This window comes from Mobula hypostoma, chromosome 21 (genome assembly GCF_963921235.1).
Source record: "Mobula hypostoma chromosome 21, sMobHyp1.1, whole genome shotgun sequence".
Classification (NCBI taxonomy): Eukaryota; Metazoa; Chordata; class Chondrichthyes; order Myliobatiformes; family Myliobatidae; genus Mobula; species Mobula hypostoma.
In genome coordinates, this window is record NC_086117.1 from 44,663,363 (window position 1) to 44,735,451 (window position 72,089).

The window sequence follows — 72,089 nt, forward strand, 5'->3', positions numbered from 1 at the left end:
TTTCAGTAATGCAGCACATTATCAAGATGTGCTAATTGTCCCAGCCATTATGGCTTGTGCCTGATGCAAAGCCCTGCGTTCCACGAAGTTTTGTGAAATGTGGACAAAGACCAGGAGGACCAAATGGTTGATGCAATGGTATTTTGCTCAGTTAATCTACATTCATATAAATCCATGAGCAAAAGGAAACGTTTGATGCTTCTTTTTTTGTAATGAACAGGAGTGATCTTGATGCGCAATGTATTCCTAGTTAGGGTTAATCAAACCACCTTACACCTGTACAATAAATCAGACATGCGCACGTGTTCAGTAGGCTTTTCAACTAGACTATTACAGATCATATCCTGGGACTGTAAAGAATTATATTTTTGAAGTATTATTTTGTTTTGACAATTTGAAGGTCGAGGCGGTTAAGTTGCTTTATGGCACAACGAAAGCACATTGTGAGATGACAGGAGTAATTGTGACGGGTCGGCGCCTTTCCGTCACCAGGCAACAGCCACTCAAAACTAATCAAAGCCGAGCAGATAAGATTAAGCCAATGGGAAGGCAATATAAGTGATTGACGGAAGGAGATGTCCAATAGAAACTGCGCAGCGATGACGCAGAATTATATAAGCAATGTTGCGGGCGTTGGCAGCGCAGTCGCCGGCAGGAGTAGTGTAGGGAGAGTTTCGGTATGCGGGAAATCGTGCATCTGCAAGCTGGCCAGTGCGGCAACCAGATCGGGGCCAAGGTCTGTAGAGTTCGCCGCTTTAGGATTCACCTGGGGAGAAGGTGATGGGCGCGAGTGCACGGCCCGGCGGTCACCTGAGCGGCTATGCCGTTGGGCGCGCCCCCCCCCCGGCCGGCGTGCCAGTGACTGCCGGTGGCAAGCCTCTTATAAAAGCGTTGCTGCCGTCGGCGTACACCGACCTGGGTCTGGCGCCGCAGTCCGTGTGTTGCACAGGTGCACACCAAGGATCCCATGGAGGGGGATCGTCCCACTGGCGGCTGGGCTAAAATCAAGTGACCGACGGTTCAGAAACCATTTTCACACAGGGTCTCTGTGGGACTAGTTTGTCCCATTCTTTTTACTGGAGCACTTCAAGCAGTACTTAACTGCTGTGTAAAGCCCCAAGGTCCTGGAAAGATGCAAGGGCAGATTGCATTTATGCAGAAGGTGCTTTAACAAGTGCATAAGTAAATCAATGTTTGTCACTGATCCTCTGCAAGAGAGGAAGTAAGGCCGGTAGAGTTATTGGTTTGCACAGCTGGGCAGCATTCAGCTTGCTGATTGGAGCTATCCCATGCAGTATCCCTCCACTTGTCCCCAGAACACCTTCGTCTGGCACTGGAGTCTCTGAAAGCTCCAGAATGGCGCCCAACTTGTTAAGATCGAAGGAGCCACACAAAATAAGAATGTGTATGTACTGTTTCATGGGTAAATAAGTCTTAAGATACTGCCTGTACAAGGCAGAACGATTGAGTATTGAGAGACGGTGGGAAGCTGATCTCAAGCATTGTCAACAGTATGGATGACGGAATTCAGCGATAGTGAATGTTTTATTTATTGATTTGAATATTTCTTTGTGACATGTTTGCATTTTTAAAATTTCTGAATGTCAATTGTTATGAAATCTATGAGATTAAAGAAACAATTCTCCAAAAAATGGAAGTATGAATCAAAAGGTGAAAGGATCTTGAATGTTATCTATTTGTATAACTTGATCATCAATATATTAACCATGATCCTCGATAATATGCCATATTGATATGTAGATATTCAATCACATAGTGTTTTTCAACGATGTAGGAGTTCATATAGCCCAATGAGTTATGCCAGGTAGGAAACTTTGTCACATGGTGTGAGCAGAATTATCTGCAGCTTAATGTGAAAAAGACTAAGGAGCTGGTGGTAGACCTGAGGAGAGCTAAGCTACCGGTGACCCCTATTTCCATCCAGGGGGTCAGTGTGGACATGGTGAAGGATTACAAATACCTGGGGATACAAATTGACAATAAACTGGACTGGTCTAAGAGCACTGAGGCTGTCTACAAGAAGGGTCAGAGCTGTCTCTATTTCCTGAGGAGACTGAGGTCCTTTAACATCTGCCGGATGATACTGAGGATGTTCTACGAGTCTGTGGTGGCCAGTGCTATCACGTTTGCTGTTGTGTGCTGGGGCAGCAGGCTGAGGGTAGCAGACACCAACAGAATCAACAAACTCATTCATAAGGCCAGTGATGTTGTGGGGATGGAACTGGACTCTCTGACGGTGGTGTCTGAAAAGAGGATGCTGTCCAAGTTGCATGCCATCTTGGTCAATGTCTCCCATCCACTACATAATGTACTTGGTGGGCACAGGAGTACATTCAGCCAGAGACTCATTCCACTGAGATGCAGCACAGAGCGTCATAGGAAGTCATTCCTGCCTGTGGCCATCAAACTTTACAACTCCTCCCTTGGAGGGTCAGACACCCTGAGCCAATAGGCTGGTCCTGGACTTATTTCATAATTTACTGGCATAATTTACATATTACTATTTAACTATTTATGGTTCTATTACTATTTATTATTTATGGTGCAACTGTAATGAAAACCAATTTCCCCTGGGATCAATAAAGTATGACTATGACTATTTTTTCGGGCTGGGATTATTTCAGTCCCATGTTATGGGAGATGTTAAAGTGAAGTAGAATGAGAGGGCAAGCACTTGTCCCAGAGTGCTTAAGGAAGTAGCTCAAGAAATAGTGGATGCATTCGTGATAATTTTTCAAACTCTTTAGATTCTGGACTAGTTCCTGAGGATTGAAGGGTGACTAATGTAACCCCACTTTTTTAAAAAAGGAGGGAGAGAGAAACCGGGGAATTATAGACCGGTTAGCCTAACATTGGTGGTGGGGAAAAATGCTAGAGTCAGTTATCAAAGATGTGATAACAGCACATTTGGAAAGCGGTGAAATCATCGGACAAAGCATGGATTTGTGAAAGGAAAATCATGTCTGACAAATCTTATAGAATTTTTTGAGGATCTAACTAGTAGAGTGGATAGGGGAGAACCAGTGGCTGTGGTATATTTGGATTTTCAAAAGGCTTTTGACAAGGTCCCACACAGGAGATTAGTGTGCAAACTTAAAGCACATGGTATTGGGGGTACGGTATTGATGTGGATAGAGAATTGGTTGGCAGACAGGAAGCAAAGAGTGGGAATAAACGGGACCTTTTCAGAATGGCAGGCAGTGACTAGGGGGGTACCGCAAGACTCAGTGCTGGGACCCCAGTTGTTTACAATATAATTGGCTTAGATGAGGGAATTAAATGCAGCATCTCCAAGTTTGCGGATAACACGAAGCTGGGTGGCAGTGTTAGCTGTGAGGAGGATGCTAAGAGGATGCAGGGTGACTTGGATAGGTTAGGTGAGTGGGCAAATTCATGGCAGATGCAATTTAATGTGGATAAACATGAGGTTATCCACTTTGGTGGCAAAAACAAGAAAACAGACTATTTGGTGGCCGATTAGGAAAAGGGGAGGTGCAACGAGACCTGGGTGTCATTATACACCAGTCATTGAAAGTGGGCATGCAGGTACAGCAGGTGGTGAAATAGGCGAATGGTATGCTGTCATTCATAGCATGAGGATTTGAGTACAGGAGCAGGGAGGTACTACTGCAGTTGTACAAGGCCTTGGTGAGACCACACCTGGAGTATTGTGTGCAGTTTTGGTCCCCTAATCTGAGGAAAGACATCCTTGCCACAGAGGGAGTACAAAGAAGGTTCACCAGATTGATTCCTGGGATGGCAGGACTTTCATATGATGAAAGACTGGATTGACTAGGCTTATATTTGGTGGAATTTAGAAGATTGAGGGGGGATTTTATTGAAACGTATAAAATCCTAAAGGGATTGGACAGGCTAGATGCAGGAAGATTGTTCCCAATGTTGGGGAAGTCCAGAACGAGAGGTCACAGTTTGAGGATAAAGGGGAAGCCTTTCAGGACCGAGATGAAGAAAAACTTCTTCACACAGAGAGTGGTGAATCTATGGAATTCTCTGCTACAGGACACAGTTGAGGCCAGTTCATTGGCTATATTTAAGAGGGAGTTAGATATGGCCCTTGTGGCTAAAGGGATCGGGGGTATGGAGGGAAGGCTGGTACAGGGTTCTGAGTTGGATGATCAGCCGTGAACATACTGAATGGCGGTGCAGGCTCGAAGGGCCGAATGGCCTACTCCTGCACCAATTTTCTGTGTTTCTATGTTACACATGCCTCTAGAAATTTGAGCAGATGCTTTTGGTAGCGATCCATGCTAATATGTGTGACAAGAATGTTTTCAGATGCTTGTATTGATAAGGCTCGACAGGCTATGGACTAAATTGAATTATTTACATCCTTCATGTACATGAGTAAAAATCTTTACACTATGTCTCGATCTAACTGTGCAGTTATAGTAATTTATAATAAATGTGTACAACAGGACAGTTGATATAAGATGGAAATACAGTTGTGTCAGCATGAGTTAATCAGTCTGATGGCCTGGTGGAAGAAGCTGTCCCGGAGCCTGTTGGTCCTGGGTTTTATGCTGCAGTACTGTTTCCCGGATGGTAGCAACTGGAACAATTTGTGGCTGGGGTGACTCGGGTTCCTAGTGATCCTTCAGGTCATTTTTACAGACCTGTCTCTGTAAATGTGCTGAATAGTGGGGAGTTCACTCTACAGATGCGCTGGGCTGTCTGCACCACTCTCTACAGAGAATGATGGGTGATGATAATGGGATTAATATAGATGGGTTCTTAACGATTGGCATGGATGTGGCCCGGTTCCCTGCTGTATAACTAAAACAAATTCACAGGGTTGGTGTTGGGCTTGTTTGACAGCTATTCCTTCCCATAACTTCATTGCAGTGCTGTGTAAAGGGCCACTCACATTACACAGTGGAATGACGACACAAGTGTCTGGAAGCCACTTTCATAGACTTAGGAATGCTCAGTTAGCACAAAATAATTTGGGCAGCACAGCGGAGCAACGAGTAGAGCATCACCCTCCCAGTTGCCTAGGTCCATTCCTGACTTTGGATGCTCCCTGCATTGAATTTGAATGGTCATCCTGTGACTACATTGATTTCCTATATTCCAATTTTCTCTGGGTGTCCTGGTTTCCTCGTACACCCCAAAGCTGTGCACATTGTGAGGATAATTGGCCTCTACAAATTGCTCCTTGTGTGTAAACAATTATCGAGTGCTGGGGAACACTATTTACCCTCCCAGGTTGCAGTTCTACTGTTATCCTTCATTATTTGCAGACTTCTTGAGGAATGGGTAAGCAAGTGTTTTGATTTGCTGTGACCCTGCCCTTACTCACAGGCTCCAGACTAGATTTGGATGAGGTTGTCATGTTAGACTGAGTAGCTAGGCTCCAGTAGGTGAATTTGGTTGGTAGCAATTTTGGGGTAATAGATGTGTGTTTGGTTGGTGGGTGGCACAAGTTCCCAGCATATAAATGTGGGAAAATTCAGTCCCAAATGCTGGGGAGGGTTTGTCATGATCATTAAGGCCCTCCACATCCCATCACTCTTCTCCCACTTCATTTTGCCCTTGACAGATGTCCTGGGTTTAGGCTGCCCTTAACAAATGCTGGAGCTCAGTGTTGCTTCTCCTGGTAATAGACTGTTTTGGGTCATAATGCATTTGCACCAGCCTTCTCAAAAGTGGGCCTCTACCATATTCCTCATTCGAGTCTCCTGGACACAGTTGCCTTTCTGGCGAATCACCGGCCCAGAATGCCAGCTGCCCCCTGCCACGAGTGCAGGTTGCTCTAGTGTGCCATGCCTCTCTGTGAGGTACCATTCTTCCCCTGGGCTTCCAGTATCTGATGTTGTGCTTAATGTAGCCAAGCACGATGGGGCAATATTGCCGTCCACCACCTTCATTCTTGCCCTTGTCACCATGCTGCTCCTGTTCCTGTGCAGGTGGTTGAGCTGGGGTGGTGGAGAACCCTCTCAGTAACTGAAACTGCAGATGCTGTAACCCCCGATGCTATCTACTTTATTATTGTTCCTATAATTTCGCATATCACAGTTGGTTGGCTCACCCCTCCCCCAACTCCTCTGCTCCAAGGAATATAAATCCAGCCTATCAAATCTCAAAATTAGCCCCTCCATCCCCGACGTTACCCTCCTCTGTGGTATCATGTCCTTTCTACTCGGCAACCAGAATTGCATGCAATATTTCCAGCTGTGACCTAATCAATGTGTTATAATGTACCATAACGTTCCTACTCTTAGATCTGTGCACCTTCTAATGAAGGCTCATTTTTGCCACCTTATCTCTACCCATGCTGGCATTTTCAGAAATTCTGAGATCTTATTCACCAAGATCTCTTTGTCCCTCGATATTCCCTTGAGTCCTACCATGTATTGTATGTCTTGCCCTTATTAATCCTCCCAAAATGCATCACCTTGCACTTATCAGAATTAAATTCCATCTACAATTGATCTGTCTGTGTTACCAATTAATATCTTTCTGTAGCTAAGACTGTTGTCCTCATGATAATAAAAAAAATGTTTGTGTCATCTGTGAATTTACCGATTAGTCCTCCTGCATTCACACCCAAATTGTTAATTGATATGTCAAACAGTTAGGGTCCCAGAACTGATCCCAACAACATACCACTGGTATCACAAAACAACCCCCTACAAGTGAGCTTAAGAATGCTTCCTTGCCTCTCCCTCACCTTAAATATTGGTTGAACTTTTCCAATTTAAGTGTTTTTCAATGACATTTCTAAACTGAATGCATCTTGTATGGGTGACAGCTTGTGATTTAGGGGGGATATTGGTGTGAATGATGTATCATTAAGAAGTTTTAGTGTTACATCACTCATCTTAATAAACAAGGTTGTTGTACGTAGAAGTCAGGATTTCTGTGACTTTCTGCAAATTCATTGAATGGCTTCATGACCCCACTGGCACAATGTGCGTCCTGTACCTCTTGAACAAGTAAAGGGTGTGGCCTGCCGCCTTCCCTCTCCTGCTTCTCTTTCTCTGTGATAGTTACTGTGTGTGTTGCTGCTGTTGGCCAACTCTGGAAGCCCTCTCATCGTTACTGTGTGGCTAATTCTTGGCAGCTGCTTGAGTTCAGATGAGCCATGGTGATCTGTGCAGCCTCCTGTACAAGATAATGACCATTTTCTGTGGATTCACTGGACATTGGCACAACATGCAAAGATTTTATAAGTGCTTCATAATGGGGCTATTTAGTTTCCAGCTAAGTATCCAAAAAGGCTAATCTGCCACCCCCTCCAATTTCCACCCTTATTTTGTTATTAGGATATTGAATTGTTTTCATTGTAATCAGTTGTTATGGAGAAGATACACAAAGCTGGTAGATATTAACATCAGGTATACATTTTGGTGCCTGCAGCCATTGATTTGACAGACACCCATTTTCAGCTCAATCTGGAGTGTTAGCCAATCTTTCACAAAGTCACAGTGGAGATCCCCAAGATAATTTGCAATGTAACTGTTCAATTGTGCACAGTTAATTATGTAGGAATACATGTAAACTGATCCACTATGACATTGTAACTCAACTTAAGAAAAGGTGATTAAATGTACAGTCCCATTAGTTTCCTTTGAAAGATGATAAGATGAAAGGCTGGGTGATGGGTGCATTTGAGCCGGAGTAATAGAGGATAGTAGTTTGATAATTTTATGGTCCTCATTTCTATATTGATTTGTTTGATTATTATTTGATCTCATTTATTGATCTGAGATGAGAGTAATGGAAAGCTGACAGAAGAAAAATTAGAACTAGTAATAGCATGTGAAGAATTAATGAGAGAGAGAGCAATGATGAGAATCAAGGCTTGAGATGAACTGGAATGTTGTGCATTGGCTCCAGGAAAGGCAGCTGGTTCTACATTCTGCAGTTTCCGTGTCATTAATCCAAAGAATGTCTAAGCAGCATCTAGAACTGTGACATCACTAAACCCTTCCCTCCCACATAGCTACCCCCCCCCATTTTTCTATAATCTCTGTGCCTATCTAAGAGTTTCTTTAATACCCCTAATGTATCTGTCTCTACTACCACATGTTCCACACATCTGTGTAAGGAACTTACCTCTGACAATACCCTATACTTTCCTTCAATCACCTTAATATTATGCCCCTCCATATTAGCCATTTCCATCCTGTGGAAAAAAAGTCACTTGATATCCACTCTATCCTTGCCTCTGGTCATCATGAACATCTTTATCAAGTCACCTCTCATCCTCCCTTGCTCCAAAGAGAAAAGCCCTAGCTCGCTCAACCTACCTTCATAAGATGTGCTCTTTCGTCCAGGCAGTATCTTGGTAATTAGGAGAAAATCTGCAGATGCTGGAAATCCAAAGCAACACACACAAAATGCTGGAGGAACTCAGCAAGTCAGGCAGTGTCTATGGAAATGAATAGATAGACCATGTTTTGGGCCAAGACCCTTCTTCAGGACTACTGGTGAATCTCTGTCTCCTCTCTAAAGCTTCCACATCTTTCCTATTAAGAGGCAACCAGAACTGAGCAGAATAGTCCAAGTGCGGACTACCCAGAGTTTCACACAGTTGCAACATTACCTCCTAGCTCTTAAACTCAATCCCCTGACGAATGAACACAGTCACACCATATGCCTTCTTAACCACTCCAGCAACTTTCACGGCAACATTGAGGGATCTATGGACGTGGACCCCAAGATCCATCTGTTCTCCACACTGCCAAGAATCCTGCCATTAATCCTGGATTCTTCCTTCAAATTTGACTTCTAAAATGGCCAATTCTGTTTGAGTAGCTGGAGAACAATAGCTGGGTAAAGGTGGTCAAAATATCAGAAGCAATGATCCCAAAGATTTAATTTAGAATGCAGAACAAGGTGTGAATGTATGTACAGTAAACACAGGACGCTCAGCACCATGGCTCTGGGTTGGCAGATTTTCCACTCACTCAGATGTCACTTCATTTTCACTCCAAAGCATTTGAATTCGAGACGTTATGCTGTCTTAAAGATCAAGTGAACCAGCTAAGTTTAAAGGGCATGCTGGAGCCAGGAACGTAGTGAGAGGAAAATGAGCACAGAGATCATGACCCTAGTAAGTGGAAAGGGAGTACAGGAACTGAGGCCAGGGGAAGTGGTAAGGGATTGTGGATGCCGGGATCTTGGTGATGGAAAGGAGTGTGCAAATTGTGCCGTGGATGGGAAGGAAGACTGAGAATTGGGGCCCGGGGAGCTTGGGGGGAATGTGGGAACTGGCACCCTGGTGAGTTGATCAGGAGGGTGGGACGCATTACCAAGTGATCAAAATACTGAACAATCAGGAATTCTGAATGTCAGAAAGCTTATTACTGTACCACTTTAAATACTGAAAATACTTTAAAAAGGATAGGAACATTGCAGGGAGACAAGATTGAATGGAATATCATTAGAAAGGTGGTGTCAATGTTGGCTGCACGGCTAATCAACATTTGAGAAAGTTGTGAATGGTTTGTGGATGGAGTGTTATGAGGTAAGAAGTTTGCTGTTTGATACAGAAACCATGAATTACCTGGGATCCACAGACCTCTTGGTTAATGGTAGGGGCTCATGGCGTATCAAAGGTTGTGGACCTCTGCATTAGAATGACACACAAATACTAAGAGTCAAACAAGTAAAATATTGAACAGTCAAGCTGATGAATGACTTGACCAGAAATATACCACGTACACTTCAGAGATTTAACACAAGAAAGCAGAGATTGGGTGACTGTATGGAACAAGAGTTTTGAAGCCAGAACTGTGGCAGCACGTGCCAAGTCACCAGTGCCAGAAATGCAAACATTTGAGTGTTTGAACTAAACCTCGAGGTTTAACTGGAAAGGAACTTACAGATGATTAGATTAGATTGAGGACACTCAGTCCTCGTTTATTGTCATTTAGAAATGTATGCATTAAAAAATGATACAATGTTCCTCTCGAAAGATATCACAGAAAACACAGGAAAAACCAAGACTAAAACTGAGAAAACCACATAATTATAACATATAGTTACAACAGTGCAAAGCAATACCGTAATTTGATAAAGAGCAGACCATGGGCACGGTAAAAAAAAGTCTCAAGTCCCGATAGCCCCATCATCTCACGCAGACGGAAACGCCGCAAACTTGCCGATGCATTGGAAGCACCCGACCGCAGCCGACTTTGAGTCCGTCCGGAAACTTCAAGCTTCCGACACCGAGCACCATCTCTGCCGAGCGCTTCGACCCCGACCCCAGCCCCGGCTGCCAAGCATCAGGCAAAGCTGAGGATTCGGGGCCCTCCCCTCTGGAGATTCAGGATCACACAGTAGCAGTGGCAGCGAAGCAGGCATTTCAGAAGTTTCACCAGATGTTCCTCCGTGCTCTCATGTCTGTCTCCATCACATCAGGATTGTGCACGGCACCCTACTTGACAGATAACAGATATTCATCACCGGAGTGGCTGCTGCAAGCTGTCATGTCGCCATCTTCTCCTCCCTCCACAGGAGACAGGCAGATGCTGAAGTTATTTGAGGAAACTGGTGGTCATGGCTGGCATGGTAATCTCTGACTCTCTCCTACTGGAGATTGAGATCTGAGGAACGACGGAAGGAGAACCGTTTTGAAGGATGATCTGAGCAAGAAGAAAGTGACTGAATTTGGAAATGGCATGGATGGTGTTCAGTGCAGATTGAGAATAGGTTTTATATTTAAGAAGTTGAATGTCATGAGCGAAATACACAAGTCTTATTTAGCTGTTCTTTGAAAGGGTAGGAGTATCCAGCTCTCAGGGTTCACTGTTCACTAAGAAACTGTTGTCAACTTTAATATTTCTGTAGATACTTAGTTTAACAGGGAGATCCCACAGGTGGTGTGAGAGACACTGTCCACGTCCACTGGCAACAGGGTTATCCAGCCTTTCGTTCTGCAAGCAAAGAAAGAGTTGTATTGTCGTAAAATATCCTGCAAATGCTGCACTTTGTGGCACGTGGTGTAATTAAATTTTAATGATGTAACTTACTTTGTAAGTTCTCTAGCTGTAATTCTAATATTACACATCCGGATTTTAATTCCCTTGCATATTTCAAGCTATACTGGACTTCAAAATGCTTTAGTCTGTAAAGAAGAATCTTGAAGGACCTAGCATTCTAAAATCAGAAATTCGAGCAGCCATAAATAAAACAAGACATAACAGAGCAGCTGGTCCAGATAACATCGCTGTTGAAATGATACTGGCCTGGGAAGATTTTGGAATAGAGAAAATAACAGAAATCGCAAATGAAATCTATGATCATGGGGAGATACCTGATGATTTAAGTAAATCAGTGTTCATCATACTTCCAAAGAAAGAGGGAGCAACAGAATGTGAGTTACATCGTACAATAAGCCTGATGAGCCACGTGGCAAAAATTATTCTCAGAGTAATCATGATGAGAGCAAGACGCTGTATAAAACCAGAAATCAGTAAAGAACAATGCGGCTTTGTGGAAAACACTGGAACCAGAAATGCAATTTTCATGCTACGGATGATCTGTGAACGAGCCATCCAGGTACAAAAAGACATCTACCTATGTTTCATTGACTGTACAAAAGCTTTTGACACTGTCAGACACCAAGATCTTCTGGAAATGCTTCAAGATCTTGACACAGATGGGAAAGATATACGTTTCTTAAGAAACTTATACTGGGACCAGACAGCATCCATCAGAATAGAAGGAGGAGTGAGTGAGTATGTGCATATCATGAGAGGAGTCAGGCAAGGTTGTGTCTTTTCACCAGACTTATTCAGCCTGTGTAGGAGAAGGAGGAGAAGATGGCGGCACGACGCAGCCCGTGCGGCCACTCCGGTGAATGATACCTGTATGTGTCAAGTAGGGGACCGTGCACAATTCTGATTTGATGGAGACAGACGTGAGAGTATGGAGGAACATCTGGAGAAATTTCTAAAATGCCCCCTTTGCTGCTGCTGCTACTCTGTGGTCCAGAATCTCCAGAGGAGAAGGCCCCGAATCCTCAGCTTTGCTTGTTTCGGTGGCCGGGGCGAGGTCGAAGGCGCTTGGCAGAGGATGGCGCTCAGGAGGCTGTATCAGAGGGGCTGGTCGGAGGCTCGAAGTTTTCGGACAGACGGACTCAGAGTCGGCTGTGGTCGGGTGCTTCCAATGCATCGGCAGTTGTCAGTGCCTGGAGGTTTATGGCAGGGAGTTTCTCCCTTTGCCGCCTGCTATCGGGGACTCGGGAGTCGATCGGGACTTTGAGACTTTTTTTTATCGTGCCCATGGTCTGCTCTTTATCAAATTATGGTATTGCTTTGCACTGCTGTAACTATATGTTATAATTATGTGGTTCTGTCAGTGTTAGTCTTTGGTTTGTCCTGTTTTTCTGTGATATCACTCTGGAGGAACATTGTATCATTTCTTAGTGCATGCATTTCTAAATGACAATAAAAGAGGACTGAGTGTCCTCATAATCTAATTTAATCTAGTGAAAATACCTTGAGCAGTATCAAAGACATCAAAGGATTCACAATTGGAGGCCATAATATAAATAACATCAGATATGCTGGTGACATCGTACTAATAGCTGACTCAGAAACAAAACTTCAAGAACTACTCACTATAGTGGCAGCAGAAAGTAATCGCAGAGGCCTCTCAATCAACACCAAGAAGACAGAAAGCATGGTCATCTCCAGAAAGACAAACATCCCACAATGTGTGATCAAGATCAGAAATACAAACATCAAACAAGTCAACAAATTCAAATATCTTGGCAGCCTAATAACAAGTAATGGCGGGTGCGACACAGATATCAAATACAGAATAGCAATGGCGAAAGAAGCTTTCCAAAAAATGAAGACCATATTAACAGACAGAAAGATGAGCACGTACAGTAAAAACAGAATACTGCAGTGCTACATTTATTCCATCCTGACTTACGGAAGTGAATGCTGGACCATTTCTCCAGCAATGGAAAAGAGACTAGAAGCAGCTGAATTATGGTTCTACAGGAGAATGTTAAAAATATCATGGACCACACACACATCAAATGAAGAAGTTCTCAGAAGAGCCCAAGCAGTTCGATCACTCATACCAACAATAAGTGAAAGACAACTCAGATTCCTAGGACACATCATGCAGAAAGATGAACTAGAAGATCTCATACTCTCTGGAAAGATCGAGGGGAGCAAACCTGGAGGAAGACCTCGGCTTATGTACATCAAACGTCTAGCCAGGTGGCTACACATCGAGGAAATGGAAGTCATCCAAAAAACGAAGGATAGATCTATATGGAAAACCATGGTCACCAACGTCTGCATCGGATATGGTACCTAGACAGACACACAGTCTGCATTTATGATTTCATCATTTAATTTAATTTTGTATATATTTCAATCTTTATTTTGTATTACTATTTGCTAAATAGATTTTTTAAATTTCTCTTTTCAAATCAACGTGAGGCTGATTTGGTGATTTACTACTCAGCCAGTTTGATGTATTTGTGAGTAAAGACAAAGCTGATGTCATTAGATGTCAGTTGTAAGTGTAGCTGCGGCTGCCTCGTTGCTGCCCATAAAACCTGGGCCAGTACCACTGCCAATTCGGCTGCACTGATAGAAAATATTCTCTTCTCTGCTAGATCTAAGTGGTCAAGTCACAAGATTTTTTAAATGAGGGCACATTAACATACTGTGTATAGAAACTAATTATAATCAAGTTGATAAATTCTGCAGAATTATTTACTTTCTAGGAAATATTATGGCTGAATAACAGTGTAAGTTGGTTGTTAGATCAGAAACCTTCGGTTGTACAGTTTCAGTTCTTTTCTTGCCTTGGAATCTAGGAACTGTCATAAAAAATCTGCAGATGCTGGGAATCCAAAGCAACGCACACAAATGCTGGAGGAACTCAGCAGGCCAGGCAGCATCTATGAAAAAGAGTGAACAGTCGATGTTTCAGGCCAAGACCGTTTTCATAGATGCTGCCTGGCCTGAGTTCCTCCAGCATTTAGTGTGTGAATCTAGGAAATGTGTTGGAGAAAGGATTTAGATATTCATATGCAAGTGACATTTAAAGTTAAATTGGACAGCTATATGGACAGGAAAGGAATGGAGGGTTATGGGCTGAGTGCAGGTCGGTGGGACTAGGTGAGAGTAAGAGTTTGGCATGGACTAGAAGGGCTGAAATGGCCTGTTTCCATGCTGTAATGGTTATATGGTTATTAAAAGCCATCATAATCTGCACTGTCCGGCCAAGGGAAGGCTAATGGAATGTTGGACTGGATTACAGAAGATGGAATGTTGTGTTTCAAATTGTACACAATGTGCTCATTCATCTGGGCTGCATTGTATCTTGCTCAGGCTGTTGGTCATGTTGGAAGGACTTTCATGCAGATTAATCGAAGTGATGTTGGGGCTAGGTATTAGTAGAAACGACTTTTATTGCTTTGAATATAAGGGGTTAAGGGGGTTTCCCCACTAGAAGCTGAGCCATTAAAGAGGAAAGTCCAGAAGCATTTTTCCCCAAAGGATGGTAGATTTTGGAACACAATTTTAAATTCTGGGAAAACTGAATCTGAAATGTTGATCAGACCGTTCCTATTCTTTTGGCAGAGCAGGCCTAGGGATTGTTGGGTCTGCTCCTGCTTTTAGTACCTTTGCAGCTGGGTCATTGTGCCTTCACTAACATGAAATGAAGAAAATACAAGTGTCCATTTGTTTCACTGTCCAATTATGGGCATATGTTATTTAGAACCAGACTGACGAGTTATTTTGCAGTCACTCAAGGATTTGAATGATTTCATGATTATTTGCAGGAAGAATTTAGACCAGCGAGCAGGCTTTTCAAATGGCTTTAATTTTTATGTGTATTAGATAGATGGTTACCTTGTTTACTGTTTCAGAGAAAACATAGCACATGCCATTAAAGTGGCTTTCTTTGATGCTTCAGTCAATCAAGGTTTGATAGAAGCATCAAGTGTGTTGTGATCTGAGCCCAGATGATATCTAAATCACAGAAACAATGTCGATTTTGGACATTGTTGAACCAGGCAGACAGGAAATGCAGAGAAACCATCGCAGAGGGATAGCAATAACCTCTACTTTTGGTGTTGAATGAAGCTAATAACCTACTTATATTATTGATTAGAATTAACTTAGCTTAAACACAAACAAGGCTTTACAGGCCAGGTTGCCTTTTGTTCACTCAGGTGTAAGGGATCCTGGTAGTCCTTAAAGATTAGATTGGCTTTTATTTGTCACATGTACAATGTAAAGTGAGTCGTTAGGCATCAGTGACCAATACAGTCCGAGGGTTGTACTAGGGCAGATTGCAAGTTTTGCCGTACTTCCAGCGCCAACAGATGAGGCCCAAACTCACTAACACTAATCATAAATCCTTGGAATATGGGAGGAAACCAGAGCATCTGGAGGAAACCCGTACGGTCACAAGACATGAACACTCTTCACAGGCAGTGGCAAGAATTGAACCTTGATTGGTGATAGTTTGTGCTGTAAACTGAATGTGCTAACTGCGTCACTACCTTGGGAACTGTGCTGACAGAGCTACTGTTCACATTATTACTCTTAGCAGATGACTGATGCTGAGCATCATCATGGAAAACATTCTGGGTCAAAAGTAGTTCTGTATTCACAAGACTGTAGGAATTGATGGTACTGCACCTGCAGTAGTGTTGCCCATTTGCTAAAAGGTGGATAGTGAACAGGGCTGGGACCAACATGGTGGTAGTAAAATAATTTAAGGCAGTAGAGCTAACTTTGACAGATTTTTATTTCTAACTCTTAGACAATAAAGATAGCCCTTAAGAAATGGAGAGCTAAGGAGACTGGCAACTAAAATCCTCTAAGGAGAAAATTATAATGATCAATTTACCAAATATGATTAAGAACAATCTGAAAAGCTTGGATGTCCAAAAGAGCTGCTGCCTCACAGACTCATAGCCCCTTGGCCCCAGGTTCAGTTTGGACCTTGAATGCTGCTTGTCTGCAGTTTGCAAATTCTCCCTATAACAGGTAGATTTTCAGCTGATGCTCTGGTTTCCTCGCCCCAGTGTGTAGGTGGTTAATCTTCCCTTACTGTAGGTAAATAGCAAGAAGAATCAAAAAAGGGGAGTTGCTGGGTATGTCAGAGAGAGTAAGTTTCAAGGCTACAGAGAAAATAAAAAGAGAGACCGGATGGGATTGCCCTATTAGGAGTCAGCATGGATCTGATGGGCCAAGTGGCCTCCTGTTTTATAATAAGTAAACAACAATTTAATTGGTAGAAGGTGGATCAATGTACTGTTGCAGGCATTTATCAGCTGTCAAATAAAGCATAAACCTATAGCTTTGTGGCTGGATTGAAATAGTCTGAAAAGCTTGAGCATATAGACATGAAGAAAGTATATGCTGGAACTTTTGGAAAGCATCAAGTTGGATAAGTCACCGGGACCGGATGAGATGTACCTCACGCTACTGTGGGAGGCAAGGGAGGAAATTGTTGAGCCTCTGGCGATGATCTTTGCATCATCAATGGGGATGGGAGAGGTTCCGGAGGATTGGAGGGTTGCAGATTATTATTATTATTATTATTATTATTATTATTATTATTCAAGAAAGGGAGTAGAGATAGCCCAGGAAATTATAGACCAGTGAGTCTTACTTCAGTGTTTGGTAAGTTGATGGAAAAGATCCTGAGAGGCAGGATTTATGAACATTTGGAAAGGTATGATATGATTGGGAATAGTCAGCATGGCTTTGTCAAAGGCAGGTTGTACCTTACTAGCCTGATTGAATTTTTTGATGACTAAACATATTGACGAAGGTAGAGCAGTAGATGTAGTGTAAATGGATTTCAGCAAGGCATTTGATGGGGTACCCCATGCAAGGCTTAATGAGAAAGTAAGGAGGCATGGGATCCAGGGGGACATTGCTTTGTGGATCCAGAACTGGCTTGCCCACAGAATGCAAAGAATGGTTGTAGACGGGTCATATTCTGCATGGAGGTCAGTGACCAGTGGTGTGCCTCAGGGATCTGTACTGGGACCCCTACTTCTTCGTGAATTTTATAAATGACCTAGATGAGGAAGTGGAGGGATGGGTTAGTAAATTTGCTGATGACACAAAGGTTAGGGGTGTTGTGGATAGTGTGGAGGGCTGTCAGGAGGTTACAGCGGGACATTGATAGGATGCAAAACTGGGCTGAGAAGTGGCAGGTGGAGTTCAACCCAGATAAGTGTGAGATGGTTCATTTTGGTAGGTCAAATATGATGGCAGAATATAGCATTAATGGTAAGACTCTTGGCAGTGTGGAGGATCAGAGGGATCTTGGGGTCCGAGATCATAGGACACTCAAAGCTGCTGCGCAGGTTGACTCTGTGGTTAAGAAGGCATATGGACCATTCGCCTTCATCAATCATGGCACTGAGTTTAGGAGCTGGGAGGTAATGTTGCAGCTATATAGGATACTGGTCAGTCCCCACTTGCAGTACTGTGTTCAGTTCTGGTCACCTCACTACAGGAAGGATGTGGAAACTATAGAAAGGGTGCAGAGGAGATTTACAAGGATGTTGCCTGGATTGGGGAGCATGCCTTATGAGAATAGGTTGAGTGAACTCGGCCTTTTCTCCTTAGAGTGACGGAGGATGAGAGGTGACCTGATAGAGGTGTATAAGATGATGAGAGGCATTGATCATGTGGATAGTCAGAGGCTTTTACCCAGGGCTGAAATGGCTAACACAAGAGGGCACAGGTTTAAGCTGCTCGGAAGTAGGTACAGAGGAGATGTCAGAGGTAAGTTTTTTATGCAAAGAGTGGTGTGTGTGTGTGGAATGGGCTGCCGGCAACAGTGCTGGAAGCGGATAAGGTAGGGTCTTTTAAGAGACTCCTGAGTAGGTACATGGAGCTTAGAAAAATAGAGGCCTATGGGTAACCCTAGGTAATTTCTTAAAAAGTACATGTTCGGTACAGCATTGTGGGCCGAAGGGCCTATATTGTGCTGTAGGTTTTCTATGTTTCTATGATGTAACAGTTTTAAAACAGTATGTTTTTGTATAATAGTCATGATATCAGTGTGATATGGAACTTTACAATCTTCCTTAACTTGTTCTGCATGCAACTGATGCCCTTTATGTGATATTTTTACGAGTGTCCGTAACGGGTTTTAGCAGATTTTTATCTGGATGCATACCATATGTATATTTGATACCTGGGGTGATCAGTGTGTTTAACTGATGGCCATATTTATTAAAGGAAAAGGTTACCAAATCATACCTATCTTGGGACAGTTCGAGGACCACGGTGGTATAGCGATTGGCATGACACTTGCATCTTGGAGCGTCACAGTTTGGAGTTTAATTCATCTGTACGTCTTCCCTATGGAATGCATGGGTTATCTCCGATTTCCTCCCACAGTCCAAAGTAGGCTAATTGGTCATTGTAAATTGTCCTGTGATTGGGCTAGGGTTAAATCGGGTGATGCGGCTTGTAGAGCCGAAAGAGCCTATCCTGTACTGTATTGTTAAATAAATACAATAAGTTAACCATTATTTATTCATCCTGCCAGATTTCTTGCATAAATTATTTCAAATCAAATGTACTTTTAAATTTGTAAGACCCTTTGCAAGAATTTAGAAGGAAGAAAAAGTGCATGATCTTCAAAATGTATTTTCTTTTTGATTAATGTACCAAAAAAAGAAATAGTAACTCTCTGTTAAAAAGAAAACAGACCTCATTACAGAACATATTCAACTGAACCCACTGTACTCCTTTGACATTAAAATGACATGATCATAGACATCAAAGACATAGGAAGAGGCCATTAGAATCATTGTTTCCAAGCTGATCAAAAATGAAGCAGTTTTTAAGATTTGCGTTTGAATAGCTTTTATAGTTTGCACTTCTCCCGGTGTTTGTAAGGTGGTACTGAAATGTGATGAAGGTTTTTGGCTCCGCTTCTGTTTCAGACAGTGAGTTCCAGATCCCAATCACTCAACTGCCCTTTAATAAAGCGGCAAATTACATTTAAAAATAACGCTAGCACGACATAACATCACGTAATCATTGAGCGTGAGTAGGCGGAACGACATCCTTCCGTTTAAACAAGATCGCCCTCCTAGCTATAAGAGAAGTAAAAGCCAAAATGTGCAAATCGGATGCTCCAAAATAATATCTTTTCCTCCAACAATACCGAATAGGGCGGGCAAAGGGTTCGGCTTAAAATTTACCTTAAAAAGTACCGAGAAAGTTTGGAATACTTCCTTCCAGTATCTTTCAAAACTCGGACATGTCCAAAACACATGAATTAATGAAGCTTCTCCATTGTTACATCTATCACAAAAGGGAGATATATCCGAATAAAAACGGGATAGCCTATCCTTAGTCATATGAGCCCTATAGACCACTTTAAATTGTAGGAGGGAGTGGCGGGTACATAACGAAGAAGTGTTAACCAATTTAAAAATTTCATTCCAAGTTTCCTCAGAAGTTGAAGTCTGTAAATGTTGTCATTCCGCCTACTCACGCTCAATGATTACGTGATGTTATGTCATGCTTAAATTTAGAGAAGATCCGTTGTTCAATTTCTGAATCTAGCCAAACCTTTGACTTGCTGTTAAAGTACGGATGGTGGCTAATAACATATTTCACTTTATGATCAGGATTTTTTTTCCCTTTTTCTTTCTTTACCAAACAACTTTGATCTTGGTAGTGGGTTTAGATTTTTTTCTGTATAATAACATTATTATATTTCAATATTACAATTTAATTTAATTTACATGAATATAGGGTAATGTGGTTGCAAGTGTGATTCTAATATAATGCATTTGGTACTTTATCTTTTTTTGATTTATAATATACATCTTGTACTCTGTATTCTTATATGTAGAAACTAATAAAAATATTGAAAGAGAAAAATAACATTAACTTACAGCCACTGACCCAGCAATCAAAAGGAATGATCATATTGGATTTCCACTGTAATCAATTTAACCTGAACATTTTTTAAAAATTTTGAAATATACTACAGTATTAGTATTTTCAGTGTCACCAAAACCAGAGTACAATGCAAGATGAACACCACGAAACACAATTTAATATACTCAGTGGCCACTTTATTAGGTGCACCTGTACACTTTGTTAATGCAGATATCTAAATGGCCAATCATGTGGCAGCACCTCAATGCATAAAAGCATGCAGACATGGTCAAGAGGTTCAGTTGCTGTTCAGATCAAATATCAGAATGGGGAAGAAATGCGATCTAAGTGACTTTGACCTTGGAGTGATTGTTGGTGCCGGACGAGGTGGTTTGAGTATCTCAGACACTCTCTGATCTCCTGGGATTTTCACGCACAACAGTCTCTAGCGTTTACAGAGAATGGTGTGAAAAATGAAAAAAACATCCAATGTGGCGGTTCTGTGGGTGTAAATGCCTTCTTAATAAGAGAAATCAGAGGAGAATGGCCAGAGCCGTACAAGCTGAGAGGAAGGCGTCTTTTTCTGTTAGCACTAGAATTGATAATTTCTGCTGTAATTTTGTATGTCTGTAACTCAGTTAATTCAATTCTTCCCTTCCCACAACACTGCCAGTCTGAGGGACATTTTTGGGACTCTGCTGTATGTTTCGAACTTCAGGAACAGCTCTGACCTGAATTTCACAACTTTACCATGTTGCTATGTTTCCTTGCCGTCTAACTGGCTTCATTAATCTGTAATCAGATGGTGCATAAATAGTGGAATTACCTAGACACAGGACTACTCTTTGTCCTATGCACCCATCTCCACCCACTCGGCAACTTTAAACCAACTTTTGTTTTTACTTGCCCAGTTCTAATAGGCTTCAACCTGAAACATCCAACTCTTCTCATTTGCTGTTTTTTTTTTGACAATTTTCTTTTTAATTCTGTGTTTAAATAATAATTAATCTGCAACCACTTTGTTTTATTTATTTTTATATGTTTATCCATCAAAAATTTATCCATCTTAAATTTTTATATTGGTTTCTCTGCTGAGGGAATTCAGAGCCTTGCAATGATAAATAGTTCCATTTGTCCAGGTATATGATTGGATATGTGGCCACATATCTGAGTTTCCACTATACACCTAATGGAGTCAGGAGCAAAATTAGAGATTAGTAATTGGTTGCCTCTGGTACATACCGGACGAATGCGGCAACAGGGCATGCAGGTAATGAATGTGTCTTATGACATTAATTTAGTATGTTCAGTAGCCCCAGATTTTAATTACTTCCTTCAGTAAAAAGTGATCTCTGCAACAGGACTAGCCACTAGCTGACTAAGTGTAGCAAACTGGAAAAGTGCTGAACTATCTGTGATTGATTTGAATAATGAGCCGCTGATTGAAGAAACCAAGTTGCAAATCTGTAGTATTACCCTCTCTGAGCTGTGGTTTGATGTGATCAGGTTACGTTATTTTTAAAAATATATTTCTTATTGTAATTTATGTTTTTTTTGTGTTGTACTGTACCGCTTCTGCAAAACAACAAATCCCACGACCCGTAGTGATAATTAAGCCTGATTCTGATGCGTCATCAACATGTACCATCCAATGTGCACCGGTGTCTGAGTTTAAACTCCCTGTCCGAGTGGGGAACTTGGGCTCTGACAAAGACTCGGTGCCTTCCTTAATTCCAGAAGGAATCATTGACTTCAATTGATGTCAGTGCAAAATTCAGAGAACAACATTGAAGTTCCCAATGTACTTTTGCATAGAGGTAGCCAGTTTGTTCATGGCCAGTGGTCTAACCCTGTAGAAAAGAAATTTAGTTCAGTTTCCCAAGCAAGAGGTCTATCTCTAGTTTAGGTAATCTATTGGGCTCCCTTGAATGGAAGAGATTGCTGTGCCATTGGTGATGATCTTTGTGGAATCACTAGCCACAGGAGAATGGCAAATGTTATTTCTTCTTTCAAGAAAGGTAATGGGGATAAGTCTGGGAATTACAGACCAGTGAGTCTTAACATCGTGGTGGACAAACTATGAGAGAAGATTCATAGAGACAGGATTTACAAGTAGTTGGAGAAGAGTAATCTGATTAGGGACAATTAGCAAGGATTTGTTAGGGCAGGTTGTAATTGTTTTACACTTCCTTAAACAAGTCAGATTGATGAAGGTAGAGCAGTTGATGTGGTGTATATGGATTTTAATTTAGTAAGGTGTTCAGCAAGGTTTTCTATGGTAAACTTATTCAGAAAATCGGGAAGCATTCAACCTAGGGAAACTTGGCTGCATGGATTGGAAATTGGCTTGCCCACAGAAGTAGAGGGTGGTAACAGATTAAAGCGTGTTCTGCCTACGGTCCGTGACTAGTGGTGTTCCACAAAGGTCTGTTCTGGGTCCTTTTTTTTTTATATAAATGATTTAGATGAGGAATTGCAAAGGTAGGTTATTAAGTTTGCAGATGGTGCAGAGGTTGGGAGTGTTGTGGATAGTGCAGAAGTTTGTCATAGTTTACAATCAACAAGGTGCAGAACTGGGCTGAGAAGTGTCAGATGTTCAATCCAGAAAAGTGTAAAGTGACACACTTTGGAAGGCCAAACTTGATTGCAGAATATGAAGTTAATAGCAGGGGTCAGCATTGTGGAGGAAAAGGTGGACCTTGGGGTCCAAGTCCATAGATCCCTCAAAGTTGCTGTGCAAGTTGATAGGATGTTTAAGAAGGCATCTGGTGTGTTGGTCTTTGTTAGCGAGGGGATTGCGTTCAAGAGTCATCAGATAATATTGTAGCTCTATTATTAAACTTGGGTTACACTAGGTGTATTGGGGTCAGTTCTAGTCACCTTTTTAAAAGAATGATGTAGAGGCTTTGGAGAAGGTGCAGAGATTTACCATGGTGCTGCTAGGCTTTTTTTTCCCAGAGGAGACATGATAGAGGTGTACTGTATAAGATTTATTTTTGTTTATTTCAAGATAAGTGCGGAACAGTCCTTCTAATCTACCAAGCCACCCACTGCAACCAGCAACCCACTGATTTAACTTAGCCTAATCTCAGGACAATTTACAATGACCAATTAATCTATTAACCAATACATCTTTGGACTGTGGGAGGAAATTGGAGCACCCGGAGGAAACCCATACACACTTGGGAAGGACGTACAAACCTTCTTCCAAAGGATGCTCAGAACTTCAACACCCCAAGCTGCAATAGTGTCGCACTAACCACTACGCGACTGTGGCATAGACTGGACAGCCAGCACCTTTTTTCCAGAGTGGCAATGGCTAATACGTCCACATCACACGATTTGTATCAGCAGGCCAACCTCCAGAGCACCATATAACATCAAAAGATGTAAGCGTTCTGCAGGTTGCTCAGGATTGGAAAATGGACGTGGACTTGGAGAAAAAGCTTTTGTTTCCCCCAGACATTGCGGCGACAGTACTCCGGCCAGACATGGTCCTGTGGTCCACAACAGCCAAGCTGGCATATGTTGTGGAATTGACAGTACCATGGGAAGATGGTGTCGAAGAAGCTTATGAGAGGAAAAAGACCAAGTACTCTGAACTGGCAACTGAAGCCCAGAATGGCTGGAAGACCAAGATTTTCCCTGTAGAAGTGAGATGCAGGGGATTCGTTGCTACATCTACGACCAGTCTATTGAAGAAGATGGGGGTGAGGGGTTATTCCCTCCAACAAGCAATCAAGTCCTTGTGAAACGCAGCAGAAGAAAGCAGCAATCGGGTTTGGATTAAAAGGAAAGACAACAACTGGGCTGCAAGATGAAGATAGGAGGGTATGGAACTGAGGGGGGTGTATCTGGGACGCCAGGTAGCACAGTTGAGCCCTCTGGAGACGTCGTGGGCTTATCAACGAAACGTCAAAGAAGGAGGATGCCCACCTGATGACCCCGATGACGTACCTACCCTCCCTCCTTGTCACCACTCCAAACCCACTGCCAACATCGACAGTGCCAACTTACCATAGGGATTGAAACATCAAGTTCTAGTAGCTCTACATATTCAAGGTGACTGGAGGCAAATATAGGGGGTGATGTCGAGGTAAGTTTTTATACAGACAGTGTTATATGCAAGGACGAACTTCTTGGAGTGATGGTAGAGGCAGATATAGTAGGGACATTTACGAGACTCTTAGATAGGCACACGGATAACAGAAGAATGGTGGGTTATGTGAGAGGGATGGGTTAGATTGATCTTGGAGTAAGTTAAAAGTTCATAGGAAGAGCTTGCTCTGTCCCACGATCTGTGAGTGCAAGTACACTTTCAGAATACACAGTATGTGGGAAAATACGAAAATTTGAAAACTATAAGGCCGGAGATTTCAATTTACTTAAAGTCAACGGACACAATGTTGTTTTGCACTGTTAAGGCAAGAAGGGGTTTCTGACGATTTGTCAGTTGTAAAGCAGACAACAAGAGAAGAAAACATTTTAGATTTGACCGAGTAATGGGACTGATGAGAACTTCAGGTGAAACAGTGTGAGATTAAATGCCTGTGATAATGATGCATTTGACATAACATGACTTTGGAGATATTATTAAAATTCAACAGATTTTTTTCAAATATAAATGCTTGAAACCTCGCCTTGGAAGTTTGAATACAATTGGAAGAACAGAGCCCATCTGGAGATCCTTCAGTATGGTGATTCTAAATCCAGTGAATTTCTGTCTGGTTGAATGAGAAGAAGGAAGAGAATATAAACACATGAAGAAAAATAAGCACAGAAATTATTCATTTGATTCCAAAAAGCATAACCCAAGACTGAAAAGTATTAAGATGATTACGATAGAGTTCTTTTGTTTCAGTTTTTATTGAGCTGAAAATGGGCAACTTATCTGATCTGCCAAATAAACCAGTGAGGTTGTTAAAAACAAATCACAATACTATTTGTTCACAATACAATCAATGCTATTTGTTAGCACAAGAGATTCTGCAGATGCTGGGAATCTTGAGGAGCGCACACAAACGATGGAAGAACTTAGCAAGGTAGACAGCATCTATGGAGGAAAATAGACAGTTCTGATGGAGGATATCAGCCCGAAATATAAACTGTTTATTCCTCTCCATAATTGCTGCCTGACTTGCTGAGTTCCTCCAGCATTTTGTGTGTGTTGCTCAACACTCTTTATAAGTTTGCAAATTTAAGATGAAAGACTGTTAAGAGCTGAAGATGCACCCATAAGGAAGTAAAGAGAAAGTTGAAGGTTCTATTCTTCCATTTTGACGATGATTTAAAAAAAGCTAGTGTTATTTTTAAAAAGATAGCAAAAATGACTCTGGATTTGATCAGTAGATTTGATTTCATTTCTGTGAGTAGATGGACAACACGTAGATCATTTTTCATTGGAAAATAGAAGTAATTTGTATTGATTCCTATAACGGCACGTTTAAGTTGCCATTGCATAGACTTGCATGTATGCAAAACTGGAGCAAACTCCACACACATGATACCACTCAGTTAAAAATTTGTAAATGTAGAACTTGAATCCACAGAAGTATCTGTGAAACTTTGCAATTCAAGCAAAATCTAACTGGTTCATCAAAGTCCATTAGAGGAGAAAACATGTCAGTCGTTCCCACTTGTGACTCAACAATACCTCGTACAGTTAGCTCTTAATTGTTGTTTGAAGTAACAGCTGTATTTAATCTCTTTGAAGGACAACAAGCTGATGGTAGACAGTAAATGTAGACTTGCCAACTATGGCCACGTTCTAGAAGACAGCGCAAAGGACATTTACCTGAGTATTGTAAAGGCTCTTGGGTCTGAACTGGAGGTCCTGCTCTCCCAGTTCTTCACAAGCTACAATTATGGGATTAACATGTAAGATTTCAATTAAGATTCAGTTTTGACCCATGTGGGATATAACAACACAGATTTTTGGATTCTCCCATTGTAGAAGGAAGTAAAATAAAAACAGAAAATGCAGGAAGCCCTCGCAGATCAGGCACTGTCTGTAGGAAGAGAAACAGTTTAATCTTTCAGGTCAAAGACTCTTCAATTGAACTGGGAAAGAGAAAGAAGTTAGTTTTAATTTGCAGATGGGGCGGAGGATGGACCATTACTGCAGTTTAGGTTACCTAGCTCTTCTTCACTGTTGTCCCTTTAAAACTGTCTTTCCAGTTATGCATTGTCAATGTTGAACCAGGCAAATATAGTTGTAGTGCAACCTTTTGAACTGTAAGAAAAGCCCAACTTATCTTGAGTTTAAGCATTTCTGGATAGCTGAAACCACACTGTTGTGTACAGAAATTGGATTTGAACTCAGTGTCATTATTTGTACATATTTTGTTATTGGACAACTTTTAAAGTTGATTAACCAATTAATAACTCAAAATTCCCAGGGTGTAATTATTTGAATGCATCACCAGGCAACCAGCTGACAATAAATGCATTGTCAGCTGGGTGCCTGGTAATAAATGCATTGAATAATGTAAAATCCACCTCAAATCAACTTTTCATAAGTTATTAATCCTTACTGTATTACTGTGAAACATCTCAATGTATTGGAAGAAAAGAACACATTTGTAATACTGTATACGGTAGATGCATAGGGTCAATGAGAGGGTCAAAGTGTCCGTTGTCTTTCAGCATTCAAGCTCTTTTTTTGCAAGTATTGTAACTATTATGCTGTGAAGCTATAACTAAGGCAGGGAAAGAAGAGAGTAAGATTTGGAATGAGACTGATAAAATGAGGAAGAGATGTATCTATTTTTGTTGACCAGTTATTTCAGAAAATATAAGATAAGCCAGGGGTCTAGCGTGCATGTTATGTAATGGACAAATGAGTTTACAAGGTAGCCAGTTAATGGTTTTTTTGGAGAATAGAGTTCAAGGAATCAGGCTGCTGGTGGCCGCTGTGCATGCTGATTCACTGTAGTCCTTAAGAAAGCAACTCATGATTGGTGTGTCTGTGTGATGAATGTTATCGCAGCATCTGTTCTATATGGTACTTAACATCATATTGATATTGGGTCTTCACCTGGCCATCAGGTTTGATATTTCAAGATCATTATTTCCTTTGAAAGCTTAACTTTAGAAACAGCATCCCCTAATTCTGCTTTGTCCCTGAATGGTGCTCAGCTTGACGTATTCAGGCAAGTGAGGGCTATTCCATCACAGTTTGATTTATGCCTTGTGGATGATGGGTTTAACTTTGGGTATTGGAAGGGATCACGACTCTACCTTACCTTAGTAACCATAACACTTAGATTAGGTCAATGTTGGGGAATGTGATGGTGATAATGTCTTTGAATTTCATGGGGACATAATTTACTGCTGGCGATCGTTCATGCCTCGATGTGTACAGGAGTGAGCTATGTCAGCTGGTTGCCTGGTGATGAAACAACCCTGTGCCAGTGTCAGTAAGACCAAGCAATTGATTGTGGACTTCAGGAAGAGGAAGTCAAAGGAACACACACCAGTCCTCATCGAGGGGTCAGCAGTGGAAAGTTCCTAAGTGTCAGCCTCTGGAGATCTATCCAGGGCTCAGTCTATTGTTGCAGTTATGAAGAAGGCACACCAGCATCAATATTTCATTAGGAGTTGGTATGTCACTGAAATCACTCGCAAATTTCTACAGATGTACTGTGGAGAGCATTCTAACTGGTTGCATCACTGTCTACTATGGAGGGGCCACTGCGCAGGATCAGAAAAAGCGGCAGAGCTTACAACTCAGCTAGATCTATCATGCCATTGAGCTTCTTAGCATGGAGGACATCTTCAAAAGGCGGCATCCGTTGGTCATTACAGACCCTACCACCCAGGACATAGCCTCTTCTCATTACTGCCACCTCGGGAAGGTACAGGAGCCCTGAACAGTCAACATTTCAGGATTAGCTTCGTCCCCTCCACCAACGGTTTTCTGAATGGTCCATGAACCCACAAACCCTACCTCACTATTTCTTTTTGCACAATTTGTTTAAAAAATTTTAATACATATTTCTTATTGCAATTTACAATACAGTGCCTATAAAAATATTCACCCCTCTTAAATTTTCATGTTTTATAACATTGAATCACAGTGGATTTAATTTGACTTTTTTGACACTGGTCAACAGAACAAGGCTCTTTCGTGTCAAAATGAAAACAGATTTCTACAAAGTGATCTAAATTAATTACAAATTTTAAACATAAAATAACTGCATAAGTATTCACCCTCTTCAAGTCAGTAATTAGTAAATGCACCTTTGGCAGCAATTAGAGCCTTAAATCTGTGTGGATAGGTCTCTATCAGCTTTGAACATCTTGATACTGCAATTTTTTCCCCCATTCCTCTATACAAAACTGCTCAAACTCTGTCAGATTGCATGGGGATCATGAGTGAATAGCCCTTTTCTAGTTCAGCCACACATTCTCAATTGGATTGAGGTCTAGACTCTGACTTGGCTACTCCAGGACATTAAACTTGTTGTTTTTAAACCATTACAGTCCAGCTTTGACTTTATGGTTGGGGTCATTGTCTTGCTGGAAAACAAATCTCCCAAGTCGCAGTTCTCTTGCAGACTGCATCAGGTTTTCCGATTTGATTTCCCTGTATTTTGCTGCATTCATTTACCCTCTACCTTCACAAGCCTTCCAGGGCCTGCTACAGTGAAGCATTCCCACAGCATGATGCAGCCACCACCACACTTCACAGTAGGGATGGTGAGTTTTTTGATGATGTGCTGTGTTTGGCTTACACCAAACATAGTGTTTAGTCTGGCCAAAAAGCTCAATTTTGGTTTCATCAGACCATAGAACCTTCTTCTAGCTGACTTCAGAGACTCCTGCATACCTCTGGCAAACTCTAGCCAAGATTTCATGTGAGTTTTTTTTTTCCAATAGTGGCGTTCTCTTTGCTACGCTCCCATAAAGCTGTGACTGGTGAAGCACCCGGGCAACAGTTATTGTATGCTCAGTCTCTCCCACCTCAGTCACTGAAGCTTGTAACTCCTCCAAAGTTGTCAGTCTCTTGGTGGCCTCCCTCACTTTCTTGCACGGTCACTCAGTTTTTGAGGACGGCCTGCTCTAGGCAGATTTACAGCTGTGCCATATTCTTTCCATTTCTTGATGATTGACTTAACTGTACTCCAAGGGATTTCAGTGACTTGGAAATTTTCTTGTATCCATCTCCTGACTTGTGCTTTTCAATAACCTTCCCATGGTGTTACTTGGAGTGTTCTTTTGTCTTCATGGTGTAGTTTTTGCCAGGATACTTACTCACCAGCAGTTGGACCTTCCAGATACAGGTGTATTTTTACTACAGTCAATTGAAACACCTTGACTGCACACAGTGATCTCCATTTAACTAATTATGTGACTTCTAAAACCAACTGGCTGCACCAGTGGTGATTTGGTGTGTCATATTAAAGAGGGTGAATACCTATGCAATCAATTATTTTGTGTTTATATTTGTAATTAATTTAGATCACTTTGTTGAGATTTGCTTTCACTTCGACACGAAAGAGTCAAAAAAGCCAAATTAAATCCATTGTGATTCAATGTTATAAAACAATAAAACATGAAAATTTCTGCTGGGGGGGAATACGTTTTATAGGCACTGTATATTTTACGTAATGTACTATATTGTACTGCAGCCACAAAACAACAAATTTCACGACATATGTCAGTTAAACCTGATTTTGATCTGTAGGTCCTGTTGCATGTAGGTATGGGCTAAGTGCTGCAATCATTGGCCAGTGCTCTCACTTTTGACTAAAATAGATGGAAGACAAATGATAAAGTGGTTATAAATAATTGGATTCAGGATACCGCCATCAGGAACATCCACAGTCATAGAATTGGTGATCAACAGCTACATTCATATTTCTTTTTTTCTAAGCATGGCTCCATCCACTGAAGAATTTCCCTGCGTTCTCATGATTTTATTTCTTTTTCCATGGGTGTGTTGAGGAAAGGAGTTCATGACTCATGAACTGATCAGGTTGGCAGAGAGTAAGTGAAGAGATTCTCCAGTTTGTGTCCACATGGAAGCAGACCTCTCAGTCCACTGTGTCTATGCCATCATCAACCACACATTTACACCAGTCCTTCCCTAACCCATATACTCAAGTGGACTATGATATTTTTCTCCTGAAGACAGTTTCTTTTCAGTTGCTGTTGTCTGCACTGTAAAATTGAGACATTGTTGTATATTACTACTTGCTAGTTTTTTTTAGGAAATCGGTTTTGATGAAGAAAGCCTTTAATTTATTTTATCCTTCAGAATACATTTGACCATTCTCAAAATTGTTTGCTTAATAAAGCTAGTGTTGTGGTCTAAGTCTTCCAGCTAGATAAGCCAAATACTTAATGGGATACTCACTTACGTGTGTCTCATCTGTATTTAACTTGTATATCTTTTATTTCAAAATATAACAATGCACAAGTTTTTTCATTAGCTCAAGTGGGCTCTGTTAAGAATGTACCACTTTAGAAGTGTAAAAGGCTCAGGGATCAGGGATGAATTACCTCCAATTAATGATAGTGTCCATACATTCTAGATCTAGTTCTCTTAAACATGCCTTACTGATTTACATATGTTAACAATGACTTTATATTTTATTTTAGTTCTGGGAAGTTATTAGTGATGAGCATGGCATCGATCCTACTGGAACCTACCATGGAGACAGTGATCTCCAGCTGGAGAGAATTAATGTCTATTATAATGAGGCTACAGGTATTAATTGGCATATTTATATATCTTAGGTTATATAATATGGATAAAAATAGTGATTGCTCCCTACATCACATTCTGTGATCAATTCCACCTTTTACAATTCTAGAATTGTTTAGAACTTTAAAAAAAAATTCTGCTGCCAATAACATATTTGGTAATTTGTGTCCCATAAGAATGGTACAACCTGGTACTTCAGGACAAAGAGAGATAATTTCCTTAGAAATTTTGTGGATTTGATCAAACACCCTCAAAGTTCAACATTATTTTTAACACTTGATTCATAAAGAGATGTCAGGTATTAAAATCTCTCCCCTTGCAATAACAATCCAAAATCAGGGGGCTTTTAGTAACTAATACCAAGTGGGAAGTACAGAAATACCTTCTGATAATTAATTTAATTATCTGTATTTTGAATGGAAGCACAAACCAATAAGAACATATCCAAGTTCAAACAAGTGCAGAAGACATCACCAGAAGGCAAACAATTTGGGGGCATTTTTCTACCTTTGACTGCTGTTTTGCCTTCTTCCCTGCCCCTTCCCACTGCCACTCTGGTGAGTAGAGAAATTAATACTCACTGATGTCTACTGAAATCAGTTTGTAAGGTAGTAATATTCTGTACATGCAATAAGAGTCCCTGTTGGAGGCTTCCATTACAGGTTAAGTTTGATGAGAGACACATGGTACAATCAGACTTTAGGATCACCTGCTACTGAAGAACATATATTTTTCTAACATTTACTTGTACTGTATGTGACGCTCATTCCAACTCCACATTTAGAGAGCTTGGGCCTCCACTCACTGCATCATAGTCCCAGATCAATTGACCCTAGCTGAGACTTTTAGCAATGGAGATTCAATCTTCATTGAATCTCTCCCTTTTTATGCATAAGCCCCATATCCCAATATCATTGCAACCTTACAGCTTCGACTGCTAATGTAAGATAATCCTCTGAAACCCCTACATATCCTAACCCTGCAGGAATGTGATTGCCTATTTACACAGCTTCTGTCTCAGACATGGGTTGCCTCACAAGAGGGTTCAAGGATAAAGTTTAAAACCCTTCAAATTCAATTATGCTTCTAGTCTTCTATCCTAACCAAATCTACGAGTTACAGATATCTTGAAAGACCAAAAGACAGCAAATGCTTAGCCCATTAGCCAACAGTTGTGGAGAGAGAAACAGAATTAATGTTTCAGGTAAATGACCTTCCATTAAAAATTACATTTGGAAATCAAAGATATTCTCATCTGTGGCAGGGCAAAGAGGGTGGTAGGAACGAAAAAAATATCTGTCATGGTGTAGAGACCAAGAGATTTGTTACTAATGTTTATTAATGTTACTATTGCTGTTTGAGAAAGGGTGGTGAAGATTCCTCCTGGTGTTTAGCCCTCCTTTCATAAAAATGCTGCAACAAGAAGTGTGGCCGTTTAGACCCTCAAAGTTTCTTGGCAATGAGCAATTGTCAGTTCTATTCCCTTGCTTTTACTGGAGTCTATCCGTTCTCCATACCAATATCCTTGATTTTGTTTCCAATATACCTTCACAGGAAGCAAATTGTGTTTCATAGCTACAGGATCTGATCAGCAGCTGTGTTGTGTCCTTCATTAAGTAACTTGTTTCCTGTCAACTCAAAAACTTTCCATTACAGGGCACCAGTCAGGAGAGTGATGGAGTATGCTTCATTTAACCGAATAAGTGTAGCTTCAACAACACTCACAAAGCTTAGAGGAAACCAGCCTGCTCGAATACCTACCAGCCTAAGCATTCATTCCTTCCACAACTGTTTTCACTCTGTAGACTACCCTACATTGTTCTGACAACACCACCCAAAAAGTTCTAGGATAGCCAGCACATGGGAACACGACTACCTAAGTGGTCTCTTCCAAGTCCTCCAGGTGCCAAGATCAAGGAAATTCTCAGTCTCTTGAAAAAGTAGTGATTATATTCACATTTATTCATGGGAGTCCTTGGCTCATCACTGCCCAGAATCGAGGAACATATGGAATTGGTCTGGATGCCTAGAGTTTCTTGATTGTGTTGATTGAAACACTTCCAATTGGGAATCCATACAGAAGCATGGAGTGAGAGGCTTTGTTCATGTTACCATTCTATTCTTTAAAGATCTGTAGGAAGGCGAGGAATCCCCAGACCTGTAGAAGTTTCAGCAGCTCTCCTTTTGTTCGGATTGAAGCAGAGGAGGGATTTTGTCTTTGACGTAGACCACCACAAGAGGAGCTGCCCAATGGGGGCTAACCTGGACAATAAATCTCATGGCAGCCACTTTATTTATAATCAAGCAGCACCAAAAAGGTTAATGACAAGATATTAGGAATCAACCACACCATGTAGACAGAACAGTACCTGGGATATTCAACTCCTTAATCTTCAGTCATATATACTATGAGTGCACAACTTTGCTTTATCAATATAAAAATGTAATTTATTAATTTTATCTTCCGGACGTGAGATTTGGTGATGTTTATAACGGTCTGAAGTTGCTCTTGAGAAGGCAGCAATGGGCCCACTTGACTACCTAAGGTCTATGTTGCGAGTTGCCAGACTTTAATCCAGTAGTTTTGAAAGAATACTGACACATATGCAAACGGAGATGCTGCAGGAGTTGGTGGCATTTCCACCAGTATGGCTTTTATCAGTTCATCTCCGTGGTGGTGTGCTGATGTAAAGTATTGTTATGATTATACTAATGAGTCATTCTGCATTGCTGGAGCTAATCTGTAGTCACAAGGTGCAAAGGAAAGATAAATATCAAGCTTCCTCAGTGTTGCTGTGTCGGGCGTTCCAGAATATTGATTTATTTTTACGAAGGTAAGCTGCTGTCAGGATAGAGAGAAATGTGGATATGGTATATTGCCGTGAGGGAAGCTTCAGGTGTGAATGGTGCCGTTCAAAAAAGCTTTGAGTTGTTGAACACACCTTGTTAAAAATGGTTATTGCCTGAGTGGTGTGATTGTTACTTGCCACGCTTCAATTAAAGCCAAAATGTTGTCCACTATTTTCTGCAGGTAGCTACGAAAACAAACCTCACGGTTGTATATGGTGACATGTATGTACTTTAATAATAAATTTACTTTTGAATATTTAACTTTGAATTGTTTCATTATCTAAGGAATTGTAAATTGTGCTGAACTGTGTGTAATAATTAGCGACTGACAGTATAAAGGTGAGTAAGTCATTGATGAAGCAGCTAAATGTACTTGAGCCTAGAAGGCAGCCATGAAGAACTCCTTCAATAATTATTTGGACTGAGATAATTGATCTTCAAGTGTTAGTAGCTATAATTTTTAGTCAAGATATGCCTCCACTTCCCATCTTGATACCCTGTGTTTTAGATTTTGCAACAATTTTTGGTTGTCCTTCCTCAAATTATTCTTCAATGCCAAAGGCAGGCATTCTTGCCTTATCTTTGGAAATCGGCTGCTATCACATTACATTACAATTTTATTACAGGCAAACCTTGTTTGTACTGACTGTACTAAGAGTGAGGGGTCTAGTCTGAATTCAAATTCACTTTGGTAATCACATTACTGGTTAATAGTGGGTGCTACTTGATTGTTGATCCTTTCCATCACTTTTGGAATGGTTAGGAACAGGTCTGGTTAGATTGTCCTTTTAGGGCACAGGACATAGCTCCATTTTTCCAACTGGGGTGCAGTTCAGGACCTCGGGGCCTCAGTACTCAGTGCATGCAATTTGTACCATAATTTTGTATACCTCAATCAGATCTGCTCTTATTCTCCTACACTCTAGTCCTAACCTATTCATGGTTTTCCTACAACTCAGGTGTTCGAGTCTGGCAACATCCTTGTAAATTTCCTCTGGACTGGTAGTCTTATTGATATCTTTCCTCTAGATAGGTGACCAGAACTGCACACAATACTCTAAATTAGGCTTCACCGTGGTCTTGTATAACTTCAACATAGCGTCCCAGCTCCTGTAACACAATACTTTGATTTATGAAGGCCAATATGCCAAAGGCTCTCTTTACAACACTATCTACCTGTGATTACACGTTCAAGGAATTATGTATCTGCATTCCCAGATCCCTCTTCTGCCACACTCCTTCAATGTGATTGTGGCTGATCATCCAAATTCCATACCCTGATCCAGCTTTCTCTGCATTTCCCTTGATCCCTCTGGCCCTAAGAAAAATATCCAACTCCTTTTTGAAGTTAATGATTCGGCTTCAACTGCTTTCAGTGGTAGGGAGTTATATAGGTTCACAACACTCTCTGGGAGGGACATTCTCCTTATCTCAGTCTTTAAAAAATGCTAGCAGGGCCAATCAGGACATACTGTGTGCTTCAGATCACGGTAATTATGCACTTGTCAAGGACCAATAAAAAGAATTCAGATTTAAGTGGAGCAGTCATTGTGGATGTGACTATAGTTTGAGTGGGCCCGTGTTAGAATGGAGAGTTTGAGGCTTTGGCTTAAAGGTGCTTTGGTGAGAAGAGGTGAGAGCTAAGGTAAATTTCTGGGAAGTTTCTTTCTTTCTTTCTTTCTTTGTCTATTAGTGCCTAGCTAGTGTGGTGAGAATGGGTCCAGGGCTACTGGTTCAGGTCAGATGTGGGAATTCCGGGAGACCTCCAGACTACATCTGTGTGAGGTACACCCAGCTGCAGCTCCTTACAGACCAGGTTAGGAAAGCGGAGCTACAGCTGGATGAGCCACAGCTCTAAGAGAATGTGGAGACAGATAAGACCTACAGACAGCAGGCAGGTAGTCGACCATAAGTTATGGGAGGTAGGCAGCTGGGGGAATGTCAGGGTAGGGAAAACAGAATAGATAGACAGTGCAGAGTTCTCCTCATTAGTGGGTATACGGCTTTGCACGGTGTTGGGGGAAACAAGGGGAAGCTGCAGCAACCAGGTTTCTGACACTGACCATGGCTCTAGCTCAGAAGGGAAGGGGGAGAAGAGCAATGCAGTTGTGATGGGTGATTCAATGGACTATAAGACATAGGAGCAGGATTAAGCCATTTGCCCCATAGAGTCTGCTCTGTCATTCCATCATTGCTGATTTATTATCCCTCTCAACCCCATTCTCCCGCTCTACCTGTACCTTTCATGCTCTTACTAATCAATCACGGCTTTAAATATACCCAATGACTTGGCCTCCACAGCCATCTGTGGCAATGAATTCCACAAATTCACCACCTTCTGGCTAAAGAATGTTCTTGTCTCTGTTCTAAAGGGACGTCCCTCTGTTCCAAGGCTGTGCCCTCTGGTACTTGACTCACTCACGATAGGAAACATCTTCTCCACATCCACTCTATCTAGGTCTTCCAATGTTTGACAGGTTTCAATGAGATTAACCCTCCTTCTTCTAAACTCCAGCAGTTACAGGCCTGGAGCCATCAAATGCTCTTCATACTCAGGATCACTCTCATAAACCCCCTTGGACCCTCTCCAATGAAAGCACATCCTTAATTGGAAAAGCAGCCCAAACTGCTGGCCGTATTCCAAGAGCGGTTTGACCAGTGCTTTATAAAGCCTCAACATTATCCTTGCTTCTATATTCTTGTCCTCTCGAAATGAATGCTAACATTGCATTTGCCTTCCTCACTACTGATTCAGTGACTTTGGCTGAGTGGTGTAATAACAACAGCTTCTCACTCAATGTCAATAAGACCAAGGAACTGATTGTAGACTTCAGGAGAGGGAAACCAGAGGTCCATGAGCCAGTAATCATTGGAGGGTCAGAGGTGGAGAGGGTCAGTAACTTTAAAATCCTGGGTGTCATTATTTCTGAGGACCTGTCCTGGACCCATCATATAATTCCGAAGAAAGGATGACAGTGCCTCTACTTCCTTGGGAGTCTGTGGAAATATAGCATGTCATCAAAAATCTTGGCAAGCTTCTATTGATGTGTGGTGGGAAGTGTGCTGACTGGCTGCACTATGGCGTGGTATAGAAACACCAATGTCTTTGAGTGGAAAATCCTACAAAAGGTAGTGGATTCGAATACATCATGAGTAAAGCCCTCCCAATCAATGAGCACATCTACATGAAACATTGCCATAGAAAAGCAGCATCCATCATCAAAGATCCTCACCACCCAGGCCATGCTCTTTTCTTGCTGCTGCCATCAGGTGGAAGGTACAGTTACCTCAGGACTTGCACCACCAGGTTCGAAACCAATTACTACCCCTCAACTACCAGGCTCTTCAACAAAAGGGGGTAACTGCACTCATTTAAGGACTCTTTTTTCTTGTTATTCATGTAAATTACTTATTGCTATTTATTTATCTGTCTCCCGCCAGTCAGCGGATCTTCTATCCATGCAAGTATCTTTCCTGTAATACCACAGGCTTTTATTTTGCAGCCTGAGGTTCAGCACCTTGTAAAAAGCCGCCTTAAGATCTAAGTAACAACATCTACTGACTCTCCTTTGTCTATTCTGCCTATTATCTCAAAGAATTCCAATGAATTTGTCAGGCAATATTTCTCTTTAAGGAAACCATGCTGACTTTGGCCTATTTTATCATGTCCCACCAAAACCTCATCTTCAATAATGGACTCCAACATATTCCCAACCACTGAAGTCAGGTTAACTGGCCTATAATTTCCTTTCTTTGGCCTCCATCCCTTCTTAAAGAGTGGGGTGACATTGCAATTTTCTGGTCCTTTGGAACCATTCCAGAATCTGGTGATTCTTGAACACTGCTAATGCCTCCACAATCTTTTCATCTACCTCTTTAAGAGCCCTGGGGTATAGTCCATCTCATCCAAGTGACTTATCTACCTTCAGACTTCTCAGCTTCCCTGGCACTTTCTCCTTGGTAATAGCAACTACACTCACCTCTATCCTCTGACACCCTTGAATATCTGGTATACTACTAGTGTCTTCCATCGTGGAGACTAACGCAAAATACTTATTAAGTTCGTCTGTCATTTACTACCTCTCCAGCATCATCTTCCAGAGGTACAAATTCCTCTCGCCTCACTTTTACTCTTTTATATATCTGGACAAAACTTCTGGTATATTATTGGCTAGCTTGCCTTCATATTTCATCTTTTCTCTCCTTAGTGCTTTTTTAGTTGCCTTCTGTTGGTTTTTAAAAGCTTCCCAGTTTTCTAACTTCCCACTAATTTTTGCTATATTATGTACCCTCTCTTTTGTTTTTATGCTGTCTTTGACTTCCCCTGCCTGCCACGATAGCCTCATCCTCCGTTTAGAATATTTTTTCTTCTTTAGAATGTATCTATCTTGCACCTTCTGAATTGTTCCCAGAAGCTCCAGCCATTGCTATTCTGCCGTCAATTCTGCTAGTGTCCCCTTCCAATCAACTTTGGCTGGCTCACCTCATGCCTCTGAAATTCCCTTTACTCCATTGTAATACTGATACATCTGATTTTATGTTTTTCTCAAACTGCTGGGTGAATTCTATCATATGATCTCTGCCTCGTGAGGGTTCCTGTACCTTAAGTTCAAATCAAATCTGGTTCCTTACACATACTCAATGCAGCATTTCCTTTTCCCAAGTGGACTCAACCACGGGCTGTTCCAAATATTTAATTGGGGGAGGGAGAATTATGATGCTATTAGTCAGGAACTTGGGAATGGATGTAGTCAGTGAAATGCACAACAGAAATATGGAGGTTGTTCAGGGAGCAGGGGATTTTGGATAAGACTATTCCAATTGAGACAGGGATAGGATGTTAGGATTAAGGAACCGTGGTTGACAAGAGGTGGAACATCTAGTCAAGTGGAAGAAAGAAGCTTACTTAAGGTTTAGGAAACATGGATCAGACAGGGCTCTAGAGAGTTACAAGGTAGCCAGGAAGAAGTTGAAGAATGGACTTAGGAGAGCTGGAAGGCAGCATGACAAGGTCTTGATCAATAGGATTAGGGAAAGCCCAAGGCATTCAACATGTATGTGATGGCTAGAATGAGAGCAGGTCTGATCGGGGTAGAAGAGGAAACATGCCTGGAGTCAGAGGAGATGCAAGGTCCTTAATGAATACTTTGCTTCAGTGCTCATCAGTGTGAAGGACCTTGATGCCTGTGAGGACAGTGTAAAACAGACTAATGTGCTGGAGCATGTAAGAAAAAGTATGTGCAAGAACTTTTGAAAACATTAGAATAGATAAGTCCCCAGGGCCAGATGGGATATACCTCCGGTTACTACTATAAGAGAGGAAAGAGATTGCTACACCTTTGGCTATGATCTTTGACTCCTCACTGATCACAAGAGTAGTACTAGATGCTTGGAGGGTGGCAAATGTTTCTTTCTTGAAGAAAGGGAGTAGGGGGAATCCTGGGAATTGTAGACCAGTGAGTCTTACTTCAGTATTGGGCAAATTATTGGAGAAGATTCTTAGAGACAGGATTTATGAGCATTTGGAGAAGTATAGTCTGATTAAGGATAGTCGGGATGGCTTTGTGAGGGGCAGGTCATGCTTCACGAGCCTAATTGAATTGTTTGAGGATATGACAAATTACAGTGATAATAGTAGAGCAGTGGTTGTGTATGCAGACTTTAGTAAGGTATTTGACAAAATTCCCCATGGTTGGCTCATCCATAAAGCCGGGAGCTATGGATCCAGGGAAACTTGGCTGTGGGGGTACAGAATTGGTTTGCCCATAGAAGGCAGAGTGATTGTAGATCAAGTGCATTCTGTCTGGAGATGAGTAACCAGCGGTGATCTGTAGGGATTTGTTCTGGAACACCTACTCTTTGTGATTTTTTTTTATAAATGATTTGGATGGGGAAGTGAAGGAGTGGGTTAGTAAGTTTGCGGATGACATAAAGGTTGGTCTACTTGTAAAGGTTGCAGCGGGGCATTAACGATGCAGATCTGAGCTGAGAAGTGGCAGATGAAGTTCAACCTGAGAAAGTACAAAGTGATTCACTTCAGAAGGTAAAATTTGAAGGCAGAATACAGGGTTAACAGCAGAGTTCTTGGCAGTGTGGAGGAACAGAGGGACCTTGTCCATAATCTCTCAAAGTTGCTGTGCAAGTTGATAGGGTTGTAATAAAAGTGAGTGGTGTGATGGTTCATTTTGGGGGATTGAGTTCGAGAGTGTGAGGTAATATTGCAGCTCTATAGAACCCTGGTTAGACCTCAATTGGAATATTGTGTTCAGTTCCAGTTGCTGAATTATGGAAGGATGTGGAAGCTTTAGAGAAGGTACAGAGGAGATTTACCAGGATGCTGGAAGTCTGGACTAGAGGGTATGCCTTTTGAAAACAGGCTGAGCAAGCAGGGGCTTTTCTCTCTGGAGTGAAGGAGGATGAGAGGTGACTTTATTTTATGTACAAAATGATCAGACACATCGATCACCTGGACAACCAGAGACTTTATACAAGGGGACTTAATTTTAAGGTGACTTGAGGAAAATATGGGAGGGGGGAATGTCAAAGGTAAGTTCTTTACACAGAGAGTGGTGGGTATGTGGAACACGCTTGAGGGGTGGTGGTAGAGGCAGATACATTAGGGGCATTTAAGAAACTTACACAAATACATAGTGTTAGAAAATTGGAGGGCTATGTAGGAGCTGTTGCGGCTTGTGAGGGGGAATGATGACACTGAGCAAAGAATCAGATTATGTAGTTCATTGGATGGAAAGCTCTGGTGTCTAAATCTCCTATCAGGCAGACCCTCAGAGTTGAGGATGACTTGGTTTGAGTGGATCTGGGGAGACTAATGAGGGCAGTGTTGTGACACAAAAACTCTACTTCGCATGTGACAAAAGACTGAGTAAGCGGGGTATGAGCCTTTTGCTGTTTTATCTGGACTTCTGTGCTCTAACGATGGACTAGCTCTTGGTGGCATCCTAAATGCTCTCTTCATTTTGTGCAATCGCGGGCAAAAGATTTCCATCAGTCTAAAGGGTTCTGCCATTTCCAGGAGGCTTCGAGAATGTCTTTGAACCGTTTTCCCTGTCACCTAGATATCTCTTGACGTGACAGTGCTCAGAATATAGTGACTATTTCTGGAGTCAGGTGTCACTCAACATCAGATTACCAAAACAAATGTTGCATTTCAACCTCCATGACAGCAAGCTATTACCAGGTGAATTCTGCTTCTCTGGGAAGAACGATGCTTACATAGAATCAGGTGTTGATGTATCTATTAGTTGCAGTGCATGTAAGTTTGGTGAAGAAGTTTATTATGTTGTGCTTCAGAGTATAGATTTCTAACTTCACTGCTCATCATGCAGCATTGGTTGCTCTCACAACATCTGTGATCGAGGATCTCCAAGGAAGAATCCGCAGTAGTCTGTACCACCTCCGTGGACGCTGATATGGTGGTCTGAGATGTCAAAATCAAGGAGATTTACCCATCACTAACTGAATTCCAGCTAACGTGACAAAACTTTGTAAATACAAGAGATTCTGCAGATTCTGGAAATCCAACTCCACAAGAGTGGATATCAGATCATTAGAAAATGATGTGGGAGAGATAGTAACACACAAAATGCTGGAGGAACTCGGCAGGTCAGGCAGCATCTAAGGAAATGAATAAACAGTTGATGTTTTGGGCCGAGACCCTTCATCAGGACTGGGAAAGGAAGGGGAAAGATTTCAGAATAAGAAGGCGGGGAAGGAAGACAAGCTAGAAGGTGATAGGTGAAACAACACACATAAAATGCTGGAGGAACTCAGCAGGCCAGGCAGCTTCTATGGAATTAAGTCAGGTTGGGTGGGGTTGACAGATGAAGTAAGAAGCTGGGAGGCGATGGGTGGAAAAGGCAAAGGGCTAGAGAATGTATCTGATAGGAGAGGAGAGTGGACCATGGGAGAAAGGGAGGAGGAGAAGCACTGGGGGGAGGTAGGATGCCACAGTAGGGAATAGAAGGCGGGGGGGGGGGGGAAGAAATTACCTGAAGTTGGAAAAATCAATATTTATGCCATCAGGCTTGGAGGCTACCTAGATGGAAAATGAGGTGTTGCTCTTCCAACCTGACAATGGCTTCGTTGTGGCAGAAGAGAGTGCCATATCTGACATGTCGGAACAGGGATAAGGATAGGAATTAAAATGGTTGGCCACAGGGAAATTCTGCTTTTTGCAGTTGATCAACAAAGTGGTCCCCCAATTTGTGCAGAGTCTCACCAGTGTAGAGGAGGCTGGATTGGGAGCACCAAAACAATAGACGACCCCGACAGATTCACAGGTGAAGTGTTGCTCACCTGGAAGGACAATTTGGGATCCTGAATGGAAGTGAGGAAGGAGGTGAATGGGCAGATGTAGTATTTCTGTCACTGGTAGGGATGTGTGCCGGAAGGGAGGTTAGTGGGGCGGGACAAATGTGGAAAGCGGAATGTGTGGGTGGGTTGGGGGGGGGGATTAAAGATGTATTTGGTAGTAGGGTTCCATTGAAGATGGTGGAAGTTGTAGAGAATGATGCATTGGATACGGAGACTTGTGGTGTTAGGTGGGGACAAGAGGAGCTCTATCCCTGTTAAAACAGTGAGAAGATGGAGTGAGTGCAGACGACTAGGTAATGGAGGAGATGCAAATGAGGGCAGCATCAGTAGTGCAGGAAGGGAGATCCTGTTCTTTGAAGCAGTAAGACATCTCTGATGTCCTGGAAAGCCTTTAGTGGTATCTTTGATCACTGAATCTGTCTTGACTTGAGTTACTGGCTATGATAACCTAATGCTATAGGCACAGCCAATCATCTCCACTTGAGTAGAACTGGATATCTGTTACGCTAACTGTCTCTAATACCTGGATAACTGACAGAGATAAATGCAGGACAGAGCTTCCTTAAAATGAAGAGTTATTGCAGCTTAGAGGAAGAATAAGGGTTTATTTACATAATATATGTGGAAATAATTTTGTACTGGTTAACAGGCACACTGAAGGGAACCAAATTGATCAACATTCTTCAGTCTATACAGCTTAGTTCTTTGGGTAGTGTGTATCTCTAAACTGTATTTGTGCAGTGGTTATTGCATCTGTGCATAGCTGTTGACTGATGTCATTGACACAATCAAAAACAGTCCTGAATTACTCTAGAGGTACTGTAAAAATTCTGAGTATAATGTAGCTCTGAGGTACTTAACGGAGAAATGATTTGAACTGCTACACATTTTATGGGCCTTTTCCATAATCTTAAGTTCATAACTACCTTCAAAGGTACTTAAAACAAAAATATATTAATTTCCTTCTTTTAAACCAGAATCTTAAACTTTCACTTTACACTTTCTGAGTACCAGGATCCAGACCTAGGTGACCGTGCAGTGCACTAATGGTACGTTGTGGTGTTTAGACAACTGCACAACGATGCTCGGGAGGTACTCTGCTGGTTGTAGGGAATGCATGAACAAGAATCTGCTATTAATGGTTAGGCTTCATGATAAAAATGCAAACAAAAAGAGTTTTGATTGAATTTCCAGTAACAAATTTCTAAACCAAGCTATGTTTTCATGATTTATTGACATATAATCTATTGGTGTAGGTGGTAAATATGTGCCTCGTGCGGTGCTGATGGATTTAGAACCTGGTACTATGGACTCCGTTCGCTCTGGACCTTTTGGACAGATTTTCAGACCTGATAACTTTGTGTTTGGTAAGTATAGCTTATAAAGCAAGAGAGACTTGCATTTGTATTGTGTCTTTGACTAGAGCTAAAGCAGTGTTTCAGTGGTTGTGTCATTATTATGTCGTAAAAGCATATCAAGATCTTCAGAAAGTAATGAGCTTTTGATGTCTTTTATCTTTACATTGACATAATGGATGCCCACTAGGATGCTGAGGACTATTAAGCATTGGACCTTTTACATATAGGCAGTTGGGCATCTGGTTTAATGTTTAGGTCTTGTTTAAGAGAGTTGTGGGTGGCCCTGTGGCACTTGCTTTGGTGGCAGGGTGCAATTCTGACTTTGGCCACTGGATGTCCCACTATAAGTAGCTGGTGGGAAAATCTGGAGGGGGGCAATAGTTTACAAGAGAAAGGTGGGGAGTAAGATTTATTGGACTTGGTTGGAGCGGGCATTGGTTTGATGGTCTGTAAACACTTCCTCTTATTGCACTGAGAATTAACAACTCATTTAAAAGTTGGAACTTAAAACAATACGGTAAAAATTCTCAGTGTTATCTAATACTGTTGAAGTAAAGACTGCAGGAAATTTGGGACTTAAGATCAATTCCCTACAGATTTTTGTTATTTGTTGCCTTTGTTAGGTTATTGAGCAGAAAAATATAGTAACTAAACAGCAATTGGCAACAAATCTGATCCTGGAGGAGCTCATGCGTCTCGATGGGACAACCCTCTCATTCCAGGAATTCACGCAGTGAACCTCCTTTGGATTGTCTGCAATGCTACTGCATTCTTTAAAAAGTTCAGAGACTAAAACTGTGTACACACCCTGTACAAATGTAACAATACTTTCCTGTTCTTAAACTCCAACCCCTTTGCAAAAATGTAATTTGCGCCTTAACTAGCATTGGATTTGCTTGCTATTTTTGTTTTTATTGTGATCAGTGTACTGGAGCACCTAGATCCCTCTAAGCTTCAGCCATTTGCAACTTAACTTGCTGAAGAACAGAACCTCACATTTCCCTGCATTAAATTCTATTTGCCAGATGTTTGCTGAATCGCTCTATCTGTGTACCCCTGCAGAATCACAGCGTACCCTTCTGCCCAGTCTCGTATCATGAGCAAACTATGAAACCTTGCCACCCTTCCCCAAAGCATTGATGTAAATGGAAAGCAGCTGAGGGCCAAGAACCAAACCTTAGGCTCCTCCACTGGTTACCTCCACTTAGTCTGAAAAGGACATGTTTATTCCGACCTCTTGATTTCTATGTGACAACTGGTTTTAAATTCATTCTAGCACACTTCATCCAATTGATGTACCAGCATCTCACATTGGAAATTTCCTATCAACCCTCAAAGAATCTGGACCAATTTGTCACCCATTAAGAATAAGGGTAATGAACTTGGATCGGTGCAGGAAATTACGATCTTGTGGATTTTACAGAAACTGGGCTGTTGTAAAGGCAGGATCAGCTGCTTGAAGTTCCGAGGTTTAGATGTTTTAAAAGAGGTTGGTGGGGGTGTTTAGGCAGGGTAACGGCATTGCTCATCAGGGATAATGAAGCAACTGCAGAAAGAGAAGATTTCATGGAGGGATAGTCTACTGAGTCAGTGTGGGTAGAAGGAGCAAATGCTCTATTGGTAGTATTCTGCAAGCTCCCAATACCCACTGAGACATGGAGGAGCAGGATAAGTAGGCAGATTTTGGAAAGGTGCAAAAATAACAGGCTTGTTCTTACACTGACTTCAACTTCCATACTGTTGATTGGCACCTCCTTCACGCAAAATGTTCAGATGGGGCAGAACTTGTTAGATGTGTCAAGAAAGGATTCCTGACACAGCATGCAGACAGACCAACTTGAGGTGAAGCCTGGACCTAGTACTTGGCAATGGATGTAAGAAAAATGGAAGATTATTTTCTGTGTAGGTGGGAAGGTTTAGATTAATTGTATACTAGGTTTATAATGGTTAGCATAAAATCGTGGCTCAAAGGGCCTGTACTGTTCTGTGATTTACTTTCATAAAATTCTATTGACTGGATTTGATTTTATTCAGCTTTCCTAAATGAACAGTTATTTCCTCTTCGATTATTGACCTCAGCATCTTGTCAACATTACGTTGTAAACTACAATTCCCCATCTTCTGTCTTACTGAACAAGGAAGTCACATTGGCTGCTTTCTAATCTAACTTGTACCCTTCCTGAATGAAGTGAGTTTTGAAAATTTTCAACCAATAGGCCCACTATTTCTGCAGCTACCTCCTTTAAAACTGCTGAGTTTAAGCCATGAGGTTCCAGTGATTTTTCTTGTCTTCAGTCCCATGAGTTTTGCTAATACTTTATCCCTTATCATAGGCATTTTTACATGTTTCTCCATAATATTTGAAATTAGCCCATCCCATATCTTAGGGATATTTGTAGTTCCCTACAAAGTTTATGTTATTTATGTTTGTCATGTAATGTTCTATGCAGTTGCTGCAAAATGCTGATGGATGTGTATGCCCATAATCATAAAATTGAACTTGAAGACTGATTCAACATATCTGTCTTTGTTTCCCATTATCAATTCAGCCCTCTCCCTATAAGGAGGTCCCACTCTTACCTTAGCCTCTGTCTTTATATATATATATATATATATATATATTAATTACACACACACACACACACACACACACACACACACACAAATAGGTACAGGAGTCAGCAATCGGGTCCACCGAGCCTACGTGCAATAAGATGATGGCTGATCTGGCCATGGTCTCAGCTCCAGCTACCTGCCTTTCCCCACAAGCCTTCATTTCCGTACTATGCAGGAATCTACGTATCTAATTGTGTCTTAATGAAGTAACCTCTTCTGCTTCCCTGGGCAGAGAATTCCACAGAATCACTACTCTGGGAAAACAAGTTTATCCTTTACTAACAACCGATCCTGCCTCTTACTGAATTCCTATAATTTTGATAAATTCCTAATGAGTGTTATAGACCAACTGTTTGAATGTCTGCCACTGTTCATCCAGTTGGTATGTAGATTAAAACCTTCCATCCTTCCATAATTGTAATTCCCTTCAAACATCCCCTCAATAGTTCTCTATTTCTACTCTGCCATATAGAGAAGTTACATTCTGAGGGTCTGTCCTCTACATCAACCATATCTTTCCCCTGATATTCATGATTTCAACCTAAGCTGATTCTACATTAACATCCATTGTCCCCATATCACAACTCAACATAGCTTTAATCCCTTTCTTAATTAACAATGCTGCCGTGCCTTCTTTCTCTTTTAACCTGTTCTTATAAAATATAATGTGAAATAACGATAATCCAGTCTTGGTCAGCCTGCAACTATGTCTCCACATAAGTTCATTCTTAAGTGTTGTTATCTGTATTATCAAGTCGTCTATCTTTTGAAAATGGTATGTGCATTCAAATAATGACAATTAAACTTGGATTTTTACAGTTAATACTGAAAATTAAGGACAAAATGCTCACCAATAATCTATCTTGTCCTGTGACGTCACTGTCCAGCACGTACAATGAGGCAGAGACTGGATAGTGTTATGCACGTTTTGTGATCTCAAACAACTTCTTCTGGTGTTAGATTTCCCTACTTTGATACAATTTGTGGGTACACTTTCTACCTTTATACACTTCATTTGCTGTTGCATTCTGCTCGTCATTTATCTATGTTACAAAACTGCACTATTACTTTATTTCTCTTCAATTTACAACTCTTCTATCAGATGTAATTAGAGAAAAGGAATTTGTTTCTCAAAAAATACTTCTGGACTGCAGGTATATAGAAATCTGTAAGATTGTTGTGAAGTGTGTTTGTAGTCATTAATAAAGCAGTAAAAGTTTGATTCGGAATGAAGGACAATGCTTATCTACTCTTGTAAAGTTCAGTTGTGTCACCAATGCTCTCCAGAATGAAAAGCAGTGAGATCATGCAGATTATCATCAGCTTTAAAAATAATATTGCAAACGATTACCAAAGAACAAAAGCAGGCTTATGGTTCTATTGCTTATGAGCCGTAAGGTTCTAATGTGTTCTAATGTCTTGCAGGTCAGAGTGGTGCTGGCAACAACTGGGCCAAAGGTCATTACACTGAAGGAGCTGAATTGGTTGACTCTGTTCTGGATGTGGTGAGGAAGGAGGCTGAGAGTTGTGATTGTCTCCAGGGATTCCAGCTCACCCACTCACTGGGTGGTGGTACCGGTGCTGGCATGGGTACACTTCTAATCAGTAAGATCCGTGAAGAATACCCTGACAGGATCATGAACACCTTTAGTATTGTACCCTCTCCTAAAGTATCAGACACTGTAGTAGAGCCCTATAATGCAACTCTATCTGTCCACCAGCTTGTAGAGAACACTGATGAAACTTACTGTATTGATAATGAAGCTCTTTATGACATTTGTTTCCGTACCCTTAAACTGACAACTCCTACTTATGGTGACCTGAATCACCTTGTGTCAGCCACCATGAGTGGCGTAACAACCTGTTTGCGATTCCCAGGGCAGCTGAATGCTGACTTGCGAAAACTCGCAGTAAACATGGTCCCTTTCCCCCGTCTGCATTTTTTTGTGCCAGGTTTTACTCCTTTGACCAGCCGTGGTAGCCAGCAGTACCGTGCCCTCACAGTACCCGAGCTCACCCAACAAATGTTCGATGCCAAGAACATGATGGCTGCCTGTGACCCTCGGCACGGCCGTTATCTGACCGTGGCCGCTGTTTTCCGTGGCCGTATGTCCATGAAAGAGGTGGATGAGCAGATGTTAAATGTACAGAATAAGAATAGTACCTACTTTGTGGAGTGGATCCCCAATAATGTTAAGACTGCTGTCTGTGACATCCCACCTAGAGGGCTCAAGATGTCTGCCACCTTCATTGGCAATACAACAGCCATCCAGGAGTTGTTCAAGCGCATCTCTGAGCAGTTTACTGCCATGTTTCGGAGGAAAGCGTTCTTGCATTGGTACACTGGCGAGGGCATGGAAGAGACTGAATTTACTGAAGCTGAAAGTAACATGAATGACCTGGTGTCTGAGTATCAGCAATATCAGGATGCCACATCTGGAGAGGAAGCTGAGGAAGAAGAACTAGGTGGAGAAGAAAATTAAGATATACAGTATATTGTGCATTTTGTCTATTGTCATTCTGCACTTTTATGTTTTCATATCAAATGCTACTTTTAAAAGGAATAAATTTAAATAATTTCAGTACAACTTTGTTTGAAGTGTTTTGTAGAACAGCACAGCACAGGAACAAGCCCTTCAGCCTGTCATGTTGTACACAATGTGTTATCAGAGGACAATCTTCAATACCCTGATGATGAGCAGTGGGAAGTATATATGGGCCTCTGAGCATTGTTTGGAATGTTGGCGACAGATTACAATAAGAGATAGAAAATACATGTAGGAAGAGATTTCAATACACAGATAGATCGGGGAAAATCAGCTTGGTGCTAAATCCCAAGAGAAGAATTTGTTAGAATGTTTCTGAGATGGCTCTCTAGTGAAGCTTGTGGTCGAGCCCACTGGGAAAAAGGCAGTTCTGGATTGGATGGGTGTAATGAACCAGATTCGATTAGGGAGATTTATGTAAAGGAAAAATTAGGAGGCAGTGATCATAATAAGATAGAACAGTTTTGAAGGGGGAAGCTAAAATCTGATGTTATCAGTATTACAGTGCAGTAAAGAGAACAACAGAAGCTTGAAAGAAGAAAGGGAACACTAGCAGGGATGCTGGCAGAGTAGCGATGGCTGGAGTTGCTGAGAGCAATTCAGAAAGGGACAGGATGGATGCATCCAAAACAAGTAGTATTCTAAAGGGAGAAAGAGGCAACCAATCTGACAAGGGAAGTCAACGATTGCATAAAACCAAAAGAGGGGGCATATATTATAGCACAAATTAATGGGAAGCTAGGGGATTAGGAAGTCTTTAAAATACAACAACAACTAAAAAAGCAATAACGAGAGAAAAGATGAAACATGAAGGTAAAACAGCCAATAAAATAGGATACCAAAGTTTTTTTTCAGATATATAAAGAGTGAAAGACAAGAGTGGATATCAGACTGTTGGAAATGGGTGGATAAACAGTCAGTGTTTTAGGACAGAGAAGTATCTCAGAGTAAAACATTGACTGTTCATTAATTTCCATAGATGCATCTGATGAAGGGTCTTGACCCAAAACGTCGACTGTTTACTCTTTTCCATAGATGCTCTCTGGCCTGCTGAGTTCCTCCAGCATTTTGTGTGTGTTGCTCGAATTTCCAGCATCTGCAGAATTTCTTGCGTTCTGGAGGGGTAATCATGGGTATGAAGAAATAGTGGACTAATTTGATAAATATTTTGCGTTATTCTTCACTGTGGAAGTCACCAGCAGTATGCCAGAATTCTTGAGAGTGTCAGAGGGCAGAAATGTGTTGCTGAAGGAACTAAGGAGACAGTGCTTGAGAAGCTGAGAGATCTGAAGGTAGTGAAGTCAACTGGACTAGGTGGTCTACACGCCAAGGTTCTGAAAGGGGAGGATGACGATATTGTGGAGGCATTGGTAGTGATATTTCAAGAATCACTAAATTACAGAATGGTTACGGAGGACTGGAAAATATCAAATGTCAGTCCACCCTTTAAGAAGGGAGGGAGGCAAAAGAGAGGATTTCAGTGGTTGGCAAGATGTTGGAGTCCAATTTGAAGGATGAGGTTTCGGGGTACTTGGAGGCACATGATGAAATAGGCCAAAGTCAGCATAGTTTTCTTGAGGGGAAATCTTGCCTGACAAATCCTTGGAATCCTTTGAGGAAATAACAGGGATGATAGAAAAGGAGATTGAGTGGATGTTGTTTACTTGGATTTTTCAAAGGCCTTTGACAAGGTGCCACACACAAGGTTGCTAAACAAGATACTAGCATGGATAGAAGATTTGCTGACTGGCAGGAGGCAAAGTGTGTTATTAAAGGAGTCAGTCTGCACTTGGAGTATTGTGAGCAGTTTTTGGGCACCTTATCTAAGAAATGATGTGCTGGCATTGGAGAGGGTCCAGAGGAGGTTCACGAGAATGATCTCAGGAATGTAAGAGTTAACATACAAGGAGTGTTTGACGGCTCTAGGTCCGTACACACTGGAGTTTAGAAGAATTGCGGGGGGGGGGGGTAATCCCATTGAAACCTATTGAATATTGAAAAGCTTAAATAGAGTGGCCGTGGAGCAGAAGTTTCCTATAATGGGGGAGTCTATTACCAGAGGGTACAGCCCCGGAATAGAAGGACACCCCTTTAGAACAGAAATGAAGAGGAATTTCTTTGGCCAGAGGATGATGAATTTGTGGAATTCATTACCTCAGATGGCTGTGAAGGCTAGGTCATTGGGTATACTTAAAGCCGAAGTTGACAGGTTCTTGATTAGGGCTGTCGAAGGTTACAGGAAGAGGCCCGGAGAATTTTATTCCAATTTGTTGATTTGCTCACGATCTGCCACGGGCCAATCTAGCAGTGAACTCCTTCATGACTCAGCTAGTTCAGTTACTAGTATTGCTGCTGTGTCATTCTTGGTTCCCTGTTATATTTTATATCTCTCTTACTCATTGTTTCTTCTGCCTTTTCAAAAAGAGGTGTGCTGATTCACCCGTTAAAGGAACAATGAGAGGTGGTCATTAGGAGGAGATATCCTGGCTTGTGTTTTACCCGATGCCAAGGGAATTCAGTGGCCTAAAGTCTTTCAGGAATACCCGACCTACTTCCTCCTGTTTTGTCTACCACTTGAGCACCACCTCTGATTGTTGTGTTCTGACAGAGCAATTAACACACACCCAGGGTTGCAATGGAAGAAACTAGTACTGCAGCTGAAAAGTTTGGTTTTTATCAGGCTGTTGCTCGACAAGTATGTGAGTTGGCTGTCCCAAATTAGACACCAGTACCCAGTTGTTTTAAGGAGTACTGTGTCTGCAGTGCTAGGAGAAATTTGCTGGGTCTGAATTCAGTATCTAGTTGAACTGGATGGACTTCTGCAATGGTTCAGTGGTTTTATTACATGGTTGCAAATGCTGGCTTTTTAAAAACTAAATCTAGGTTGTTTAAAAAAAAAGATGAACTTATATTGTATAGCTATCATGGTGATGGCTGGATTGTCTTGGCCTTTGGATTACTAATTTGGCATTTGATCATTTAAATGCTTTCACCATTATTCCCTCTCAGCCTGGGTGACAGCGCTTCATGACCATACTAAAATTTTCCACCCTTCTGTCCTTTTACAATTCTACCAGAGATTGCGACAGAATCATGCAGTCTGCAATTTTTTTTTTAAAAGGTATTCACAGGATGTGGTGTCACCAGCTAAGCCAGCATTTATTCCCCATCCCTAGTTGCCCTTGAGAAGGTGGTGATGAGCTGTCTTCTTGAACCGCTGAGGTGTAGGTACACCCACAGTGCTGTTAGAGAGGGAATTCAATGATTTTGACCCAACAGCAATGAAAGAATGGCGATATGTTTCCAAGTCAGGGTGGTGAGTGATTTGGAGGGGGATTTCCAAGTGATGGTGTTCCCAGGTATCTGCTGTTCTCATCCACCTAGATGGTAGTGGTCGTGGGTCTGAAAGGTGCAGGCCCACTAATTATGTGAACACAGCAAATAGTGAGGGGATATTTGATAGATTGGATCTCCTCAAATGTAGAGTCTATAATATTGCACACTACTGTATTTGTCAATGTGGAGTGGAGAGTGAATTTGCAAACTGGCAGGAGCAAAGGGTGCTGGGAATGGCAAGGGTGGAGCACTGGGAGGGGTGTGGGACAGGTGGCAGAGTGCTGGGGAGGAGGTTGGCACAGGTGCAAACACACCCGGCCCTGAGACGTCAGACCAAACAATTGGTTTATTGATCAACACAGAATGCCTCCCTGGTGCTTCCTGCTCCCTCCCCTCCCCCTTGTTCCAACCATAATTCCCCTTTCCCTGCCTCCTTCCCACCTTCAGTCCACAAAAGACCCATATGGCAATCAGGTTTATCATCACTCGTCATGAAATTTGTTTTTTTTACGGTACAGTGCAATACATAAAATATGATATATATTTAAGACTTTTGCACAGTACTGTATGACAAGAGATCCATAGAGCAGGAATATTTGTCCACAATGTGGGCTCTGATTCATAAGTAGGCAAGTAAACTGCAACCACATGCTACATGGGTTTGTTTCAACCATAAAGCTTGTTTTGTGTGTACTCTGAGACTCCTTTGTATCTTGAAAAATTGCAGGTGGCTGTTTGTGACACGATTGAAATCAGGTGGTATTGCTGTTATTTTTTTTTACTGCACAATTGGTACAAGTAGAAAATATGTTTTTATTAGCCAGGTAATCTATGAATTGGGCCGGTTGCTGGTGTAGTGGCATCAGCACTGGACTTCAAGGCCGATGGTCCTGGGCTTGAATCCAGCTGGGTCCCTACTTGGGTTGAAGAAAGGGCTGGGAATCTGCTTCCGTATCTTACCATGAGAACACGTAGGACAACTATACTATCTATAGGGTCACCATGAGTCGGTGACTCCACGGAGCATTCCAGAGAACTTATCCTGGGCCCAATCATGAAGAAGGCACCCTAGCAGTTCTACTTCATTAGGAGTTTAAGGAGATTTGGTACGTCACCAGACTTCAGCAAACTTCTACCATGGAAAGTATTCCGACTGATTACATCAACATTTACGGCTGATTTATACTTGTGTGTCAAATCCACGCCGTAGGTACGGCATAGCCGCGAACCCTATCAATTAAAATCAATTGAGTGAGGCTGGAAATACCTCAATAGGTAAGGCACAATTGTGGAGATTTAGCATCCCACAAAATGCTACAGAAACTCAGCAATTTATTCAATATCTACAAAGGGAAATGAACAGTCGATGTTTCAGGCCAAGACCTTTCATTAAGAAGGCAGAATAAAAGGGTGGGTGAAGAGGCTGGAGCACAAGCTTGTCAGCTGATGTGAGAATCTGGACAGATGATATTAAAAACCTGGGAGATGATAGGTGGAAGAGGCAAAGGACTGGACAAGATGGAATCAGATAGGAGAGTGCAACGGACAATGGAACAGAAATGAGGTGGAGAACTAAAGGAATGTGGTATGGGTGGTAGGCAGGTCATGATGGGAGAATGTGGAAAAAGGACCATAGGGACTGGGAAAATGGGAGGTGGGGAAACAGAGGATTAGAGGAACAGCATTTCATGTCTTGGTAGTCTCCAATCTGACAGCATCAACACTGACTTCTCTAACTCCCAGTAACCACTCCTCTCTGTTCACTACACCTCTTTTAGTTGTCCCTTACCCCCTCTCTCTTCACTCTCCCGCCCTCACGACGTGCTCCTTCCCTTTCTTCCATGGTCTACTATATTCTCCTATCAGATTCCACATCACCTCCTAGCTTCTCAGATCATTTCTATTATTATCCTCTCCTACCTTCCCCCGTCTCCCTTGGATTCACCTATCACCCATTAGCTCGTGCTTCTCCTACCCCACACCGTTTTATTCTGGCTTCTATCCCCTTTCTTTCCAGTCCTGACGATGGGTCTCGACCCAAAACATCGCCTGTTCATTTCCCTCCGCTGATGATGCCTGAAATGCGGAGTTCCTCCAGCGTTTTTCTCTTATTCCAGATATCCAGGTTCTGTAGTATTTCTTGTATCTAAAGATTTGGTATACTGTACATGAAGACTCTCCGTCGATACTGGCTGGACTTTCTCAATAAGAGTTTATCTGAGCACGTTTACTTTCCCCCAGTTCTCACTCAATCAAGACCACCAGCACACCCCATCTTTTCCCGCCTTCCTCTCCCTTCACGTGGGCCACGAGCGCTAACCCGGCCCGGGCCAATGAACAACCAATAGGAGATTGAACAGGATTATCCTATGGGGACACGCCTTTCCCGGGGAGGGTGGGTATACACTTTGATTGCCACATAGCAAGCCAATAGCATGTTAGATAGCGGGAGGTGACGCAGGCGGCGTATAAATTGGGGCGCAGGCAGCTCGCTGGTGTTGTTTCGCGGTGTGCTTTGCTGAGGTAAAGTTTGGGAGGATGAGGGAGATCGTTCATCTTCAGGCAGGCCAGTGTGGAAACCAGATAGGAGCCAAGGTTTGTACAGCTGCGTAGGAGTGAGGAAGTTACCCCATTGAAATTAATGAGGTGGTGCATCTTCAGAGACTGCATACACCGAGGTGTTAAGACCGCAGGTAGCAGAATTAGGTCATTTGCCCCGTCGAGTCTGCTCCGCTATTTCATCACGGCTGATCCAGTTTCCCTTTAGCCCCAAGCTCCCGCCTTCTCCCCATATGCCCTGATTAATCAAGAATGGAATGCGTGCCCGTGGTAATGGCGTCCAGGTGCGCATGGGGATATTTTCCTGACGGAGGACAGGTCTATTGGGGCGAGAGGCCGAGGCCGGGCCTGCGCCCGCTGACCGTTAGACGCTCCTCACCCGGCGGTTGGCAAGCGCGCGCTTTCCGTCTGCGCACGCGGACATTCCGCGTGGGCTGTGTCGAGGGCGCATGCGCATTGCCGTCAGGCGCCACGTGCGGCCGACGGCCCTCGCTCGTTGCCTGAGGCCGGGTATCGGAGAGTCCTGGAGAAACACGGCTTTTCCCCACTCTTCTCGCCCATGACGTATTATATCTGTCGGTAGTGGCTCTGGCATTTTGTATGTGCTGCTCTGGGGTTTCCAGCCTCTGCACTGAAACTACCCGGAGTCCTAATGAGCGGGATCGATGCTGCCAATGTCACCGGGCAACTGGATGCCATTAACAATTTCTCTGACAATCGTGAAAGCACAGTTTACAGCTGCTAACCAGTTCAGTTACTTCTTTCAATTTTAAGTTGATAGTTGACTAATAAAGTGTATTGGAACGGTACAACCCCCACTGACTTCAATAATAAAAATGCCCTTTTCAGTATTTTGGTAGGAAGAGGCGCAGTCGACGTTTCAGGCCGAGACCCTTCGTCAGTCCTGACGAAGGGTCTCGGCCTGAAACGTCGACTGCGCCTCTTCCTATAGATGCTGCCTGGCCTGCTGCGTTCACCAGCAACTTTGATGTGTGTTGCTTGAATTTCCAGCATCTGCAGAATTCCTGTTGTTTTTGTTCTTTTCAGTATTTTACAATGTTTGTACTTACAGGCATCGGTTAGTCTCATGAGACCATGGATTTGTGCCTTGGAAGGTTTCCAGGGCACAGGCCTGGGCAAGGTTGTATGGAAGACCAGCAGTTGCCCATGCTGCAAGTCTCCCCTCTCCATGCCACGGATGTCCAAGGGAAGGGCATTAGGACCCATACAGCTTGGCACCAGTGTTGTCACAGCAATGTGTGGTTAAGTGCCTTGCTCAAGGACACAACACGCTACCTCAGCTTAGGCTCGAACTAGTGACCTTCAGATCACCGGACCGACGCCTTGGCCACACACCAATGCAATGTTTGTACTTCTCTGAGCAAATCACAACATGGTTTGATAGATATCCAATAGTCCACAAATGTGCTTCCCATTGCCTCAGTACGTAGGTAGCAGGAAAACAAAGTAATGTAGATTTTGTTTTGGCAAACTGGGTTACTACGTTGCCAGTTACTATTTTTTAAGAGCTGACATTGCACCAAACTTGGTATCATTAAACCCTTTGGTTCCATGTGTTATTTAGCTGTAGGTGTGATCAACATGTGGACAGAAGTTCTGTGGAGCTGAAATCTGGAGCGACAAGTAAGCTGCTGGAAGGAGCTCAATGGGTTGAGGAATATCTGTGTGAGCGAAGGGCCTGATTGATTCCTGATGCACCAAACATTTTAACTCCATGTCAACCAGATTGTTTAGTTAACATGAGTCTCATGCAGGGGTCCCCAATATTTCTATGCCATGGACCAATACCATCAAGCAAGGGGTCTGGCCACCAAGTTCACAACCCCTACAAGTGGAATAGGTTCTTGAGTTGACTCACAACAGAACTTGAATTTTGTTTTATGGTAATATAAGTTCTAGCATGGGTCAAAACTATCCTGCTGACATTCAGGATTGTTATCACTGATGTGGAATGTTGTGGCAGCAGTACAGTGAGAGACAATTACATTTTACAATTGTAAATGAGGAATAGTGGGGTAGTACTTGTGGACAGTTTAATAATGTAATGGCAGAGGGAAAAGCGATTTCTCATGTTGAGTTTAGGTCCTTAAGCTCAGTACCTCCACCCTGGTGGTAGTATTCTGGATGTTGAGGGTATTTAATGATGCCTTCTTGAGGCACCGCCTTTTGAAAATGTCCTCAGCGGTGGGGAGGGTTGTGTCTGTGATAGAGCTGGCTGAGTCTCCAACCCTGTGCAGCTTTTTCTGATCCTGTGCATTGAAGACTCCACACCAAAGGCTGATTTATTCTTGTGTGTACTAGCTTGCGCCATGGCCTACGCAAGTGGGCCACGCTGTTGTGAGCATTTATAGTTGTGCGTTGGTGTATCTGCGTCACTCTGCAACTCGGGCACATACACACATGCGCGCAAACCTGCCCAAGCAAGGCTTCATGGTCATGGTAGTCTTTCTCGGGGTAAACAAGTTTAAAGCGAGCGTCTTTTTTCATAAAAGCGAAATGTGTCTTCCATAATTTCGGAGGTCTATAAAGCTTTATGGAAAGCATTGCAGCCAGAGTTCCTTCCCTGCCCTTCAGTCACCCAGTGGGAAGCTCTTGCAGCGTAGGAGGAAATGCGATGCTACTAAGTGGACCAATCACAGTTGTTGCAGTCTGCATTGCCGCGATGCATAGTTACATTTTGGGAGAGGTGTGTGTCAGGCTACGGCGTAGGGTTCGTGGCTACGCCGTACCTACGGCGCGGATTTGACACACAAGTATAAATCAGCCGTAAATGTTGATGTAACCACTCGGAATGCTTTCCATGGTAGAAATTTGCTAAAGTCTGGTGATGTACCAAATCTCCTTAAACTCCTAATGAAATAGAACTGCTAGGGTGCCTTCTTCATGACTGGTCCCAGGATAAATTCTCTGGAATGCTGCTGCCCACTCTTTCCACTGCTGACCCCTTATGAGGAAGTCCACGATCATCTTGCTGATGCTGAGTTCAAGGTGGTTGTGACAGTACTCAACCAGCTGATCTTCCTTGCTCTTGTTCTCTGCCTCTGCTGTCTGAGATTCAGCCAACAATAGTGGTGTCATTAGTGAATTTATAACTAAATGTTCAGTAAGTTTTGACAAATTTTAGTGGATGAGTTTTAAGTGGCCGATGTACAAGTGAGATGTAGGAAATTTATAAATGTTCTGGTCATACGGGAACAGTTCCATGACAAAATGCTGGTTACTCATAGTGGTTAATTTTGATCTTTCAGGTTTCTCCTTTGTATAACTCCACAGCTGCAGGAATGTGATTGATTCTGAAACCAAACCACTTGACTATATTCTATCACCTATATTTAAAGGGTTATAAATAAATGGATTGTCAAAAGTGGTTTAGACACTGAATTCTAGAGCAGTAAACTGGTTTTTAAATTGAGCAAACTGGTCCACAGACAACATGAGTTATCTGCAACCAATGTCATAGGTTACTTCATAATCTCTGAATGTATGGTGTCTGGGACCAAATACGCCCTAATTTCAACATCACGACATCTAGTCTTTTAATTTATTATTACTGAGAGCTCATAATGTGGTGCTATGCATTATTAAATCAATGTGCACCATCACTTCTGTAAATTCATTACTTGATATTTGCTCTATAAATACTATCAAAGTGTGGGATTAATGCAGGTTCAATAAAAAATTGCAGAATATGTTTTGAGGTGATTTTAAAAATGAGCAATAATGGATTTTGGTTAATTGGGCCGTCAGTTAATCAGTCAGCCACTTATTTGGGACAACCCTCAAAGAACAAAAAACAATCAAGAAAATTGCCAGGGTTCCTTCTTTTATTTGGGATGCTATGCCACTTAATTGGGGCAGAAGACTGCTGCTGAACATTTTCTAACTAGCATCAGTCACGTGCACATTGTGTGGCTATTAGACACTACACCATGCTTAGAGTGAACAGTTTTTAAATAGCATTATTTGTGTTTGTGTTCATAAAGTAGTGATTTTTGTCACTGATAGTTAATGAGTAATGAACACAATTCAGAATTATTCTCACTGGTTTGAAGCATTCAGTCTAGGAAATACTGGAATCAACTGAGTGAAAATGAAATTATTTCGCTACTTCAAGTTAGGATCTATGAAGAATTTGAAGGTATTGACAATCATCTTGAATGTTACAGTTAAACGGAAGACACAATTGTTGAGCGCACTGTTTGAAGGAGATCCACTACCTTCACTAAATGTCTGCACTGATTTTGTTAGCTTAGTCAATAAAATGACATCAGTGTACTTGATAACTAGGAACTAATACAGTGTTATAGTACTATAGTAGTTTTGGTAATGTAGTGATTTATTATGTATTTCATTTAAATGCACAATTCATTGTTTATTTAAACAACTATTTTTTTAAGATCTTTTTAACTATTTCCATGAAACTTGGGGCAGCTGCCTAAATAGGCTAAAACTTACTGGTCCTCGTGTCACAATTAACTGTACTTATGTGCTGAGGATGCATTATAGCACTACATGTCATCAATTTTCAATGCAGATCTCTAAATGATCTCAACTGATAGCAAATCAAAGCTCAGCAGTTCTGATACATCTCCTTGCAATTGATGAGGATGTTCCCATCTGCAACAATGGAGAGGGCATTGGATATATGTGCTAAGGTCGAGGCTGAAGCACTTGCAGCTATTCAGGCAGGTGGACTGTGTGTCTTCGGGAGCTTACTGTCATTACAGATCTAGTCTTCCAAACAATTTGATTTGCGTTACATGATTTCCAGTAACAGATGAGAGCAGGATACCAGGCTAAGGGATTTAAGTGTTGGAGATCTTTCCAGGACTGATTGGAAGACTATTCTATTACTAAGACAGTGGTATCTGTCTCAATGAAAAATTACCCTGGCGTGTCATGTTTAAAAAGAACAAGTTTGCCTGGTACTGTTCCTGGCATACTAAATTATTTCCTAATCAGTCAACTGACATCAATAAACCAACTACTGAATACTTTGAATTCAACTTGGTAATGGTGGGTAAATTTGTCCAAGCCCACTTATCTTCAGATCTCATCAAAGTCTTCATCTAAATATGGACTAATCTAAATTCTATAAATAACAAACAAGATTGTGATAATAGTAATTCTGCAAAACCACTTTAATATTATACTTTGCACAAAGGAAAATGATTGTCATTCAATCATTTCAAACTAGGGCATTCATGCTGTTAATAAACTAAACACTCTTAATTCTATATGCTGCAAGACCTAATCAATTATCCATGGGCTAATAAGAGAGCTGAATTTGCTGACTCCATTGCTGCTGATGAATGATATTAGATTGGTTAAGTAGTAATTTAGTACGCCAGAGTAGCACCAGCCAAACCTCTTCAAGGACAATATATTTCAGACATCTTTTATATATTGGCAGAAAGATGTTATTGTGGAATAATTTAACTAAATTCCTGGTCTTTAATACTATTAAAAGTTCAAGCAGACAGCCACATGGATACTGTGGTTAAAGGCTGGATATTCTCCATTGCTAACTTGCTTGATGTTAAAGGCAATTACCCGAAGTACAAGGGGCAAATTAGGACTGTGGTGGACACATTTGTTTTGGCTGGGTGAATCCAGACTTAAAAGCATTCAGAAGTTCAGTGCAAGACAAATCTTCCATTGGGTTGGTATCCATCCACCATCCCTGAATATTCATTAACAATATGGCTGGAGTGTTGTACTATCAACAGAATTTGTGGCAATTAATGGCCTAGCCTATTCAAACAACTTTTACCAAAACTGGCATCTATCAGCAAGGACAAAGACTGCTGGTGCATTGAACACACCCACCTGCAGAATATCGCTTCAAGTTACATAACATTCTGACATGGAATTATGTTGCTATTATGCATTTGTGCTGAATCTAAATGCTGAAAACTTACAAAGCGTTGCAGTGGTAGTATCCGATCCAGGATGACAGCAAGAAGGCCCCTCAACACCAACTTCCTAGAGTATTTGAACGTGGCAATGTACAACGTTGATATTGACATACTGAGAAATTAGTAAAGGAAAAACACCTAGTTGTCAAGGGAGATATCCTCAGCTGTAGTGGTACAGTTTATTTCATTGTACAATTTAACAAGTGCTGAAAGGGGGAGGGAGTACAATCTTAAAAATTGTTCTATGTGGCATTTCATTGTAATGTGCAACTGCCCTAATGTACTTTTTGTGGTACTCTATTTGATAATTGATTGGCTAACATTGATCAAAGGAAGAATCAGAAATAGTGGAGTCTAATTGCAGAAAAAAATTAGTGGGTTTTGACCAGTTGAGATCTTCAAGCATTTTGTTTATTGCTTCCAAATGAAATATCTGCAGTCACTTGTGTCTGCAAATCCAAGAGCATATGTATTTCATCCTATCTTGTCCATGCTGGCAATGCCAAAATGTTAATCAAAATCTTGGAATACCTGGCATTTTAAATAGATCTGTAGAATTCTTTTTATCATCCAGTGCTTTATTCAAAAATATGATTAGAGTCGCAACATTTTAATCTAGAAGAGAACTATCTTCTGCAGTATCTTGTGTCTTAGCTTAACATATCAAAATTCTACCAAAGCAACATTTATATTTAGAACTTTGGGTACTATGCCTTGATCAGATTATTGTTTTGATATAACCAAACAGAACCACCAAATTTGGTAATCCACCAAATTCAATATTGAACTGATATGTGGAAAAATCCACAAACACTAGGCAGTTAAAGTTTAATGCACAGTATTCCTTAGAGATTCAAGATAAATTTTCCACCTTTCACTTCACAGTCTTCATTAAAACTTTTTTTTAATGAAGACTGTGAAGTGAAAGGTGGAAAATTTATCTTGAATCTCTAAGGAATACTGTGCATTAAACTTTAACTGCCTAGTGTTTGTGGATTTTTCCACATATCAGTTCAATATTGAATTTGGTGGATTACCATTTGTTTCATTGAATGAATGAAGGCTGTGGTTTCACTTTTTGATTCCAATCGCGGTGCTTCATGGTCTTTAAAACATTCTTAAAGCCTACAGCAATCTAATCTGATCATGGTAAGTTCCAAATATAAATTTTGCTTTCGTAGAATTTTGTAATATTTTGTTTTGAACAATATTGGAAGTTTTGTTTGAAGCTCTAATTATGCCCTCATTTACCCAATGCCACATGATAGGAGAGTGATTGCTTCACTTGGTGCTTGTGTTGCTTTCGACATTAAGATTGTCTTTAAAACACTTAGCCTACTTCAATTTCTAGCTCTATGACATTTTAAACTTGTTAATGGTTCTGTTTTCCTTTTAGTTCTGGGAAGTCATTAGTGATGAGCATGGCATTGATCCTGCTGGAGCCTACCACGGAGATAGTGATCTTCAACTGGAAAGAATTAATGTCTACTACAATGAAGCCACAGGTAGAAATTGAAAATATTGATTTTATTTTGTTTGTAGTATGAATGCAGACTCATTTTTATTTTTGAACAGGTGGAAAATATGTACCCCGAGCCATTCTCATGGATTTGGAGCCTGGTACTATGGACTCTGTGCGATCTGGACCCTTTGGACAGATTTTCAGGCCAGATAACTTTGTGTTCGGTAGGTAAATATTATAAAAGTGATTATCTGAAGATGATTGCCATTTCTATGATAAAATTAACTTTGAGAGGTTGATTGTCCAAATTATTTCATTATTTAATGGTTTATCAACAACTTCCGATCATTAAGCAGTTTCATTTAGTTGCAGATTACCTTAAGGTAGTTCGAAGAAGTATCATGAAATGAAATCAAATTGAAGCTGAGACCATGAGGCGATACCATGAATGATGACTAAAAGCTTGGTCCTAGAGTTAGGTTTTGAGGAACATCTTTTATAGTAAAAAAGGACACTGAGACAGGTTTTGGGAGAGAATTCCAAAGCTTAGGGAGTTAAAAGCATGACCACCTGCTGTGAAACAGTTACATTTGGAAATCTGCAAATTAAAAATAAACACTGATTTGAGAGGGTGCTGGTCTGCAGGGGTATGGCTGCACAGGAGCTGGAAAGGAGAATAAATTTTTAAAAATGTAAAAGTTGCTTTATCATTCATTTCAACAGGTATAGGTGATGTCTGATTGAAACTTGATACAATATAAGCAGTAAACAATAAAGTTTAGAATCATTTCAGGGTCCATAGAGAAGAGTAAGGGTGACTGGCCATAATTTGGTTTCAAGTTTGCAGATGATAGGCACAGTTGGACACAGAATCTGAGGGAATGTTTGAGTTGGGTCATTTATAGAGCTGAAAATAAAGATGATGCACTTGAAGTCCGTAAATTAGATGTGACCTTGATTGTAAAAATTGTTGAATGAATGAATGTGAAACTGTAATCCAGGCAATTTTTGGCATTAAGTGTAGGGTAAACAGTTATCCTATAATTACCTCTATGCTTTAAGCATGATTCAGTTTCAGCTAGCTGCAAGGGAGGGAGTTGGTGCCATATTCAAGTATTGTTTGTCTTGGGTCTTGAAGATGAAATCTCAGTCAATGGAGAAAAATTCCAATGTACTCCATACTGGATGTTGAACAATCTGATGGTAATTTGTTCTGTATCGTCAGCATCTGCTGTCAAACTGATGACAGTTTTGGATGATGCTGCTGAAGGCACCCATGCAGGTAAAAAATTGTGATGTATCCAAGAATGGTACCTAACAATAGCAGAGCTTAGGACTGGGATGCAGATCGGAATGCTATCATAGCTGATTCTTTAGACTGGGATATCCAGTAAACATAAAATCAGGTGAGTATATATTTATTCATTGGTGAAATATTGAAAGAAAATATAAGGTTTGCCTACAAGCCTAGAATGTCAAGGAAGAATTTATTGTGTTGAAGAACTTCGGTCGGATGTAGCTGAGGTAGAAACCTAAATGGAAGGATTCAAAGAAAGATTTCTGTATTAAGATGGGCAACTATAATTCTTTTACTTTCAAGGACTTTGGTGGGGAACTGGAAGGTGATAGCTTTCAGGATAATGAAGTTTATTTTTGGAATTTATGAGATGCACGTGAGGGGAGATGACCATTAACAATCACAAACAAGAGAAGATCTGCAGATGCTGGAAATCCAAGCAACACACACAAAATGCTGGAGGAATCAGCAGGTCAGGCAGGGCTTATGGAAAAGAGTAAACAGTCGTATTTTAGCCTGAAACCCTTCAGCAGGACTGGAGAAAAAAGATGAGAAGTCAGAGTAAGAAGGGGAAAGAAATGCAAGGTAGTGGGTGATAGGTGAAAGTTGGGGGAGGGGGTCAAATAAAGAGCCAGGAAGTCGATTGGTGAAAGAGAGAAAGGCTGGAGAAGGGGGAGTTTGATAGAGTACAAAATGCCATGGAGAAAGGGAAAGGGGGAGAAGCACCAGAAGGTGATAGGTATTTAAAGAGATATGGTGAGAGAGGGGAATGGGGAATGATAAATGGGGAGGGTGGTGTTACCGGAAGTTCGGAAAATTGACATTTGTGTCATCAGGTTGGAGGCTACCCAGATGGAATGCAAGGGGTTGCTCTTTCAACTGAGTGTGGCCTCATTGCGGCAGTAGAGGAGGAGGTGGACTGACATATAGGAATGGGAAGTAGAACTAAAATGAGTGGCCACGCTTTTTCTGGCGGACGGAGCGTAGGTGCTCAGCAAAGTGGTCTCCCAATCTACATCAGGTCTCACCAATGTACAGGACTGGATGGATGGACTGTTTGGGGTCCTGAATGGTAGTGAGGAAGGAGATGTAGGGGCAGGTGTAGTTCTTGTTCCGCTTGCAATGATGAGTGTCAGGAGGGAGATCAATGGGGAGGGACAAATGGATAAGGGAGTCTTCGGAAAGCAGAAAATTGGACATATAGGAGGTTAAAATGACAAAGAATAAAGGTGACAGAAATTAGAGGTAGGCCCAAAATTGGGATTAATGAGAATCTAGCAATAGATGCCTACTAAAAAAATCAAAGAGAAAGTAAATTAGCAAACTAGTGAAATATTTTTTTAAAAACTAACCATCATTTAGTGTCAAGTATATTAAAAGGAAGAAAGAAAATGAAGCTGAAGAACACTGGAGGAATTAACAAAATATTGCATCAGTCTTTATGTTAGAAGTCAGCTGTGAACACCCCACTCGTACCAAAAAGTACAGGGAAAGAATAAAATACCATCACAAAATAAAAAGCTTTCGCATGCTAATGACGCTAACTGCCAATAAGAACTCTAGGCCAGGAGTCCCCAACCTTTTTTTTACAATGGGGGGGGGTAGGGTTGCCAACTTTCTCACTGTTTACCCCGAGAAAGACTGCCATGACCATGAAGCCTTGCATGGGCACCTGTGCAGGTGTGCGCATACATTACATGGGCATGCGTGTACGTGCCGATTTTTTGCTACAAATCATTTTTGGCAATTCTGCTCAGTGAAACTACACTGTACGTACATTATTTCTACTTTATATAGGCTGTGTATTTATCATATCATTCCTGCTTATTTCTTGGGTCTGGGAACGCTCAAAAATCTTTCCCATATAGATTAACGGTAATTGCTTCTGCGCTTTGTGCCATTTCAGCACGAAAGGTTTTATAGGAACATTCTACCTTAGCGGGGGAAGTACGGGACAAGAGTGGTCCCATATGGGACAAACCAATTTAGCCCAATATACGGGATGTCCCGGCTAATATGGGACAGTTGGCAACTCTTTGGCGGGGGGCGGGGAGTGTTAACCACGACTGGAATGTAGGTGATAAGTCAACTATAAGTCAGTTATAAGTGGCTAATACACTCAATTTCATTTCTAAAAGGGTTTATCTAACAAATTTAATATTAAAGACAGCGCATATTTTCCTCGCGTGAATATAGTGATGTCAATTATAAGTCAATAGCATCATAACCTTTTAAGTAATGTTTGGATATTAAACACACGGCGCATATTTTCTTTGTATGAACATATGAAATCATTGCAACACACCAATATCGCTGAAACAGTGGGAGCCCTGGGCTTGTTTTCCTGCAACAAAACGGTCCCATCGAGGGGTGATAGGAGACCGATACTTGAATGGGGTCCTTATGTCCAGTCTATTCCTCGATTTAGTTTTCGTTGCATTCATTGCAGAAAACTCTGCTTCGCAGAGTTATGTTGGAAATGGAAGCAACGTTTTCAGTGCTTTCGTGGCTATCTCAGGATATTTAGCCTTGACTTTGATCCAGAATGCCGGCAGAGATGTTATGTCAAACATACTTTTCAGCCCACCATCATATGCAAGCTCAAGGAGTTGATCTTCTTCCCGTGCTGACATGGATGACGTGAGCATAATGACCTCACGTGCGTTCAAGTTCAACAGTGCGCATGACAGGGAATGAGGAAAGGTGCAGCTGACTCATAGCGTTTCATATCGCCAAATCATATTGTTTCCTCACGGCCCGGTAGCGGTCCGTGGCCCAGTGGTTGGGGACCACTGCTCTAGGCTGATAGTTTTCATTTGGGAAACTGGCAGAAATGGATGGAGATGGAGGATTTATAATTTTCAAAAATTTTTAAATTCTGGAGTGGTACCAAAGACTGGAAAATATTTCAATAGCTCCATTTAATATCAGAGAATGTATACAATATACAACCTGAAATGCTTGCATTTTGCAAACATCCATGAAAACAGAAGGGTACCCCAAAGAATGAGTGACAGTAAAAAGGTTAGACCCCAAAGCCCTCCCTACTCCCTCTCACGGACAAACAGCAGCAAGCATCAACCCTCTCCTCCCCTGCTTACTGCAGCAAAAAGCATCGCTACCCACCAAGCAAGCACAGACCATGATCTGCCCTACAACAAAAACACAATTTGACGTGCCATAGGCTCTCTCTTTCCATAATAAATGACAAGAGAAGTGTTGCACAGCAAGAGGGGAGACTAACAAAAACTCACTGATTACAATGTTAAAGTGTTTCACATTACTGTTTATTTCTGAGTTCTCTGACTCAAGAATTGGCAACAAACTCTCCCCCACCATTGAGAGAGACAGAGCAATTCACCGAGTGTAGAGACCTCCAACAACTGATCAGCTGTAATTGATTTTCTGCTTTTACCCCTGACGCTTCAGTTGGTGATACTGGTTAGGAATCGGCTCATCCACAGGGCCACAAAGCCTCAGCAAATGGGAGGCATGCTCGTCTTCTTGGCTGTACCCTTGAGATACTGAAAAAACAGTTAGGCAGTGAGACCCAGGTGTGGGAACCATCGCCATAAAGCACCGCAGTTGGGTGCAGCTGCGGGTCAAAAGCACTGACAGAATCCCATCACCTTGAAAGTGGAAAAAAAACATTAAGCTGTTTCCACAGACGGCACCATTGTAGCTCCGCCATATGGCAATGGCAAATTAATATCTTCATTCGGAAAGGATACAAGGCAAAAAGCTAGTAATCACAGGCTAATTGGCCCAGCATGTCCTTCTTCTCTCGCTTTCTTATTCTGGCATCTCCCCCTTTCCTTACCAGCCCTGATGAAGGTTTTGGCTCAGAACGTTGATCTTTTTATCCATTTCCATAGTTATTGATCTGCTGAGTTCCTCCAGGATTTTATGTTTGTTGTTACTGGAAAAATGTTACAATTAGTCCTCAGAAGATAACAGTTGAATTTTTAATCTGATCAGCGTCAGCATGGTTTCATGAAGGGGAAATGATGTCAGATAAACTTAAGAGGGTGCTTTGATGAATTATCAGCCTGAATGGATTAAACTTCACCAGTAGATTTAATATATTGGCTTTCTAAATGCATTCAGCAAGAAAACACACGAAAGGCAAAATAAGAGCATAGGTAATAGAAGTACTAAAGATTGATTCATTAGTAGGACTCAATAAGCAGAAATAAAAGGGATCATTTTCAGGTTAGAATTCCATTAGCATTAGGTACAATAGGTATTGGTGCTGGGGCTGAAACTGTTAAAAGTAATTGGATTGCAGTCAGATTTGCAGACAGTACAAGGGCAGCTGAGTGTGAGCAGAAAATAGTTTACAATGACATATTGGTAAGTGAAACAAGAAGGCAACAACAAATAAATGGAAAGGCTAATGAAATATTGGCCTTTTTTTCAAGTGGGGAAAGTCTCACAGTGCACCTATACACAGGACTAATGAGACCACATCCAAAACGCTACATACAATTATGATCTCCTAATTCAAGATGTATTGTTATTGGAGAGAGTTCAGAGAAGGTTTAATAGGATGACCTCTAGGTATGGAGGAACTGACTGTCTTATGGGGAAATGTTGAATATGTTTGCTCTGTGTTAGTTATAATTAGAATAATGAGAGGCTGTGTTAGTGAAATATGCATGGTAATATAGGGCTTGACCGTAAATTCTGGCTGGGTGTTTCTCTTCCCAAGGGACTCTAGGATAAGAGAACTGACTCTCTAAGTAATAGAATGCCCTCTTAAAAATGAGATAAGAATTTATACTCTGAATGGCTAAGTCTTTGAGTTGTAGAGGCCGAATCCTTGAATATAAGTCACCTCTTCATTATGAGAGGATAGTGTTCCTGGAAAGTAATCCATATTGTAATTTTCCATAATAGGAATCCATTTCATCTGCACATGTCAGAAAACATGAGTTTTAAAAAAGTAGGTTTTGTGTTGATTTTATTTTTTCACGTAAATTCCATTGAGTGAATATTATTCCATAGCTCAAATTTTTGAACAGTTACTTGAATTCTGTAAGAACAGATCTCCCCAAACTGAATAGCCATGTATTCAAAGGAGATTAATACAGGCAGGGAATCAAGGATTCTAACGATAGGATCGTCTTGAGAAAAGTTATATCAGTCACAATTTTCTTGAATGATTGAAGCAACAAAAGTGGCAGAATTGCCTATTTTTCATATTTCTGCGGTCTTTTAGATACTTTGTCATTTGGTTTCCCTTCGTTTGACTTCACAAGATTCTTTAGCTTGATTATACAGGTTTTATATTTTAGTTAAAGTAGTATAAGGAGACTGATGTGAAAATGTTAACTAATGGAATTTACTTGGAAGTTTGAATAGCAGAGCTATTACACCAGTACCCTGGAACCAGGGTGGATGGAACCTTGAGTATTGTAGTCCTATACTGGAGGGAGATTATTCTTGGGCACATGGTTATCTTGCACTATGTTTTTAAATTGGTGTATTAATACATGAGAACAGTAAAAATTGACCTCTTTATTTCTTTTAGGTCAGAGTGGTGCTGGCAACAACTGGGCCAAAGGTCATTACACTGATGGTGCTGAATTGATTGACTCTGTTCTGGATGTGGTGAGGAAGGAAGCTGAGGGTTGTGATTGTCTCCAAGGCTTTCAGCTCACCCACTCACTGGGCGGTGGTACTGGATCAGGCATGGGTACACTTCTAATCAGTAAGATCCGTGAAGAATACCCTGATAGAATCATGAACACCTTTAGTGTTGTGCCATCGCCTAAAGTATCAGACACTGTTGTAGAGCCTTATAATGCAACTCTATCTGTCCATCAGCTTGTAGAGAACACTGATGAGACCTTCTGTATTGATAATGAGGCTCTTTATGACATCTGTTTCCATACCCTTAAACTGACAACTCCTACCTATGGTGATTTGAACCATTTAATGTCAGCTACCATGAGTGGCGTGACAACCTGTTTGCGATTCCCAGGGCAATTGAATGCTGACTTGCGAAAACTAGCAGTAAACATGGTTCCCTTTCCCCGACTGCATTTTTTCATGACAGGCTTTGCTCCTTTGACCAGCCGTGGTAGCCAGCAGTACCGTGCCCTCACAGTACCAGAGCTCACCCAACAGATGTTTGATGCCAAGAACATGATGGCTGCCTGTGACCCTCGACATGGCCGTTATCTGACCGTTGCTGCCATTTTCCGTGGCCGTATGTCCATGAAGGAGGTGGATGAGCAGATGTTAAATGTACAGAATAAAAACAGTACCTACTTTGTGGAGTGGATCCCCAACAATGTTAAGACTGCTGTTTGTGACATCCCACCTAGAGGGCTCAAGATGTCTGCCACCTTTATTGGCAACAGTACAGCCATTCAAGAGCTATTTAAACGCATCTCTGAGCAGTTTACTGCTATGTTTCGAAGGAAAGCGTTCTTGCATTGGTACACTGGTGAGGGTATGGATGAAATGGAGTTTACTGAGGCTGAGAGCAACATGAATGACCTGGTATCTGAGTACCAGCAATATCAGGATGCCACAGTTGGAGATGAAGGTGAATTTGAGGAGGAGGAGGGGGAGGAAGAGGCTGCATAAACAGACTTGTATATTACGAACTTCTAGCACGTTTTCTTTGTTATATTAAGATCTGTTTCTAAAGTTTGCCCATTTTCTTGTACTTTCATATATTTTGTGCTTTCTATTGACTAATGCTTTGGAAGTTTTAAATAAAATTGTTCCTAATTTGGTTTTAGTGTTTCAATCCCCACAAAGCTTAGTTTCTGCATCAGTAAATTCTTAAATGAGGATGGAGCTTGAGGTGTTCATTAGAAAACATCACACTGTATTGCTGAAATCATTCTTTCTTGGCCAAAACACATGCTGCATTTAATTGAATATATTACGAATAGTTGTCATTTAGACAGTCTCATCAAACCATTACACTAACCACTTACTTCTGATTGTGAAATTGAGGAATTTAGGTGAAGGTCAGAAAATACCTGAAGAATTAAAAAGAATGGGACGAGTCAAATCAGATTGGGGAATAAAAGGTAGTAAATTACAGAGAAAAAAAAACGTTGAGAAAATTCAGAAGCTAATTTTACCTATGTTTCTTTTAAAAGAATGTGATGAGTAGCATTGAATTTTTTTTTAAAAACAGGTTGATCAGAAGGAAAGGCAACAGTTATGCATTGGTCTTCATCAATTGTGGGATTGAGATTAGGAGCCGAGAGGTAATGTTGCAGCTATATAGGACCCTGGTCAGACCCCACTTGAGTACTGTGCTCAGTTCTGTTCTCTTCATTATAGGAAGGATGTGGAAGCCATAGAAAGGGTGCAGAGAAGATTTACAAGGATGTTGCCTGGATTGGGGAACATGCCTTATGAGAATAGGTTGAGTGAACTCGGCCTTTTCTCCTTGGAGAGACAGAGGATGAGAGGTGACCTGATAGAGGTGTATAGGATGATGAGAGGCATTGATTGTCTGGACAGTCAGAGGCTTTTACCCAGGGCTGAAATGACTAGCACAAGAGGGCACAGTTTTAAGGTGCTTGGAAGTAGGTACAGAGGAGGTATCAGGAGTAAGTTTTTTACGCAGAGTGGTGAGTGCGTGGAATGGGCTGTTGGCGACGGTGGTGGAGGTGGATACGATAGGGTCTTCTAAGAGACTCCTGGACAAGTATATGGAGCTCAGAAAAATAGAGGGTACGGATAACCCTAGGTAATTTCTCAGGTAAGGGCATGTTTTGTCACAGCTTTGTGGGCCAAAGCACCAGTAATGTGCTGTAGGTTTTCTATGTTTCTATAATATGGTAAAATTTTACAATAAGTTTAAATGTGAAACGGATCCTAAATCTTAGTTTTAAAAAAAAGGCTTGAAGATATGAGAGGAGAGTTGGCTGTGGTTGATGAGAAAGATAAATGGAAAAGCTTGAATTTGGATGCAGTGATTATTCAAAGATAATGTGCAAGATGCAATAAAGAAACCATAAGGCATACAACCTCCAAAGGAATAGTAATAGCTCAAGAGAGAAGTTAAAAGTTGCATTAACTCAAAGGCTTATAGGTGTAATGCCCTGGTTCATATTTTTATTGTTATGCTGTGTGTATTTCATTTAGTAGTTCTGTAAGAGCAGTCTGTTTTCTTTTCAGCTTATTTGGGTTATTGTTGAAGATAAGAGATGAGAAATGTGTGCCATCCAATTAAGATGGTCGAATTAATGGGAGGTTTCTCTGGTGAGGAACACTAAGGTTGGGTTGGGGCTTTTGTTTGAGGGGAGGTGAAGAGGGAAGATGCAGGAGAGAAGAAGTCGTAGGATTCTACCCGCTGTGAACATATAAAGTAGAATAGTACAGCACACTACAGGCCTTTCGCCCCACAATGTTGTACCAACCTTTAGACCCTGCCTCCCATATAACCCCCCACCTTAAATTCCTCCATATACCTGTCTAGTAGTCTCTTAAATTTCACTAGTGTATCTGCCTCCACCACTGACTCAGGCAGTGTATTCCACACACCAACCTCTCTGAATAAAAAAAATCTTCCTCTAATATCCCCCTTGAGCTTCCCACCCCTTACCTTAAAGCCATGTCTTCTTGTACTGAGCAGTGGTGCCCTGAGGAAAAGGCGCTGGCTGTCCACTCTATCTGTTTCTCTTAATATCTTGTATACCTCTATCATGTCTCCTCTCATCCTCCTCCTCTGCAAAGAGTAAAGCCCTAGCTTCCTTAATCTCTGATCATAATGCATACTCTCTAAACCAGGCAGCATCCTGGTAAATCTCTACCCTTTCCAATGCTTCCAGAACTGGACACAGTACTCCAAGTGTGGCCTAACCAGAGTTTTATAGAGTTGCATCATTACCTCACGACTCTTAAACTCTATCCCTCGACTTACGAAAGCTAACATCCCATAAGCTTTCTTAACTACCCTATCTACCTGTGAGGCAACTTTCAGGGATCTGTGGACATGTACCCCCAGATCCCAATGCTCCTCCACACTACTAAGTATCCTGCCATTTATTTTGTACTCTGCCTTGGAGTTTGTCCTTCCAAAGTGTAGCACCTCACACTTCTTCGGGTTGAACTCCATCTGCCACTTCTGCATCCTATCAATGTCTCTCTGCAATCTTCAACAATCCCCTACACTATCCACACCACCACCAACCTTTGTGT

At 41.5% G+C, this 72,089-nt stretch overlaps 2 protein-coding genes across 3 annotated transcripts; both read left to right on the forward strand.

Annotated features, from left to right (window-relative positions):
- Positions 1–652: 652 nt before the first annotated feature.
- Positions 653–48,305, forward strand: LOC134359966 (tubulin beta chain-like). Of its 2 annotated transcripts, XM_063073879.1 has the most exons (4): positions 680–736; positions 30,510–30,618; positions 43,056–43,166; positions 47,199–48,305. In XM_063073879.1, exons 1-4 carry the CDS (start codon positions 680–682, stop codon positions 48,254–48,256), a joined length of 1,335 nt encoding a protein of 444 aa, XP_062929949.1. In that variant the 3' UTR covers positions 48,257–48,305. The 2 variants fall into 2 exon arrangements, with proteins under 2 accessions (XP_062929950.1, XP_062929949.1); XM_063073880.1 differs by lacking the exon at positions 30,510–30,618 and having other exon boundaries at positions 653–736.
- A 5,848-nt stretch (positions 48,306–54,153) lies between these two features.
- LOC134359965 (tubulin beta chain-like) lies at positions 54,154–69,674 on the forward strand. Its single transcript, XM_063073878.1, has 4 exons — positions 54,154–54,250; positions 61,550–61,658; positions 61,729–61,839; positions 68,446–69,674. The coding sequence occupies exons 1-4, from the start codon at positions 54,194–54,196 to the stop codon at positions 69,507–69,509; spliced, it is 1,341 nt and encodes a 446-aa protein (XP_062929948.1). The 5' UTR covers positions 54,154–54,193; the 3' UTR covers positions 69,510–69,674.
- Positions 69,675–72,089: the final 2,415 nt, after the last annotated feature.

Bases quoted from the DNA above. Each gene is read 5' to 3' on its own strand.
- LOC134359966 (XM_063073879.1), top strand. From the start codon at position 680: ATGCGGGAAATCGTGCATCTGCAAGCTGGCCAGTGCGGCAACCAGATC. The intron at 737-30,509 runs GTCTGTAGAGTT...ATTTTATTTTAG, and splicing joins GCAACCAGATCGGGGCCAAG to TTCTGGGAAGTTATTAGTGA. The intron at 43,167-47,198 runs GTAAGTATAGCT...AATGTCTTGCAG, and splicing joins ACCTGATAACTTTGTGTTTG to GTCAGAGTGGTGCTGGCAAC.
- LOC134359965 (XM_063073878.1), top strand. From the start codon at position 54,194: ATGAGGGAGATCGTTCATCTTCAGGCAGGCCAGTGTGGAAACCAGATA. The intron at 54,251-61,549 runs GTTTGTACAGCT...TTTTCCTTTTAG, and splicing joins GAAACCAGATAGGAGCCAAG to TTCTGGGAAGTCATTAGTGA. The intron at 61,840-68,445 runs GTAGGTAAATAT...TATTTCTTTTAG, and splicing joins GCCAGATAACTTTGTGTTCG to GTCAGAGTGGTGCTGGCAAC.